Source organism: Cervus elaphus, chromosome 20 (genome assembly GCF_910594005.1).
Source record: "Cervus elaphus chromosome 20, mCerEla1.1, whole genome shotgun sequence".
In the NCBI taxonomy this organism is placed as follows: domain Eukaryota; kingdom Metazoa; phylum Chordata; class Mammalia; order Artiodactyla; family Cervidae; genus Cervus; species Cervus elaphus.
This window is the reverse complement of record NC_057834.1, coordinates 1,348,694-1,413,808: the sequence shown is the minus strand read 5'-3', so window position 1 is coordinate 1,413,808 and position 65,115 is coordinate 1,348,694. Positions and strand designations below refer to the sequence as shown.

At 51.8% G+C, this 65,115-nt stretch overlaps 2 protein-coding genes across 2 annotated transcripts; both read left to right on the top strand.

Moving 5' to 3' along the window:
* The first annotated feature begins 14,045 nt into the window (after positions 1–14,045).
* LOC122678308 (putative protein TPRXL) lies at positions 14,046–25,968 on the top strand. The gene is made up of 4 exons (XM_043878949.1): positions 14,046–14,228; positions 21,205–21,468; positions 23,273–23,560; positions 25,924–25,968. Exons 1-4 carry the CDS (start codon positions 14,124–14,126, stop codon positions 25,966–25,968), a joined length of 702 nt encoding a protein of 233 aa, XP_043734884.1. The 5' UTR covers positions 14,046–14,123.
* Positions 25,959–48,393, top strand: LOC122678179 (proto-oncogene tyrosine-protein kinase receptor Ret-like). The gene is given in 17 exon segments (XM_043878745.1): positions 25,959–26,165; positions 27,455–27,650; positions 28,930–29,129; positions 31,256–31,514; positions 32,229–32,354; positions 33,874–33,984; positions 34,800–34,922; positions 35,865–36,130; positions 38,611–38,758; positions 40,179–40,286; positions 41,480–41,694; positions 41,777–41,899; positions 44,019–44,089; positions 45,360–45,497; positions 46,545–46,626; positions 46,628–46,648; positions 48,122–48,393. Coding segments are annotated over 17 exon segments (2,496 nt in total). The 5' UTR covers positions 25,959–26,036; the 3' UTR covers positions 48,302–48,393.
* Positions 48,394–65,115: the final 16,722 nt, after the last annotated feature.

Sequence of the window (65,115 nt, the reverse complement as noted above, 5' to 3'; positions counted from 1 at the left end):
GAGGCTGCCCTCGAGGGCCCGCTCAGGCTGGCCCAGCGCCACCGGCCCTGGCTCCAGTCCCACCCACTTCTTTAGAGTCCCCTGTTGCTGCCCCACAGGGGTACCTGAAGGTGCAGCCTTTGGCACCGTTTGACGGTTCGGGGCCAACATGCACCAAGCGCTTTTACCATCCTGGAGTGGAGTAGGGCTGTGTGTTGTCAGCATCAGTGCTGGGAGGATTCGAAGTGGCTTTGCAGAGGCTGGTCACTGCCCCCACCTCCAAAACTCTCAACAGATGAATGAACCCCAAGGCTGTGGAATCTGCTTCTTACCCCCTGCCCCCCGTGGCCACGAATTTTAGTTTCTCTCAAATTGTCCCTGATTTCTTTTTCTTAAATACTTATGTGTATGTACTAAATTTCCCTCTGAGAGTAGCCCCCACCACCCTTCCCCACCTTTCCCTTCAGCCTTTGGGAATACAAGAGGCAGTGAGTGGTTCCCTGCTTCTGGCCCTGGGTCCTGCACAGACGGTGGGTTCACAGGCCTGCCCAAGGTTTCATTTGTATGACTGGATCCTAAACTCAAGAGTCAGATACTTACACTAGGATGGGCCCCCAGCCCATCACAGGAAAGGCAGGGGAGAAATCCTTCCCATGCCCCGGGGAAGAATGGGGGAAGCATTGGGAGTCTGGGGTCAGGGTGCTGTGAGGCGGAAACAGACAGAAGAAGGATGAAGACTCCGCAGAAGTAAACACAGACAAGGCCTTCAGAAGATCTCTTGTAACTCTGCGTTGCAACTTTGTAGTAATGGGCGGGTGATCAGGTGAGAGGCCGAAGCCAGGGTGGACTTGGTGGCCTCAGAACCTAGAAGAGGACTTCCCATGCCTCTCCTGTGCTTAGCCAAGGTGTCCAGCTGAGGCTAGGAGGACTGGACTGGGAGCGGGGCTGCTAGCATGGACCTGTGACACTTGGTAGGAATGCAAGTGGCTTTTTCACAGCCTGGACTTAAGGAGTTGGGTGGTGGGAGAAAGGCCCTCCAATCCAGGGAAAGCAGGTCTCCTGCCCCACCCACTCTTCCAACAGGATGAGTAAGAAACTGATTGACGACACTGAGAGTGGAGAGGTGGCCCCGCGGTACTCAGGAGGAGACAGCTGGGCGTTTGGAGAGGCCTGCGGGCACACTACTCAGAGTGGCAGTTCTGGAGCTCTCTCAGTGTGGCGCTCCAGACTGCCGCAAGTGAGCCAGGGCCACTGCTCCGGGACTCACCCAGGCTGGGAGTAGCCCGGCCTCAGGGCGGCCCCTTGTGGATGCAGCCCTTCAGTGGCCGTGCCTCTTACCTGGGGTATGGGCTGGGTCTCTAGGGGATGAAAGCCCTCCCTGCTGGCCTAGACCTACCTCCCCCAGACCGGAAGCTCTCTTCTGTGCTGGATGACTGATGAGAGGCAGGGTAGGGAGGCAACCAGATGGAGCGGCAGTGGCCTGGACCCCAGTGTTGGGGAAGGAAAGCACTGCCTCAGGGCTGGCAGGGATGGGCTAGAGGGCTCAGGGGTGCTCAGACCAAGGTCATAGGACATCACCAGACCCCTAGTGTGTGCCCCTCTCCATGTGTACACACTCTCATTGTGTAAGAATTCACACGCCTTCAGAAAAAGGCGCCATCCCAGACACAGACTCCCAGAGTAGGGCAGTACTCCTCACCCACACTCTGGTATCTGTGTGAGGGCACACATGGGCACACACACACACTCTTGAATCCATGCTCACACACTCTCATGCTCACTCTTGGTGATCACCGAGACATCACTGCCCTTTCTCAAGGATATGTGATCATGAGGCCTGTGGACACACTCACACCCATGCTCGGCCCCTCACACTACACCCTTATCTGGGAAACCCAGCCCCCCTCCCTGCTACTCCCACACATTGCGACCCCTGCGTGTATACACAGGGACACCTGCTCCTCCCTATTCACACTCAGGGGACACAGCCTGTCCACCTGGGGCATCCTGGACCCATCTAGAAGTTGTTCTCAGAAGAGTGTGTGGCGTTTTACTGCTCCAGTGCAGGTACAGATGTCCCCGTGGCATGGATGAAGAGACTGATTCCCAGCTTCCAGGGCTCTCCCTGAATGTCTCAGGCTGACTGCTCACCCAGCACCTTCTCCCTGCTCTTCCTCATGAGGCCTCGCACCTCCCATCTTCCTGGCCTGGCTTCTGGGTTCCTGTTTTGCTCAGTACCTCTGCCCACAAGGAGAGACCTGCCCCCTGTGCCTGCACGCCCCTGGGGCCTCTCACTCCCAGTACTGGCCATGACTTCCAGCCTGCTCTCCAGGCTGTGGGCCCTGCCCCTCTGCAGTTGGACCTGGGTGTGCCACTTTTGCTGGGACCAGCAGGTGCCAGCGCAGCCCCTCAGCCAGGAAGACTGCTCTGCCGACCTCTTTGTTTCTCTTTCTGCCCCTTCCCTCTCTGGCCAGGGACGAGTGGTGGTGTGCTTCATCAGGCTCACCTGGGTCCCCCTAAGCCCTTCTGGCCTCTGAGAGCTGCCTGCGCTCCACACTGACTGTCCTGGGCCCTAGCAGAGTCCAGCCTTCTGAGGGAGCAAGGGGCTGGGTCAGCTGGTAGGCTCCTAAGAGTAGGGTCTGCAAGCAGAGAGCAAATGGGGAAGTTTATTGAGACCATTGCAAAATTGCCTTTATTCTGCAGAATTGCATTAAGGATGGCTAAGTAAATCACTGTTTCCTTGGTGGTGTGAAGAAAATGGGATTCTTTTACCTAATGGGGTGCTAATGGCCTTTTAGCCAGGGGAGGAGAAAACAAATGAAAAATTATGGGATCTGTTAACCTGAAGTATGGGGTGCCAAGCGGAAGTGGGGGGGGGCAGGAAACTGCTGCCTTGCCTGAGGGCTTCTCCCCCTGTGACCCAAAAGAGGTGCCCTCTGCCTATTGGTCTTAACTGGATAAGGTGATGCCAGCAACAGCCACCCCAGGGGGCCCACAGCATGCTGATCCTGTGCTCAGCACCGCCTGTCTGCTACTCACTGTATCCTCCTGAAACCCTGAGGGATGTGGCCTTGTATTCCCATTTCATAGGTAAGAAAACTGAGGCTCCCACAGCCCGTGTACCTGAGCCCGTGAAGAGGACTTCATGACTCTGTGGCCCTGGTCCTCTGGTTTTCAGCAAGCCCCTCCTCTGGGCCAGCGGTGGTGGGGACCTGCAACAGGGCTCAGGAGGAGTCCGGGGATGGGTGTGGGGAAGGTGGCCCTGAGTCTGCTCACCCACTGGTCACCCTCTGGTGGGGTGCTCCAGGGGCCCGAGGGACAGCCTGGCCTGGGTCTGGGACGGAAGTGTGCTGCCATGCTCCCCAACACCTGAGTCAGGAGCCCGCAGGACTCTGGCTGATTCTCAGATGGGACTGCTACTGTAGCTGATGTCTGGGAGTCCTACAGGTCCAGGAACTGCCTCCAGGTGGGATCCTGTCATAACTGGCCCCAGGGGAGGGAGCGTGCTAGTGGTGTAGGCTGAGAGTGTGACCGTTGTACCCGCCTCTGCCTGGGGACCTAGAACCTGACAGAAGCCACTGTGCTGAGGAGTGGGGGAGGGCAGGGGCTGGGCTTCAGGGCACATGGGTATGACTGTGTCTCCTTACCTGGACTCCAGGACATTCTGGGAGAAGAAAGTGCCCACTGGGCTCCCCAGGAAAGAGGCAGAGCTGGAGAAGTGCCCCCCAACAGCGGTATTGCTTCCTTCTATCCTGAAGAAGTGGCTAGTCTCCACTCTGGAGACCCACCCCCTTCCTGTGGATGTGGGGGAGGACACTTCCTCCTGTGGGGGTTGTGTTCAGGCTCCAGTCCCTCATCTTCTCCTCTTCATTTCTTTCTCTTCTTCCTCCTGGTTTCTGCAATTGTTTTTCTGAGAGAGTGACTTAATAGTAACAATAACAGTACTGGTGAGCAGCCCACATACACGCTCCGAGGGACCACCTGCCACCCAGGCAGCTTCTCCAGGACTAGGGGTGCACCCGGGGAGAATGCAGAAGGTGACTTTGACCTCAGAGCTATCTCCATGTAGGAGAAATGGGCAGTAAAGGAAGCGCCAAGCTGTCATTTATCTCAAATGTGTGTGTGTGATATCAAATGGAAGTGCATGGCAGAAGGCAGGCTGTGGGGCCGGGTGGAAGCAGGGATGGTGGGCTGCCAGGCAGGAAAGGGGCCCTTCTGGGCTTGGGCCACAGGGTGTGAAGGCGGTGGAGGACATCCCCCTCCCTCCCTCCCTCCTGCCTTCTCACTTGCTTCCCCTGGGTCTTCAAGGGCAGAGTGCTATGCTTTATGGGTGGGCATGCTTCAGCTCCTGGAAGACTGGGGGGTTGGTGTGACTCAGAGAGATCACCCAGGGCCATGACCTGGGTAGTCTCAGAGGGGCTTGAAGGGGTATGAAGACTCAGGCCTCCAGAGCCCACATGGCTTTCCCTCCCTACCCCAGAGCAGCGGACTGGCAGCGCAGGTCCCCCTCCCTGACCCCCGTGTTCCCATGCTCAAGGGAGGCTGTGGCTCCCAAGACAGAGCTCCGCCATACCTGAGAGGACCTGAGGGTATTGTCCTCTTTGGGCTGAAGCCCTGGGAGCCCCTGTGGACGGGGCCCACTTCCTGCCTGGCTTCACCTCCCAATCCTCCCACCATCCGCCTTCCCAAGCTCTGGACCAGACGAGACCTGGGCTTCCATCAAGCTCTGGCCTCACAGCTGGGTAATTGTGGGAGCCCCTGGCACCTGTCCCTGAGGCTGGAGCCTGAAAGCCAGTGGCCCTATCAGCTGTCCACTGCAAGACCCTGGGCAAGGTAGGGTGGGGCGAGAGAGAGCAGGGAGGTAGAACTGATACCCCCTAGAAAGCGTGGTTGTGGGTGTGATGACGCCAGCAGGAGCTTGGGGAAGGCAGATCAGGCACCACCTGGGCCCTCAAGGAGAGCAGGTGGCCAGCCCTGAGCAAACACCTCTGTTTGCTTTTGCCTGGTGAGTGGCTCCACAGAGTATAGCAGCCAAGGCACCACTGTAGAAAGGTCACCTGTGCACCTGGACAGGTGTGTGCCCACCTGTTGGTCCGGCCGATGCAGGCTCTCCATGACATCAAGGATACCTAGTGGGACTGGGGGCCTCTGTGGCAGGCAGGGATCAGTTCTGGGACCCACTCAGGGAAGACACCCCTGCCCCTGCAGACCCACGTCCTGGGGGCCCCAGCCCACTGCCCCCAGATTCAGGTACTGGGACTTTACTTTATCCCCATCTTAAGCCTTCACTCTTCTGACCTGGGAGCTACTGTCTGGGTTCCACAGGGCCCTGGGCTCCAGAGAAGTATCTAAGGGGCAGGGTGGCCGGGAGAGGGAGGCAGAGCTCCAAGCTGTGCCCTGATTACCAGCTCTGACTGCCCTGTGATTGAAGAAACAATTTGGCTTCTGAAACAGTCAGAACCTCTCTGGTGAGATAATGGACATCAGAACTGGTTCTAGTCCCCCATTCCTGCCTATGGGATTGCCAGAAAACTCCAGTGGTTCTTAGTCTTAGCAAAAGGGGGAAAGAAACCATGTAAGTTCCTAAGCTTTAATTAACAAAAAAAAAAAAAAAAAAAAAGGAAAAGAAAAACTATAAGTTCCTAAGCTTTAACTAACAGCCTGGAAAATGCTTGGGAAGATATATGTTCTGTGTGCCAGAACCTGAGAGTGAGACAGGTGTGGGGGTGGGGGGCGATCTGGGGTGCACAGCGTGGTGGTGGGAGTCCGAGTGGAGGGAAAGAGTTTATGGAGTTTCTTTCTCAAGTTTTTCTACCCCTGAAACAGTCAAAGACACAGATACGGTGAAACAGGGAAAGACCCAGAAGCTGGGGGGCTGGTTCAGAGTGTGCTTTCTCCTTCCCTCCTCCCCTATCCTGCCTTTCCAGCATTGCCCATGGTGCATCTGATGCTCTTTTTTTTTCTTTCTGGGAAGGAGAAAGGATGGAATCAGCACTCCATTCCGCCACCTCTTGGCCATGACATGGGTGCAAGGTGACCGTGTACTCTGTGCTGTGAGCACATGCTTTGCCACTGGGTTGAGCCTCCTCATCAGATTGGCACCTGCAGGGGATCTTTACAGGAGATCACACATGTGACTCCACAGAGCCTTGAGAAGTTTCCGCTGGGACCCTCTTGAATCTTCTTCTGCAGCCACCTATCCCCTGTACCTATGTGAGCAGGAAAGACTATGAACTTGGGGGTGACAGAAACCCCCAGTCTCAACGTCTCAACACTGTTCATTTGTCTCCTGCTCCCCGCCCCCTGCCCTTGGCAGCCACTCCACACCTGACTGTGTGCACAAGAGGGGCCCAGAGCTCTGAGGAGTCGGGTTTCTAGGGCCCTGGGCTCTTTGCCCATTTCCACAGGCTGGAATCCCATCACAGGGTCCTTTTCTCTGCAAGAGAAGCCAGTGTGCAGAGGAGAGCATGGTGGTTTGGTGGGATGCACACTGGGGCACCTGTGCAGGCTCCTGGGGTCCGCTCTGGACTTGTGCCCCTGCCTCTTCCAGGGTGGTCTCTCCTGCGGAGATGGGGGGAAGAACAGGGTGGTAAACAATTAAAATTCACTTCTTTTGAGGTATGAAATTCACATAACAAAATTAGAGTGAACAGTTGAGTGGGATTTAGTACATTCACAGCATTGCATATTCATCACCCCTGTGTAGTTCCAGAACATTATTGTTAACCCCCCAAAGAAAACCCCATACCCATTAGGCAGTGCGCCTAGTCCCCCCACACTAGCCCCTGGTAACTGCCACTCTGCACCTGTCTCTATGGGCTTGTCTATTTTGGATATTTAAAATAAATTGACCTTTCATTTGTATCAGGCTCCTTTTACTTGGTTGGAGGTATATCCGTGTTGTAGCATGTATTGGTATTTCATTCCTTTTTAAGGGTGAGTAATATTACATTGCATGTATTGGGTTGGCCAGGAAGTTTGTTTGGGTTTATGAACTTTAGGGCCAATGCAACATGTATCACATTTATTTATTCATTCATCTCTTGGTGGACATTTGGGTTGTTTACATCTTTTGACTTTTGTGAATAATGCTGCTGTGGATATTTTTGTGTGAGTATCTGTTTGAATCCCTGTTTTCAGTTCTCTTAGGTGTTTATTTTGGAGTAGAATTGCTGGGTCATGTGATAATTTCAACTTTTCTGAGGAACTGCCAAGCTCTTTTCTGAGGAACTGCCAAGCTATTTTCTGATAACAACTGAAACATTTTACAATTTTACCAGCTGTGTGTGAGAGTTCTAGTTTTACCACATCCTCACCAACACATGTTAGTTTCTGTTTATATTTTTAAATTGTATCAATTTTCTTGGATACAAGCAGTGTCCTCACCTATGGTTTTGATTTGCTTTTTCTTAATTATCAGTGATGCTGAGAGTCTTTTTACTTCCTTCTCGGCCATTTGTATCTTTTTTGGGGAAGCAACTATTTTGCCCCTGTTTCAATTGGGTGGACCTTCTTTTGTTGTTGAGTTTACTTTGCTTTATCAAATTTCCACCAGGTGTTCCCACCTGCTCAGGGTGGGAAGATCTTGACTAGGGGGTTATCAGGAAGCCTTTGTGGGCCCAAGGAGGTCTCATTCAGGAGTCAGGGAGGAGGCGGCTCCTTGCCAGGCTGTCCTGTGGATGCTTCTGGGACTTTGTATGCTTCCCTTTTTCTTCCTCTTCCCACACAGTATCTGGAAGATTTTTGCTCTTTATTCGGACTCCTGGTTATTTATTGCGGGTTGGCAAGTGCTTGGTTTGGAAATGAAGGGTAAGGCTGGAAAGGAGGAAGCAGGTTGGAGACATGGTCTTCCTGACCTTCCAGAGTCAGTCAGCATCCTCTCTCCCTGCCTTCTGGGACCTTCTTGGTTTTCCAGAAGGTCCTGGCTGGGGGAGCTCTGAGCTCTGTGGTAGAACTGAGTGTAAGGGAGAACTAGTGTGTAAAGACACCACACCAGTATGAGGCAGAAACACACATCCTCCCAGCAGCCTGGGTCACCCTTGTACCAGAACTCGTCTGCTGGTGGTCAGCCCCTGCGTGATCCCTTCACAGCCCGAGGCTGGGGCCGCAGCCTGTGACCCAGCAGACACTGACCAGGACCCCAGTGCATTCCCTCTCGCCTGTCCCTCTGCCCTCCTCTTTCCTGGGACCATCCTGCATCACTGCATCTGATTTGCCTCAGTGGCAGACCTGGGTCCAGTGTCCTCTCCTTGACTTTGTGATGAAGGTCAAAAGAGCACAGGGACCATACCCAGGTTAGACTGAACTCCTCCAAAGGGAAGAATTACCCTTGGCAATTTCCACGCCCCCACCCCCCGGCAAGACTCTCAAGGGAGGTGCCAAGAGACCCCGAGACTCCAAGGCTTCCTCCTTGGGAAGCTGCCCCTAGGACTCTGGACACTGGGCTGAATGAATTCAGTTAGTCTCACTCTAAGGGTCAGAATGTTAGTCTGCTTTTATTTTTTCATTTGTTTTGTTCGTTGAATAAATGCTGCTGACGACAAGTTGTCTTTAATAAACCACAAGTTCTTTGCAAAAAAAAAAAAAAAGAGAGAGGGAGAAAAGAGGAGAAGTGGCTCTGGCTCCCACCAGTAGGTGCTTGGTCCCAGCAGCCCTTCCAGGGAGGGTCCCTGTCCCTGTTCACAGCTGGGAACAGACGCAGAGAGGCTGAGCACTGAGTGGGCCATGCAGGAAGACAGAGAAGGAGCGTGGCCTGGGCCTGGCTCTGCACTTGTCTCTCTGCTTTCACGAGTCACACTGAAATCTCTCCTTTGTATCTAGACTCACTTCTGAAGGTGAAATGTGTGTGTGTACGTGCATGCATGTGCACGTGTGCACGCACACATGCTCAGTTGTATCCTACTCTTTGCAACCACATGGACTCTAGCCCTCCAGGCTCCTCTGTCCATGGGATTCTCCAGGCAAGAATACTGGCGTGGGTTGCCATTTCCTCCTCCAGGGGATCTTCCCAACCCAGGTATCGAATAGTAGGATCTAACAGCAGCAAAGAAAAGGACCCCTCAAGGCTCAGTCCTGTGTCCAGGGGGCATGGGCACATCAGGCCCCCAGCATCCCCAGGTACCTGCACACTCAGCAGCCTTGACCATGTCTGTCCCTGTTGGACAGCGCTGGCCGAGCAAACTCCCCCCTGTTCATGCCTTCCTGGGCCTTTGCTCTGTTTCACTGAGATATGAAAGAGCAAATTTCCACGAGGAGACTTTTAAGGGCACCTGCATTTTTGAGGAGACTGAAGAAGACTATGGAGGATTATTTAGGTTGCATTTTCCACCTGGTCAGCAAGCAGGTGGATGGGTGGCCTGGAGTCCCAGGTCATGGTGCCCTGGCTTTTCCACATGTGTGTGCACAGCCGTCACCGAGCAGAGGAGCCTGGTGGCCATGTATACCTAAGAGTAGAACCCTTAAGTCCTGGCTCACTCACTCTGTACAGCCTTGGGCAAGGTAGCCTCTCTCTGCCTTGGTTTCCTTGCTCTAAGACAGGAACCAGAAGTTGTCCTTACCTCTGGCAGTTGTCGTGTCCATTAGTAGGGTGATGCACGTGAAGCATTTGGAATAGAGCCTCTCGGGAAGAATGCATTGGCTTGCCAAAAAGTTCGTTTGGGTTTTTCTGTAATATCATGCATTAAAAACTCAAACGACCTTTTTGGCCAACCCAATAAAGAAGTCTCACTCTTGCTGAGTTAAATCCAACTCTTTGCAACGCCATAGACTGTAGCCCATCAGACTCCTCTGTCCATGGGATTCTCCAGGCAAGAATACTGGAGTAGGTTGCCATTTCCTCCTCCAGGGGATCTTCCCGAGCCAAGGATCGAACCTGTGTCTCCTGCATCGCAGGCAGATTCTTTACCTGATGAACCTTCGGGGAAGCCCTTGCTGGTTAATGGTAAACCTGGGCTGGGCGAGACCGGTGCTGGGGGGAGGGGCAGAAAGGGGCAGGACCATGGCTGTTCAAGGAGGTCCAATGAGGTGACACATTTGTTGAGATCTGAGTCATAGTGCCCTGCTGGGTGAGAGGGGGACAGTTGCTGGGCAGCAGCAGCAGAGTCAAAGCCTGGGATGTCCTGGCCAGTCGCCAGGGCTGACCTGACCAGGCCGGGGCTGATACACCTGCCGTTGGCTGGGGTTACAAAGCACAGGAACCCCAGAGCCAAGGGAGCCTGGTGACCTGCAGAACAGTCATCATCAGGCCACTTGGGTGGCCAGTCTTTTTCCAGTCAGGCTTTGCCCTGGGTAAAGAAATTAATTGTAACCTAATTCGCAGTTTCCTTTGCATAGAAGCTGGAAGGAACTGCTAGTGAGGCTGGTGAGTAACTCAGTGGCAGCTGGGAAATCACATTTGGGCATGAGTGTCCATCATCTGAGCGAAGCTGTTGCAGCTGGTCCGGGTGGTTGGGGATGTGGGTGGTGGCCACGGGTGCCTGCTAGGTGCAGCCTGGCCCTCAGGCCTCTGGGAACAGAAGGTTGGGGCCTGGGCACAAGGGAGGAATTTGGGCTGCTGGCTCCATGCAGCTGGGCTGCAGATCTCGTCTGCACACCTCACTACCCCAAACTTCAGCCACACCCTGACCCCTTCCTGCCCATCAGCAGAGGACTACGTAGATGGCATGGCAGAGGAGGGGGTTGTCAGGAGACATAGGCCTGGTTGCAGTTCCATTCTGAGAGCAAGAAGTGAATTCTCTTCCTCAGAATTGGGAAACAGACGGGGAGACTGAGGTCTACAGTAAGAGCTCGGGTAAGGTGGGCAAGTCAGAGCTTTTCACGTGTGGAGGAATGTACCTGTACGTACAGGTCTGTGGTGCCTCTGAGGCAAGGCCTGGTCCTCGGGTTTCTCCTCCTCTCTCCAGGCCACCAGCCACCCTGTCCAGGCAGGGCCCACGCAGACAGGTGTGTGGGGAGACACAGTACCCCTGCATGTGATCGCCTGCCCTGCCCACCGTGGACCACACGATGAGGCTCAGTCTGAAGGGATGATGGAGGGAAAGCCTGCAGAGCTGGGCTATGTGTGAAGTCCCTGACCAGACAGGCAGGCAGGTGCCTGGGCTCTGCACTAGACAGAATCCTCAGGAGCGTGGAGAGCCCCAGGCATCCAGGGTGTGCCAGGGTGGCTGCTCACTCCTCCTTGTGTGCCAGGCCTTTGTGCCAGCTGGCCTTTGTTGTGTGCCCAGTCCGGGCCAGGAAGGCCACTCAGCCTTGTGGCCACAGTGGCACACAGGCTGTCCACTGAGGGCTGCTGGCAGCATTTGGGAAGAGGGAATTTAAGACTGGAATTGAGGCTGCTCTCATGGTGATTAGTGTCCTCACTGGGCACCAAGTAAAGTAGCTAGCCCTGGCTTGTATTCACCACCCATGTATGCACTTAGCTGTTCAGCTTTGGGTACACCTGCACAGGCCAGAGTTTTCTTGATGATTTTGTAGAGAGGCTTCAGTTCCCAGCATGAGGACTGGGGCAAGCTGTCATATTCCCTGCAAGGAGGCACTGGCTTGTGACATCTAAGCTGAGCCCAGGACCCGTGAACAGAGGTGGCTGGCTCTCAAAGGGCCACCCAGGCCTTCCCTTCTCGCCTGCTCTGTGCCAGGCATCAGGCAAGGTTCTGGGAATGCAGCAGTGAACAGGACAGGCCCGGGCTGGCTTTGTGGGTCTTTCCAGTCCAGCTTTCTTCCCACATCTTATGTGGGTCAAACCTGGCAAAGCTGCTTCATTTGGAAGCCTCTGGATGCCTAGCAGAGTGATGATGGTGGCGATGGTTGGAGGGTGGAGTGATGGTGGGTGGTGATGGTGTAGGCATGGTCAGCAGTAGTGGTGAAGCTGGTGGGTGAAGGTGTGAGGTGATGGTTGTGGGGAGGGTGGTGATGGTGTCAGTAGTGGTTAGGGTGTGGGGATGATAATATAGTGGGGGGCTGGAGTTCAGGTGAAGTTAGTGATGGTGGTGGTGATGCTGTGTAGGTGAGGGGGGTGAAGGTGATGGTGCTTGTGGGGAGAGTGGTGATCATGGTAGTGGTAATGGTGTAGCTGGGGGTGGTGATTGTGGTTGGGTAATGGTGGTGATGGTGGTGATGGTTTTATGGCCACACACAGGAGGTACTGAGCATACCATCAGCCCCATTTATGGCCAAAGTGGGGCTGGCCTGCAGGGCCCTCTCTGCGCTCATAGGCACTGGTTCTCCTGACCTGTGCTTTTTTCCTAAAAAGCCAAAATTACATTACAATCCCTTGCAAAACCAGCCTCCATCTGGGACAAAAAATGGAGATCGTGGGGTGTGTGGAGCATCCTACAGGGTGACCCTGCCTGAGAGTGCACATGTGTGTGTGTGCATGTGTATGTCATTCTGCCTAATGTCTCCCAGTTGGCAGTGTTCCTCAGTTACCAGGCCATCATTTCCTGAGCCGTGGTCAGTGATTTTGTTCTTAGGTGTCCTCAGGGTTTCTTTGCTCAATGCCAACTCTGGCCTCACCCAGGCAGGTCGTGCACTAGAGAGTGCTGTGTGCCCCACGTGAGCCTCATGGGGTGGGGAGGGGCATCCGTGAGGCTCCATTGCACTCATCCTGCCACTGGCCACCCACCTGTGGCTCCCTGTGCCTGTCAGACCAAGCCAGGGGGTCTTGACCAAGGTGATATCACCCATCTCTCTGATACCCTGCCCCCTCTCCTATCCCAAAGTCTCACTGTTTTCCAAATGTGCCCAGCTGTTAACCTCCCGCCCACCTTCCCCCCGCCACTCTGTGCTTAAAACCATTTATGTATTAGTTTGTTCCTTCCTGGATTCCTTTGTTGTTTCACTCACTAGTTTGTTGTTTCAGACAGATTGTGACATGATCTGACTGACCCTGGCTGCTCTGGGGCAAGTGGCCTATGGGGTCAAGAGTGGTCTCAAGGAGGGACTTCCCTGGTGGTCCAGTGACTAAGACTCTGTGCTCCCAAAGCAGGGGGCCTGGCTTCAGTCCTGGTCCAGGAACTTAAATCTTGCATGCCACAACTAAGATCCAGTACAGCCAAAAAAAAAAAAAAGAGTGGGCTCAGGGAGGCTAGGTGGTCCTCTAAGCTGAACTGAGATGAGGGAGAGGATGGAGCGAGTTGGTACGGATGTCTCTGGTACTTGGGTGGAGGTCAGGGCTGGTGAACGTGGCATTCCTTGGCCCAGAGGCAGCCATTCGAGCTGTGGGACTGGCTGCCATTTGCTTAAGGACGCTCTGGAGAGAACACCTAGAAGATAAGCTGAGACGGAGGAAACCCACATGGGGGTGAGCAGGCTGGCTCATCAGAATGAAATAGGAAAGCACCAAACACAGGAGGTCCTGAAGCAACCAGAGAGAAGAGAGAACCAAGAAGGGAATCATCAGAATTGAGTACAGACCTTCAGAAGCAGGACAGCAGAATCACGCTTTTGAAGGACAGAATAACTGTCCTGTAGAAGTCTCAGGGCTTCCCAAGTGGGCTTCCCAGTTGGCACAGTTGATAAAGGGTCTGCTTGCCAATGCAGGAGATGCAGATTCAATCCCTGGGTCGGGAAAATCCCCTGGAGGAGAAAATGGCAACTCCCTCCAGATATTCTTGCCTGGAAAATTCCATGGACAGAGGAGCCTGGCAGGCTACAGTCCATGGGGTCACAAAAGAGTTGGACATGACTGAACACTCACACACACAGAATTCTCTGCCCAGCAGAAGTGCCTTTCAAGAATAAGGTAAAAGTGTTTTAAAAAGAGGGGCAAGGGAAACAAAGACCCAGATTCATGTTTCTGTGAGTGTATGAGGTGGAAGGGGCGTGTGGGAGGGGCAGCACTGTTGCTAAACGTCCAGTTAAGTTGGCCACAGGTTCATGAGTGTTTGTTGCAGAACACTATTTTGACATAAATGTTCTGCAAAATATACTGCTTGTACATGTCAAATATTCAACTAGAATAAAGAGAAAATGTGAACAGGATATGAGAGGAGGGGCATGGGGTGGACGAGGAGAGGATAATGGTGCCAAAAGTTGCTGTCTGGGCGGTGGGGCTAGGGGGACCCTCCACAGGGACAGCTGGCCCTCAGGGAGAGGGGCAGTCCCTGGGGAGGAGTCCATGAGGTCTGCTTCCTGTTCCTGCAGAAGTGATGGCATTAGGAAACCACCGTCTGTTAAGGAGATTGTGCTGGGCCATAATAAAGCTGTCATCTGCAGGATCTGGTGCTCGTCACAGGCAGGAGCAGGGCTGCCCGGTGAGTGGATTCTGCGGGAAGGTACTGCCTTGCACACACATGTGGGCACTATTGTCACCCCACTCAGTTCTTAGATCAGACCATCTTGCCATGTGTTTTTTTCTTGAGAGCCCCAAATTCTGGCTTTTACATTGCAGTCCTAGGACATTGGTTGTCTGGGGCCTTGTGTGGGATGACCACGGTGACTGCCACTCACTCTAGTCAAGGGTGCCCAGTTAGGAAGCACCTGCCTGGATCTGGGTTGGTATGGTCAGACTGGCAGCACATCCTCAGTCGAGGGTAGCAAGGAGGTCAAAGGAACCTCAGGGGAGTTGTGCATGGCCTCTCATGGCCAGGGCTGACCAGGGGGCACTGGTGAGGTGAGCCTGCAGTTAGGACTGGGTAGGCTCGGTATGTCTCACTAAATGAGCAAGAAGATGGGGGAGGTGGGGGTGGGTCTGCAACAGTGTGAGAGAATGTGCATGTGACATGCTAAGTGTAAGAGAGATGTGTGTATCAGTCTGGGTCCAATCCAGAGACACCCACACAGCGACTGGACCAGAGGAGGTTAACATAAGAGTTGATCGGCAGTGATGAGTGTAAGAGAGCTGTGGGCCACCCTGAGGCAGAGGGCAGGAGCTTGGGGAAGGGGCTCCCTCCCCAGAGTGGGGTCACAGCTCACTGCATATTGAGAAGTTGGCTGGGTTGCAGGGGCCAGGACTGGTCTGCAGCCTCGGGGGCCAGCGGGAGGTGACCCTCCAGTACACGGGGGAGCTGAGGCTGGTGCACAAAGGCTGGTGATGGGTGCATCTGGGGGCTATGGGAGGTGATCGCGGGGCAAGGGCGTGGGCTACATTGGCGCCAAGGGGCTGCGTGCATTTGGCATGGACTGAGGCAGAGCATGCAGGATGTCCCCACAATGTGCTGCAGAAGTGAGGGATGACAACCAGAAACCCTCGTCCACCTGTGTGGTTCTCCACCGCACAGGAGGGCACTCACAGCTTCTGTGTGGGTCTGAGAATGTGTACGAGTATGACCAGTGTTCATGTGTGAGTGTTCACACAGGGCTGAGCTTGTGGACAGTTGAATGAGTGAAAGTGAAGTAGAGACTTGGGCCTGCTTCTCTCTGCATACAAATGTGAGTAAATGACACATCCAGCCAGGTGTGGAGCATTGAAGACTGCCTTTCCAGGATACAAAAAGGCTGGTGACTGCGTGTGCCGAATGAGACCATCCATGCCTGGTGGCTCTGCTTGTAAAGATGCTGGAGGAGGCCCTCCTTGGAACAGGACAGCCCGCTGTCCCCACTGAGTGTTAGTTGCACATCTTCTCCTGCAGGGGTGGGGCAGGGTGGGAGCATATGGGGCCTTGGGCCCACATGCCTGTCTCTGTTTCCATCTGCTGCATACCTGTGCATACACATTCATGCATATACACACACATGCCATGAAGGGGGCCTGGGGTCTCTGCAAATGCGAGCAGCAGCCAGGACCTTTGGCAGGTATGTCATGAGCAGTGTGGGACCCATCCCCACTCCTGTGAGAGCAAAGCCCAGCTCCTCACCCTCTGGTGTGATGCCAGGGCAACTTGAGGGGCCAGAACCCCACGTGGTGCTGGCAATATCTGTCGAGGCAGAAACGTGGGACTAGGTGTTGGGGGAGGACCCTGTCACCCAGCAGCATTCGGGGTGGAAGGTGTGGGTGGGGCAGGTTTTACAAGTCCTGCTGTGTCGACCTGCCCCAAGTTCCAGGGGAGACTCTCATCAGAGGTTGGTCAAAAAGCCCTTCCTGGCAAAACGGTGCCAGCAGGGAGGGGTGGTCAGCTGGCAAGGCCTGGGGCTTCCTGGTGGGGCCAGCATCTGCCTTGCTCCTGAGTCCCATCGCCGCTTTGTTAGTCATCGTCCAAACCCCAAGATGCCCACCCTCCAGCTGTTTGACCATGGGAAGTCTTCTCACCTCCCAGCCTCCGTGTTCTTACCTATTTAATGGGGCAGTGAAGAGGTTTGCCCAGTGATTATAAATCGGAAGTGTGAACTTCATACCGCGTGTACCTGTGCAAAGGTGAGGCCTATACCAGCTCCTCCTCTCCCCAGCCTGCCCTACTCTTGTTCACAGTCAGAGAAAGTGAGGCCCAGAGGAGGCTAGAACTTTACAGAGGCTGCACAGCCCCAGGAAACTGGACACCTCTGATGGCCCTTTCCGGGCTCTTCTCCTTCACCCTCTGGGGTTGGCCCCATCATCTGTAGGGCCCACCATAGAATGCAGATTGTTCTAGAATTATGAATTATTTTAGGACAATGACAGGAGAGCATTAAACCAAGTATGGGGAACTGTGGTCTCCCCAGGCTACACCCCCCTGAGGCCAGCCCTGCACCCACACCCTCGTTCCCTACCTTGGACCATGTGTTTTTCCATCTAAACGTGTCTGTGACAAGGAGGAGCATTAAGGCGGCCATGCCCTGAGTAGGGACCACCTGGGAAGCATTTTAAGTGCATTTAAGACTGTTTCTGCTCACAATCATCGCCCAACCCACAAATCACTTTTGGCAGCAACAGACCAGGCCCCACATGGATCCTGTAGGACCTGGCTCGGAGATGAGAGCAGGCAGTGCTCTCATCCTGCACGTGAAGTCTGTGTGGTGGTGACTGGACCAGCTCGGAGGTGGGGGCTCCCTGGAGCTCAAGGCACCTCCCAGCCCCTGGACCATTGAATGTACATGTGCTCAAGGGGGCCCCAGGGGAGGAGCCCTATTCTGGATCTGCTCCTCACTACCTGGTAGGTGGAGTGAGCATCTCGCCCCCGCTTAGAAGACCGATCTGCAAGCCCTACCCCCCATGGGTGGCTCCCAGGGCTGCCAGTTCTTGCACAGCTGACCGAGGCCACAGGGATTATATCCTGAGAGAATAAGAAGGCAAAAGTCGCGATATTCTGCTGATGTGGGTGCAGGCGTCCCACACCATCCTTGACAGTACTCCGGAGACCAGAATGCAGACCTCACTTCTCCACGGAGAGCTCTGGCACACCAAGGAGAGCTGGTGGCCAGGCAGGCTGGCAGACACAGGCTGCCCTTGGCTGTGTGCCATCTGGGGGACCCACCCACACCCACCCTGGGCTTTCCCCCTCCCCACCAACTGAGTCTCCTGCAGCTCTGGGGTTGGGGCCCTGAAGGCAGCATCTCAGATCGCTAGTGGTTGGCGCTCACCTTTCTGCCAGGATGAGAAGGAGGCTGGCAGCACAGAGCCCCCTTCCCATCCAGCATGGTGTCACAAGCCTGGACTGCCACCAGGTCACCACCCTGTCAAGCCACTGGGAAATCTCTCATTCTCTTTGTGGCCAGAAAGTCAACCTTCCCGAAAGATGGTGCACCCTCCGGGGCTGCTTTCTACTGCAGGCCAGTGTCCCTGACTTGCGGTCACTGCCCAGGACTTGGGGTGGGGGTGGAGGGTGGGCACAGTAACCGTGGGTTCTGGACCATGTGACATGGGGTTGAGCAGGCCGGTGAGGGCTATGCTGCTGGAAAGACAGCCCTCCAAATCCCAATCCCCTGGCTGGCTGCACATGTGCCCTCGAGCATACAAACAACTTTCTTTCTGTCCTGCCCAGGTGTCTGTTTGCAAAGCAGTGATCCCATCAGCAGCTCCATCTGGGGCTGCGAAGAAAATGCAGGGTCACCATGTGCCACGGGGCCTGGCCTCGTGCTGTGTGAGTCCACCTGGCCGTGCTCACCCCACTCTGCACCTTTGAGAGGCGGGGTGGGTGAATGCGGTGGGCCAGGTCCTCTGGAGAAGGTGGCAGTGGAGGGAAAAGCAAGCCACTCCTCTTGCTGTCCGCAGGGCTGTGAGCATCAGCTTCTGCGCTCCTTCCCCAGCCCCCCACAGCCCACCCCAGAGCTCCCCCTAGACTCTTTGACTTGCAACCTTCATGGAGTGTTGGAGGGAAAGGAAGCTGGGCTGCTGCTTATGAATCAGGCACTTGTTTTGGGGCAGCAGGGCTGTGTCTGGTGTTGACCCCCACTTTGAATCTGCCTTCCCAGACCCGGCCTTACTGGGGCAGGACAGGGGGCCACCGTGGGCTCGGAGCCCTTCTGATTTCTGTGAGGAGTGCAGACCCAGGTTTATTACTCTGCCAGGCAGTGCAGTGGGGCTTCAGTGCACTACAGGTGGGGAGCAGCTGCCCCTTCCCTCTCGTTGGCTGAGGAAACACCACAGGAACCCTCCTGCCTTTGTCACAAGAGCAGTATGAGCAGTGCTGTAGGGTCCTCTTTGGGACCCCGAACTGTGTACTTCTCAGGAAGCGTGAGCCAGTGGAGTGCATCCTAGCTGTGCAGGAGGATCTGTCAGCTGTGGCCTGTCACTCTGCCCAGCTTGTAAAAGGCCTGCTCCGAGCTAGTGCCATTGGCTGCCTTTTCACAGAAGCATCAAGGCCAGTCTTGAGGCCATTTGGGGCTGACACAGTTCTCTGAGCTGCCACCCATCCCTGCTAGGGTTGGCTACTAAATCCCGAAGAAATGAACACTCTGAGTGTATCTGAGAGGCAGTCCATGTCCTCGTGGCCAGTTGGGAGGCTGTGGGACAGGAGGGTGGCATCCAGCCATGTGTGGGTGGCTCCTGTCGTGGTCTCTACCAGTGAGACCCCCGGCAAGGGAAGTCAGGTCTCAGTGCTCCCTCCCCAGAGTTCCCCAGAGTGACTTCTTCCTAGGGCTCCTGGAGCTGCCACCCCCTTGGATGGCAGGCAGCATGATGCTCTGGGTGGATCCCTTCCCCCAAGAGGTGGCAGGGCAGGAAGGCCACACGCAGAGCCTGACTTGGGCACAGGGCCAGCTCCTTGGAGTTCAGCTGCCCTTCCCAGTACCTCACCTGCAGAGACCCAGTGATTCTGGGTCCCACTCCAGGGACAGCACTCCTAGGGAGCAGTTTTCCGAAGGTCTAATAAGTCAGCTCCGTACCTGCAGCCCCCTCCTTCCATCTCTGTCTTTAGTGCCGGGTGTGCAGTAGCCTTTGACTACTGGCCAGAGCATCTCTCCCCTCCATCCTCTCTGCCTTACTTACCTTTGTCCTTAGCCCCATTTGTCTTTTCCCTCCTTCCCTCTCTCTCCCTCTGTTTCTCTTCCTGTTCCCTCCCTCTCCTGCTGGCTCCGTGGTCCAGCCTGTTTGGCAGGGCAGCACCCACACTGGGTGGGTGGGACCCAATCAATGCACACTTCAAGTTGGCATTCCCAGCCGGGTTGCCTTTGAAGTCATCCTTGGGAAGCCTGGCACAGTGCTGGCAACCTTCCAGTTTTCTTCTGTTTCACCACTTTGGGATCCAAAAGGTCTTCACCAGTTCTCCTCACCTGACTCTAGTTGGCTCTTGATTGTTTCCCACACACAAGTGTGTCTTCAAGGACCCAGGCAGCCCCAGGGTATCTTCCACTGGTGTGGAGTGGACCAACCACTCATCTTGGTGGCTGCAAGAGAAGCAGAATGTAGGTGGAAACAAATTGATTGAAAAGAGAAATCGCTCACACACAAGTACAATGTTTCTCATGTTTGCTTTGTGTGTTAGTATTTTTTATGCTTTGTAGAGAATATTGGCAGGTTTTCAGTTTTTTTTTAAAGCATCACCTGCCCATTTATCCATCTTTTTAAAATTTCTTACTATTTAAAAATAACTGTTTATGATGCAAAATGTTGAACATACACCAAGTCAAGAGAGTAGTAGGATGAGTGCCCCATTGGTTCACCCAGCGTGGCCATGGTCAGCATCCCTCTTCCTCATGGCATTTACAGCTCTACCCACAGCCTCTCAGTGATAAATTTAGGCCACAATTACATACGTTGAAATGCACAAATCTTGGCTGTATGTTGTTGACAAATGGATGTCCCTGTGTGACCCACACCCCATCAAGATATGAAACATGTATGTTTCCCAGAATATGCCCCCTGCTTTTCCAGTCTATTACCTCCCCTACCCCCAGCTGGTACCCAGTTTGATTTCTGTCACCTAAAATCAGTCTGGAATGGTGCCATGTGATTCTTTTGTGCTGCTTCTTCCACTTAGCAGGATGTCTATGAGATGTGTCCAGGCTGTCGTGTGTATCAATAGTTTGTGCCCCATCCTAACTGCATAGGGTTCCATGGTGTGATGGACTGAGGTTTGTTATCTGATAACCTGCTGGAACACATCTGGGTTCTTCCCAGTTCTTGGCTCTGTGAATAACCCCAGCATTTGTGAACAAGTCACTAGACGGACATATGTTTTCATTTTTCTCAGATAAATGGAGTGGAATTTTTCGGTACTATGGTAGGAGCATGTTTGACTTTAGATGAAGATTTTGTTACTTACAGGGGCTTCCCAGGTGGAACTAGTGGTAAAGAACCCACCTGCCAATGCAGGAGGTGTAAGTGATGCAGGTTCAATCCTTGAGTCGGTAAGATCTCTTAGAGGAGGGCATGGCAACCCACTCCAGTATTCTTGTCTGGAGGATTCCAAGGACAGAGGAGACTGGAGGGCTATAGTGCATAGGGTTACAAAGAGTTGGACACGACTGAAGTGACTTAGCATGCACGAATGTTGTTACTTATAAAGTGCTCTAGTTCATCTTTGGGGACCCCTGCCTGCTCTGCTTGTCTGGCAGCGTCTTGTACACTTCAAAACTCTGGCTCCAGGTGATTTGCTCAGAAGCTTGGGTGAAAGCCGAGTGGTTTACGTGCTTATCTATCTCAGGTAATCGAGGATGATATTGCAACTGTTTATGCTTCCTCACTTCCTCCTTTTTCTGTTTTAAAGCAGTGTATTTGCAGCTAGTGTTTAGCTATACAGATAACTGTGTGTTGATGTTCTTAGGAATACAGATGAGAAAGACCTAAGTTTTCTTTTTTGGCCCACAAGGAAGCTATTACTAAAATGTGAAGTTAGGCCGCTGGGAAAGGTGATCTGCCTGGGAGGGCTGCTGGGCTCTGCACCGTGGTCGTCCCTCAGTCCCTCCTTCCCTCACGTGTTTCCCTGCCTCCCACAGCCCCGCTGGGACTCTACTTCTCCAGGGACGCTTACTGGGAGAAGCTATACGTGGACCAGCCGGCCGGCACGCCCCTGCTCTATGTCCATGCCCTGCAGGACGTGCCAGAGGAGATGCCCAGCTTCCGCCTGGGCTAGCACCTCTACAGCGCCTACCACACGCGGCTGCACGAGAATGACTGGGTCCGCATCCAGGAGGACACGGGGCTTCTCTACCTTAACCAGAGCCTGGACCACAGCTCCTGGGAGAAGCTCAACATCCGCAGTAAGGGGGCGGCCCTGACCCCACCCCCACATGCCTCATTACCCACCCCGCCCTGCCCTCACCTGGTCCTTCCTTAGAGCCCATCACACAGCTCCTACGACTCCTGCTGTGTAAGAGTGGAGCAAGTGAGATGGGGCTGGCCTGTCCTCTTTGTCCAGCCCGTGAGGGAGCCAGGATGAGCTTGAGGACCACTGATGACCCTCAGGCCTCCTGAGGCTGTTGGGATTTTGGAGAACTTATGTGGAGGACTTGAGGGGCTCTCTCCATGCTGGCTCCAAATGTCTTCCAGTTGGATTAACAGAGATGTGGGGTTGTGAGAGAAGAGTTAAGAAAGGCTAGAGACATCCCAAGATCTTGATTTAGTGGATGATCTGGAACTTGGTGGAGAAGCAGCTGTTTGCACAGAAAGCCCACCTTACCATCAGCAGCAGGCTGCTCTTGGCACCTGGTGAGGACTGGGGCCTGGTGCCGGGGAGGAAAGTGGAGCAGGAGGAAGGCCTGGACGGCTTCTCAGAGCAGGGGTCCAAGCTGGAGTGAAGGCCATGTGTGACCCTGGTACTGGGAGGAGGTTGTTTGTGGAGCAGAGTTCTGCCTTGTGGCACCAAATGGTGATCACAACCCCACCTCTTGCTCTATAGACATGGCCTCCCTGGGCCCTCACGCCAGCTCTGAGCTCCTGTGAGTGCTGAGAGGCAGACACTCTGCTGTGAACAGTACTGCCAGAGTGAAATTTGCCAAGGGTCTGAGTTTCATAGGAGGCCTGTTCTGTTCGTGATTGGAGAGCAGCCTCATGCACCTGCCAGCTCTAGTCAGGAGAGAAATCACAGTAATTAGAACAGAGAAAGTTTATACGGAGAATTATTAACCACAGCAGGGGACTGGAGCAACAGAGGACAGGCTAGTAAGAAGCAGAGAACTGATGAATATGGGAGGAGTAGATGTAGCAGGGGGACACTTACCTAGAGCTAAGATAGAAGGCCCAGGAAGAGCCCCCGCCCCAGCTGAGATCCAGATGGGTTGGACGGGGGTTGCTATGGTGCCTCCATGATGGAATTTGCCAGAAATCCCCTCTCTAGGTGCTGGGGAAGTCTGTGTCTCTGCAGGGGTGGCATGGAATTCCCTGGGGGTCCCGTGGTTAGGACTCTGAGCTTTCATTGTTGAGGTCTTGGGTTCAGTCCCTGGTCAGGGAACTAAGATCCCACAAGCAGCAACACTGGCAAAAATAGAATAGAATAAGTGTTTTATTTATTTTTAATTGAGGGATAATTACAGTATTGTGTTGGCTTCTGCCATACATCACAATGAATCAGCCATAGGTATACATATGTCCCCTCCCTCTTGAACCTCTCTCCCCCCTCCCACCCAATTCCACCCCTGTAGTGTTTTTAAAAGTGAGAAAAGAAAGAAAGTGGTTGGGGTAGTGGGTGAGGGAGGGAAGGGAGGTCACCTGAGGTGCCAAGAGCCTGCCTTGGGGAAGCACTCCATCTTAGACCCAGGGTTCAGCGCACCTCTCTGAGGAAGGGTATTTGAACTGAGATTTGGAATAATCAGAGAGATGGACCTGTGAGGCACCCCCCAGGATGAGGGAGCAGAGCCATAGGGCCCTGAGGCTGCCAGATCCCAAGTCCAGGGCCGTAGGGGGCAAGCAGGAGGTAGGGGGCAGGGCGGGGTTCCCAGCAGAGCCCTGCTAGCCTTGGTGAGGACTAGGCTTTGCACCAGCCCGGAGCTCCTGCCCTCTCCCCATTCAGATCCCAGCTGGGCAGGTGTGGCTGACACCCTGGCGGGGCCTGACTTGTCTCTGCAGAGGGCGGCTTCCCGCTGCTTACCATCTACCTGCGGGTCTTCCTGTCACCCACATCCCTACGTGAGGGCGAGTGCCAGTGGCCAGGCTGTGCCCGAGTGTACTTCTCCATCATCAATGCCTCCTTCCCAGCTTGCGGCGCCCTCAAGCCCCGGGAGCTCTGCTTCCCTGAGTCAGGCCTGTCCTTCCGCATCCGGGAGAACAGGCCCCCTGGCACCTTCCACCAGTTCTGCCTGCTGCCCGTGCAGTTCCTCTGCCCCAACGTCAGTGTGGCCTACAGGCTCCTGGGAGGTGAGTGCCAGCCGCATGGAGCCTTCCTCGATGCCTGCCGAGTGCCAGGCATGGCCCTGCAGTTCCTCTACATGAGCCGTCCAAGTTGACTACACCACCCCATCATCCATTCATTCAGAGGTCCACGTGTATCTCATGTATGCTGGCCACAGGCCAGGCATGGTTCTAGGGACCAGGGATGAAACAGTGAACAAGTTCAGGCCCAAATCCTGCCTGTCTGGACCTTCAATGCCTGGGGCAGGTGGAGACCACACAGGCGCTAAGGACGTTGGGTGGCCTCTGAAGGGACCAGGTGGGAGGTAATGCTGAGAAGGCACGGACTGGTGGAGACCACTGTCCTAAATCAGGTGGCTGGAGCAAGGTAAAGGAGGGTGCCCAGCAAGCAGGGCGAGCTCATTCAAAAGTGCGGAGGGGGAGGTGCGGCTGGAGGGGAGGGCAGAGGCTGCTGAGGGCAGAAAAATGCAAGGGAGGGGGCAGGACTTCCTGATGAGGGGACTAGGGAGCCATAGAAGGTGTTTTCAGGAGTGGGGGGAGGGTGTCATTGACAGGATATAACTTACTTTAAAAGGTTAGTCGGGCTGATGTGTTCGAAATGATTTGGGGCGAGTGGTTTGGAGGAAGCAGGAAAACTATGAAGAGGCAGGAGACATCCTTGAGTGAGAGGATGAGGACTGGGGTTGAGGGTGAAAGCCTTTAGGCCACAAGAAGCAGGCAGATTCTGGGCATGTTTTTGCAGGAAGATCCAGCAAGATTTTCTGGGGAGTTGAATGTGGGGTGTTGAGAGATTCACAAGGGGACCGAGCATGGTTCCAGGATTCCGCCTGAGCCACTGTAAGGACAGTGGACCTTGTCACAAGATAGTCCTACCACACGATGGCCCTGGGGAAGCCACATGGATATGGGGTAGGGGAAGGGCACTGGATCCGAGTGGAGATGAGAGAAGGCAACTGAGCCGCTGTGTGTGAGGTGCCATTGGACAGTTTAAAGGGGACTTAAAGGGGACACTTTTATGCTGGATGGCTGGTAAGTGAAGCCTGGATTCCCCCCAGGTTGATGGCACCCACACATGGTCATAACGTTAAAGGAGCACTCAGTAGTGTAAGGAAAGTAGTCACTCACACTTCCACATCCCTTCATTTATCCTGCCACAGGGATGGATGTCTTTGTACAAAATTGTCCCCAAAGCATATGGTTTAGTGTGCTGCCTTTTTCGCTTAAAAAGAAAAGCCATTTTTGTAACCATAAGCAATACAGGGAAATGTGTAGTTCACATGTAATATGTGGCTCTGATGTGATTTTCCACCAAGTGGAGTTGACAGCCCTCCTGAGGTTGGCTATGGGGTGGTCACTGTTGACCTTCAAGCGTTCAGCTTTTCCCCCTTTCTGGGTCCTTTCTGGAGGATGAATTCGAGGACAGGCTTGGGTTGAAGAGTATATTGTTATTACTGGTCCTCCCCTCACCAGGTTGCAGTTAGTCATTGAACTTACAGCAGTGTCTGGCGATGAACACACACAGCATCTCATCTTCTGGGGCTTCCCTGGTGGCTCAGCTGATAGAAAATCTACCTGCAGTGTGGGAGACCTGGGTTCAATCCCTGGGTTGGGAAGACCCCCTTGGAAAAGGGAACGGCTACCCACTCCAATATTCTGGCCTACAGAATTCCATGAACTGTATAGTCCATGGGGTCGCAGAGTCAGACATGACTGAGCAACTCTCACTTCACTTCATCTTCTGGCGAGGAAGCTGAAGAACAGAGACAGAACCATCAGCCTCAGGCCACGCAGCCTGCAGGTGTATAGGGCAGGGATCCAAACCAGGCAGTCAGAAATATTTGTGTGTTAACATGAAATTACACCAGATGTCCCCAATGTTGGTTTTCAAGTGGTGGAATTGTGGCTTTTTTCTCACATTCTCTAAAATGAGCATGTCTTGCTTCCACAGTTAAGAAAATTCCTGACAGTTTTTCAGATACCAGCAAACGCTAGGAGCTGGATCTCTGGGCCTGCAGCGTGACTGGTGCCAGCCCTCGCCACAGAGGAGGCAGGCAGGGTGTGTGAAGGGGTGTGCCCTCCTAGGTGATTGGGTTGAGGACCTGAGGCAGACCTCCTGGTCCCTGCTCTTCCCTATCAGCACCAGTGCAGGCTGCAGGCACAGTGATGCTCAGAGCATAATCTCCACTGCAAACTGTGCTTGGAGGCTGTGCTCCACTGTGGAAGCTGAAGAGGGGCCATGGCCCAGGCCCAGCATGCACCCCAGCTCTGTCTCCTCTTGCACACTGCTCCCTGTGGGGCCCTGAGGAAGGCAGCTCACCCTCCCCTCAGCTCAGGGTCATCCTGGGGTTGCTGGTCTGTTTGGTGCTCAGGTGAGAGTCTGCCTTTCCGCTGCGATCTGGACAGCCTGGAGGTGAGCACGCGCTGGACCCTGGACCGTGAGCAGCGGGAGAAGTATGAGCTGGTGGCCGCGTGCACGGTTCGCATGGGCATGCGCGAGGAGGAGGTGATGGTGCCCTTCCCTGTGACCGTGTACGACGAGGACGACTCTGCGCCCACCTTCTTCGGGGGCGTCGACAGTGCCAGCGCGGTGGTGGAGTTCAAGCGGAAGGAGGTGCCTATGCGTTTGTCTGGTGCTTCTCTAGTGTCTGTCATCTCTTTGTTGTGCATCTGGGTCTCTCCATTCGTCATTTGTTCCTCGGTCTATTCAGCTGTCCATCTAGCCATCCAGACATGTGGCTGACCATCACTGTGGTTATTCGTCTTTCATTTGTCCATCAGTCTGTCTGTTGGGGTTTTGTTGGTTTCCAGGACAGCTGAGGAGGAGAGAGGACCAGCCCCGCTGGCCCCGAGCTGACCTCTGCCCTGGGAAGCGGGTGAGGGGAGGGGTTGGGGTGCCGGTGGGGTTGAGGGTAAGGGTGCCCAGCCTCTGACTCAACCATCAGGGCTCGCATCAGAGGGGCACAACTGTGGTACTGCAGAGGCGGGGCACACTGCCCCAAGGAGACGGAGAGGACATCTGCCAGGAGGGTGTTCCCTTCTTCGGGCTGTCAGCCCCTCAAGGGAGGGCCAGTGAGTTCAGGGAGGGTACCCCGGAGTGGAGGAAGACAGGCCAGTGGATCCGGCAGGGGTGTCCCTGCGCCGCCCCTCCCATCGGGGCCCCGCCTTCCTCTTGCCTGTGCAGGCGGAGCGTGACTGCCACCTGCTGGGCCCTGGGCTGTCCTGCAGCCGGCAGGCTGGCGGGAGCAAGGGGAGGGTCGGGGTCGGATATGCTGTGGTTGCCTGCTTCTCTGGACACCCAGGGAGCAGGTTTGGTGGATGGATGGGCAAGAGGAAAGCACATGGAGTAGGGAAGTGTCCCATGAGCCTGGCGGGGCAGCTCCATGGTAACACTGTGGAGCTTGGCCAGGAGTGAGAGCAGAGATGACATGTGGCTTTACTCAGAACCCCCCTCATGACCCCATCTAGCCTGGGGTACAGAAGAAGCTGTAGGAGAGCATTCTGGTGGACACTGTGCTTAGGTCCCAGCTCTGTCATCTGTCACTGCATGACATTGAGCTAACTTCTCCACTGTGCGGGGCCCAGCTTCCTGGAAGGAGAGTGGGGGTGCCCACTCTGCACTGTGGGGACCTGAATGAGGTCTTCCACAGAGCACCAGGGCATCTGTTCTAACCCATAATCATGGGAAGTCTGGAGATGCCATTGCACCTGTTGCAGAGGTGAGGTGCAGTGGCCCAGGAAGGGTGACAAGCAGGCTGGCTGGGGGCCCCTTGCAGCTTGAACCCTGGTCAGGCTGTCCCTGGAGCCAGCTCTGACCGCACACACCTGATCCACCTGCAGGGCACATGCCCTCCTATGGGCTCTGGCTTTCGGGGCCCTGACTGGCCCCCATATTCTTTGCAGGGCACAGTGGTAGCCACGTTACGTGTCTTCGATGCAGACGTGGTGCCAGCCTCTGGGGAGCTCCTGAGACGGTACACGAACACGCTGCTCTCTGGGGATGCCAAGGCCCTCCGGACCTTCCGAGTGGAGCACATGCCCAATGAGACCTTGGCCCAGGCCAACGGCAGCTTTGTGCGGGCAACCGTGCATGACTACAGTAAGAGGGGACCAGTGTGGCCTGACAGGGCCCCCTGGGGAACTGGCGACCTGCTTTCCTTGGGCAGGGCAGCACCCTGCACAAGTAGACACCTGTCCTGGCCCTCTCAGCCCCAGGTGGCCACCCCTTCCAACCCTCTTCCCAGCCTTTGTCTCTGCTGGGCTCACCTTGGCCACCTTGGTGGGTGTTTACAGGCTGTCCTTTCTCGCTGAACTGCCCCAAGGCCAAGGCTGACCCTGGCAGGACCCCCACCACACTACCCTGTGCTGACCACGCCAGGGCTCACCGCAACCTCCTAGGTGCCCAAGTGCCCAGGGATCCTTAACCACCCCCCCCCAGCAACTCTCCACTAACAGGAGTTGATGTCCAGTAGCAGCTCTGTGCCCTCAAATTGGAGGGTTCTGGGATGACTGTCCTGTCTGACTTCTGAAATGTGCCCACCCTCAGGGCTAAGCACCACGTGCCCCCAGGGCTCACCTGCAGGATTGGGTGTCCTCATCAGTTGCCAAACCTCCCCACCTCCCTTGCCTGCTCTCCTGCCTATGTTTTGTAGGATCACCTTTCAAATATGCCACTTGTGCTTGGATCCTTGTTTGGAGGCCTGCTTCTGGGGAACCCAGGATCACTGGTGCCTTTACCCCTTTCTGCCTGACCTAATCCTATTTCCTGTCTTCTTCCTCACCAAGCTCTGATGACCTCTATTCTGTGCAAGGGAAAATGTCATCCTTGCCCCTGCACACTCACTCTGTATGCCATGTGCACCCAGAGATCCTCGCCTCCTTTGTACTCCACTAAATGGGGATCTTAGCCTTGGCACACGGTGACTGCTCAGGAGTGTGGAAGCTCCTGGGTGCTTGAGGCCTGTGGAATCTGAGGGTCCATAGGAGGCTGGTACTGTTGCGAGAAGTTCTCAGGGGCCAGGACGGTCTTTCTGGGACCTTGCTGGTGGTGGTGGTGGGTCTTTACCTGTGTGTCCTTGCCCTGACATGCATCTTTCTTATACACATGCACACACACACACACCTCACTGAGGTTACCTCCCAGCTGAGGAGGGTCTTCTGGGCTCAGCTCAGCACAGTGACTCACATTTAAAATATTTCAACCTTAGTGCCTACAGCCAGGTCTGTTGTCTGTGTACCGTGTGGGTAGAAGTACCTGTTGTCACACGTATGCCCATGTGTCCAGGGAATGCTTTGCAGGGGAGATGTGCAGCATCGTGGGGCAGTGGTCTCCACCCTGGGCAGGGCCCCTACCTATCATCACATGCCTCCACCTGCAGGGCTGGTTCTCAACCAGAGCCTCCCCATCTCGGAGAGCTGGGCTGTGCAGCTGGCCGTGCTGGTCAACGACTCAGACTTCCAGGGCCTGGGGGAGGGTGTCGTCCTCCTCCACTTCAATGTGTCCGTGCTGCCCATCAGCCTGAGCCTGCCCAGTGCCTACTCCTTCTCCGTGAGCCGGCGGGCCCACCGCTTTGCCCAGGTGAGCTCCTGGCCTCTTGCCAGCCTGGGGAGGGGAATGGAGGAGCAGGGACTCCCAGGATGGGGTCACATGGGGGACACCACCTCCCTGAGCACACAGAGTGGCCCTGGGGAGCAACAGGCACAAAGCCAAGGAGGCTAAGGCCGTGGGAGAAAGGAGTGGGGCTGGTGGGCTTTGTGGGCCCCTCTTTGCCCTCTCCCTTCTCAGCATGTTTACATTTTTTACTAATGAAAGAGCAGTGCCAGTTAAATCTATGCTGACTTGGAAAGACATTCCTGGTGAATGAAGTGGGAAAAGTAGTTTGCAGAAGTATTGGTCTTAGGTGGCTCCATATGTTCAAAACCAAGTCTTCATTGCCAGAAATTTCCAAGTGTGCAAACATAGGCATTAGTGGAGACCTCTGCAAGGAAAGACAGGAAGTGCTTCTATTTCCTACTTTCCTGCAAGTCTGTTTGCTAGAGCTTATTTTGCATTTGTCATCAGAAAATAGTGATTAGAAGTAGAAAAAAAGGGAAGTGGTAAGAATTCATCAAAAGGATATAAGGGATAGATAAGAGTGATCTCTTTTCCTCATATCAGCCAGTGTTTAACGTTTTGGTGCAATTCTTTCTAGAATGTTTCTCTGAAGCACTTTTTAAAGTTTACTTGCAGTTATGGCAGGCATGACTTAACATACTGCATTCTCCTAATGGCATAGCTGTGGCCATGTGCCCTTTAGAATATCCCATTTAGGGTCATCTCCTAATTAGGACAGTGGCTTTGCCAGTTTCTGTGGTTGGTTCCCATGCCACCTCCGCTCCTGGCAGCCACTTAGGACCCAGCACAAGAAGAGCCACATCCTTGGACGTGGCCAGGCCACCCCACTTGCCACCCCCGCCAGGCCTTTCCTGGAAGCAGAGGGCAAGGCTGGTGAGAGGTGACGAAGCAGGGGGCCCTGAGGGGTGTCCAGGGGGGCTGAGGCAGGCATAGGCATTGCCAGGGGTGTGTCAGCAGAGCCAGGCAGTGGGGAGGGTGATGAGGGCTGAGTGGGAGTGGGGTCTGAGAGGGCGGGCCCTGCCAGCCTCTGCAACACCGCCCACCCCTGACGACTAAGTCTTTCCCTGTGCCTGGACTCACGAGGGTGCAGAGACCCGAGTCTTGGCCCAGCCTTACACACACTGCTGTCTCTCACCAGCCCCCCCTTAGTATTCATGATTATAAATTGAAGGTGGTGATCTCAGGCAATTTTGAGGATCACAGGAGAAAGTGGAAGTGAACCTGCTCTGTACAAGGAAGTGCTCGGAGCCTAGGAGGTGGTTTTGTTGTGGTATGAGGAGTGGGCTTGGTGGAGCCTGGCTCTGCCCTGGGCCTGAGCAAGGCTGAGCAAGGGCCTGGCCTGTGGCTGCAAGCAGGGGGCCCTGTGCCATCACTGCCGCCAGGCCCGCAGCCCTCGACCTTGACTGGTCAGAGCTTCTGATCTCAAGCCCCAGCAGCCCTAACTCCACCTTGGGTGGTGAGGGAGGGAAAAGGAGAGTTCAGGCCCCAGTGACCACTGTGGCCATGAGGCATCCCTGGAGAAGTATCCCTTCTCTCCCAGGGGTTCCGGCCCAAGTCTCGGAGGAGGCTCCAGGACCTGGGTGGGACAGCAACCCTGCTGTGTGAATTATGGCCCGGGTGCTGTGCTCTGGCTGACCAGGCAGGTGACCCAGGCAGGACACTGAGGATGGACCCTAGTGGTGCCCAGAGCACGACGGCCCCTGCCCAGAGGGGAGGGAGGTGTGTGGGAGGCATCCAGGCTGCCTCTGTGCCCAAATGAGGGAGCAAGTGAGGGGTGAGCCGGGCAAGCCAGCAAGCGCCTCCCTGGAGGGCCAGTCCCTAAACCAAAGCCCGGCACCCTGTGTTCTTTTCACCTCCGGCTCCCAGGAGCAGGGATGAAGGGTGGTGTCACGGTCTGCGCAGGGCCAGGCCAGGCCAGGCAGGCAGATGGGTCTGCAGATTCCAGGGGCATGGAGGATGGGGAGATTGGGGGCCACCATCTCTGGGCTGAGTGGGAAACTGTCCTGGGACTCAGCTGGCATGGAGCCCCTCCAGCCACTGTCCCAGGTGGTCTACTCACCTGGCTAAGGGTTCCGTGATCCCATGCCTAGATTGGGAAAGTCTGCGTGGAAAACTGCCAGGAGTTCAGCGGCATCCAAGTGCAGTACAGGCTGCAGCCCTCCAGCGCCAACTGCAGCGCCCTGGGGATGGTCACCTCAGCTGAGGACACCTCGGGGACCCTGTTCGTGAATGACACGGAGGCCTTGCAGCGGCCCGAGTGTTCCCAGCTCCAGTACACAGTGGTGGCCACCGAGAAACCAACCCACCAGCAAGCCCAGGCCCTGCTGCTCGTTACCGTGGAAGGGATGTGTGAGTGCCCGGCTGCGGGAAGGGTCAGGGTGGATGGGGCGTGGCAGAGCCTCGGGCTGTTCCTGCAGAAGGGTGCCGTCCTATACCCCGTCACTGACCAGTGGGCTTTCTTGAGCCTCCTTCTCTGTAAGATGAGAAAACAGCGCACAGCTGCACTGGAAGGATGATGGGGGAGGTATGACACAGTTTAGTCCAGTGTGACAGCATTGTGGGTGGCCGCTGCTGCCCATCGCCTCTGTCAGCAGGACCTACCTGTGCACTTGTTTTAGGGCTGCCAGGTACAATATAGGACCCAGGTTGAGTGTGAATTTCAGGTAAACAACAAGCAATTATTGTGGTGTAAGTACATCTCGTGCAGCCTTTGCAGTGAATTAGAAGACAAACTCCCCTATGTCCCTGTGATATTAGGGCCATATTTACACAAAGCAGGTATTCACTGTTCTCTGAAGTTCAAGTTTAATTGGGTGTCCTGCGTGTCCCTGGATGAGTCTGGCCACCTCCCATCCCCACTCCATACTCAGCCCCTTAGCTGCCCCTGCTGTGTGACTATGATGCCACCCCTCCCCCAGCAGCCCCCTCACTACCCTGCGCCCCCAGAGTTTAGTGACTGCCTCCTCTCTGGGCTCAACTCGGGACAGCTCCAGCCAGTGCTGCCTGCACCCATGGGTGCCCATGGCAGGCTGGCCCCCCATGACTGCTTTCTGCCACCCCTAGACATGCCTGAAGAGCCTGGCTGCCCCCTGTCCTGCGTGGTCAGCAAGAGGCAGCCCGAATGTGAGGAATGCGGTGGCCTGGGCTCTCTGACAGGCAGGTGCGAGTGGAGACAGGGAGATGGCAAAGGTAGGCCCTGGGCAGAGCCAGGCGGTGGGGAGTGTGATGGGGGCTGAGGGGGAGTAGGGTCTGTGCATGCAGGCCCTGCCAGCCTCTGTGACACCCCCCACCCCTGCCCATCTAGTCCTCCCCTGCGCTTGGTCCCTGCCGTGGCTCCTGATGCCAGGAGAGGGTGGTCACGAGCGCAGGGAACAGAGAACCTTCCAACTGTTTATCACCGATGGGATCACAGGTGCCTGAGACTGAGCTCGCTCTGGACTTGAGAAGGTCGGGGCCAAAGTTGAGATGTGTGTGTTTTCTTTTTACTTTATTCTAAAATTCTGAATTTCTGTATTGGTGCCTAAACCAGATGGTAATTAACATGTATATATCCATTTCTCTACCCATATACACATAAATACATGTGCAGTTGTGAATGTGAAATTGAAAGTGTTAGTCGCTCACTCGTGTCTGACTCTTTGGGACTCTGTGGACTGTAGCCCACCAGGCTCCTCTGTCCATGGAATTCTCTGACAAGAATACTGGAGTGGTAGCCATTTCCTTCTCCAGGGACTGTCCCAAGCCAGAGATCAAACTCAGGTCTCCAGCATTACAGGCAGACGCTTTACTATCTGAGCCACTATATTCACCCAATGCCTTCTCTTTTTTTTTAACTTTTTATGTTATATTGGAGCATAGTTGATGAACAATGTTGTGTCAGTTTCCAGTGTACAGCATAGTGATTCAGGTATACATATACGTGTATATATTCTTTTTCGAATCCTTTTTCCGTTGAGGTTTTTATAGCATATTGAGCAGAGTTCCATGTGCTATACAGTAGGTTCTGGTTGGTTATTTTAAATATAGTGTGTATACATGTGTATCCCAAACTCCCTGACTATCCCTTCTCCCCACTCTTCCCCCATTCACCCAATGCTTTTAAACACATAGTTCACAGACACTTTTCGAAGATCTCTTGGTAATATTACTGTGCATCCAAGAAGTGGAGGAATTAAGGTAGACTACACTGTTGACATGTCATTTATGGTTGGCTTTACTTCATGAAAACACAAACCTTAAAATAATTCAAAATATCCAAAGTGGTCTTCAGAGAGGCTCTACCCAGGAGTTCCCAGCCCAGGGGACATGGACCCAAATAGGAGGGACCTGAGCAGCCTTGGGTGTGGACAGTAACTGGCTGCCAGCTGGGCCCACCAATCTGAGGGTCCCACCCACAGTGCAGCCTAGAGAGGGTCCCAGCCTCATCTGGTCTCTTCTGGCCTCTCTGATGTGAGCCTGGCACAGCTCTGGGACTGCCTGGCTCCTCTGGCCCCCACCATCCTGGCTGCCCTGTACCTCAGGGATGCCCTGCTGGTAGGGCTCTGTGTGTGATTCTTCTCTGCTCAGATCTCAGTTTGCTCTTCCTTGCAGGGGATGGGGTGGGGTACAGGGTTGACCTGGAAGGCCCTGGGGTATGACCCTCCTGGCTCTGCAGTCTGAACAGGGCAGCTGCTCCCTTGTGGTCATAACTGCCCACTCTGTGTTGTAGGGATAACCAGGAACTTCTCCACCTGCTCCCCCAGCATCAGGACCTGCCCCGATGGACACTGTGATGCCGTGGAGAGCAGAGACCCCAACATCTGCCCCAAGGACTGCCTCCGTAAGCAGCCCGATGAGCCTGCACCGTGACTCTGAGCGAGCAGGAGCCTGATTGGGTGGGGGGAGTAACAAGCTAAAGGGGCTTGGACTCTCACCTGCATTTCAGCCAGACCAGCCAAGCTTCTGGGTTTTGCGTGCTGAGCCCTTTCCTAACATTTTTTTTTAATAAAGGCGCTCCTCCCCCCAAATTAGAGCTTGCTGGCTTGACCCACACCCTTCCAGTGTTGCTCTAGCCAACTCATGGGGCACGACTCCCTGTCCCCCGTTTTGCTGACTGCCAGCTGCCCCCTCTGCCCCTTTTCTGCTTCTGAAAAGTAACCAAGTGTGGACCTTGACCTGGGCCCAGGGCAGCCTGTGGGTTCCTCCTCTCACCTGCTGCAGCCAGGGAGCTGGTTTGGGGGCTCATCATGCTGCAACTGGGGCTTCCCAGATGGCGCTAGTGGTAAAGAAACCCACCTGCCAATGTAGGAGATGCGCAGGTTTGATCTCTGGATTGGGAAGATCCCCTGAAGAAGGGCCTGGTGACCCACTCCAGTATTTTTGCCTGGAGAATCTCATGGACAGAGGAGCTTGGTGGGCTACAGTCCACAGTGTTGCAAAGAGTCGACCTGACTGAAGCGACTTAGCACACATGCATGCATGCTGAGGCTCTTGCCTGGGGTGACCTAGACTTCTGATCTCACTGTGCTCCCTGGGCGTGAGAGTGCTGACATCAGGTGGGGAGGGGCCTCTCATGATCCTGTCTGGTGGTCCTGGCTGGCCAGGTCCCCCTGGAGGCTGAGAGTGGGCTGCTGAGTGGGTGGTGTCTGTCCTCAGGGGGCGGCAGCATCATTGGTGGGCACGAACCTGGGGAGCGCCGGGGGATTAAAGCTGGCTTCGGTATCTGCAACTGCTTCCCTGAGAAGAAGAAGTGCTTCTGCGAGCCGGAGGATAGCCAAGGTGCATTGGGGGTGGGGGGGTGGGGGGCACAGCTGGCCGGGATCCCCACACCTCCCTGAGCCTCCAGGGAGCAAGGGAGAAGATTGCAGGAAGGAAGAGAAACCTAGGAGATCTTCCTCCTTCCCTGGGGTCTTGGTTCCCCCATGTGTGCAGACAAGGAGCTGGCTCAAGGCTACTAAGACTGCCTTGTGGCCCGAAGTTCCTTTTTTTTTTTTTGGCAAGGCTTATGGGATCTTAGGTGCCCAACCAGGGATTGAATCTTGGCCACAGCCGTGAAAGCTCCTTGTCCTAACTGCTGGACCACCAAAGAATTCCCTGGCCTCAAGTTCTATAATAAAGATTGGGCTGGAAAACTAGTTATTCCACCAAATAGCTCAGCATCTCCTCAGACTGTGCCTGTGTAGAGCCTTTCCTGGGCCTGTGGCATTGGCCAGCTGGGTCCCCCCTCCCAGCACCCTCCAGGTGCTTCTTCTAGAACAGGGGGGCCCCACTGAACACATGGGGAGCTTTTCTGGCATTTGGGTGGTCATTGCATGGCCCAGATCCTGGGCCACTTGTCTTTCCTCTCCACTATATATTGAACATGAAGAAAATACAGAAGATATTAGGAATGCAGGAGAAGAACTTCTCCCACCCCCCGGGCCCCTGGGCCTCTGGCTTCAGTGCAACGTTCCAGGGTGGGGGAGGTGCAGGGGTGCACAACCTCTGGTGTGTGACCTCAGGCAGGATGTTTATAAATGCTCATTCCTTCCAGAAAAGGGCAATAATAGTCTCTTGTAGCAAAAACATACAGAACAGTACCTGCCATGGGTCAGGAGTGTTGGCAGGCAGCTCACAGTCGGTCACAGCAGCCACTTCCTGGCTGTCACAGGTGTGGCTCTGTTGGGTATTGGGGGTCCCCCTTGTGGGGTGTCTACTCTCACAGCCCCTACTCGCCCGCAGACACCCTGCGTGATGACCTCTGCTGCACAGTGATCACGGCAGCTGTGGTCTTCTCCATCGTATCTGTGCTGCTGTCTGTGCTGCTGTCCACCTTCTGCATCCACCGCTACCGCAAGAATGCCCACAAGCCGCCCATTGCCTCGGCTGAGATGACCTTCTGTCGACCCGCCCAAGCTTTTCCGGTCAGCTACTCCTCATCTGGTGCCTGCCGGCCCTCTCTGGACTCCATGGAGAACCAGGTCTCAGTGGACACCTTCAAGTTCCCGGTGAGGTTCTCCATGTGGCAGCAGGGCCAGGGAGGCAGCCCTTCCAGGTAGCCATGTGGGTAGCCTCTGGTCTAGGGCAGCTGGGGAAGGAGGGGGGGACAGAAGGGGCAGGGCCCTTGGGGTTGTTGCATCCTTGCCTGCCAGGAGGACCTCGTGAGCTTCCAGCTGTCTTCTAACCTCCACCGAGATGTCTTTCAGGGAGGGCAGAAGGCAGGGGTGGGGCAGAGAGCGTGAATCAGTGTGGAAAAGGATGGGTGTGGATTTAAATGACTGAGATCTGGGCCATTAGGCTCCAAGGAGAGGGCAGGCCATGCTGTACCCACCTAAGATATCTCCTACGGAGGCCCCAAGTGCTGGAGGATGCAGCCTTGGGGGAGGCCCTGAGGAGGAGTGTGTGGGTTTTATTCTCAGAAGGTAGGACCACCCTAGGGCTGGAGGCTGATGTTCTGCCTTCATTTCCACGGGTCGCTCTGCTGGGGAGTCTGTTGGGTAGGAGCCCCATGATGAAACACTGTCCCCATCCAGGCGAGAGAGACTGGCAGGTGGGGGGCCTGGCCGCAGCCAGGAGGGGATTCTGTCTGTGGCTTGGAGAGTGGGGTTGCTGAGAGGCCTCTCAGGCACCATCAGGGGAGCCTGGCCCCAGGACTCTGTGACTGGCCTGCCAAGAGGGGAGAATCAGCCCAAGCCTCCTCCTCCATGACATGGTCTGGGCCTGCAGTTAGTGTGGGAGGCTCAGACACCACCTCCTGCCCGGCCAGGCTGCTCCTCCGCCTGTCTGCCCTCCAGTGTTTTTGCTGAGGAGACTGAAATACTATGGGGACTGGGGGCTGGAGACCTCCCACCTGCTGAGTGTTTGGAACCAGCAAAGTCAGGAAGGAGGCCTCTGTGGCCACCACATCTGGGAATGGCCCTCGTGGCCCAGGGACGAGCCATTTGAGTCCCTTATATGCCCTGACGGTTTGTGCTGAGACACACAATGAGAGAGGTTCTTCTGTGGGGGGGGGGGGGGCCACGGACCACTTTCAGCCTCTAGCCCAGAGTGCAGAGAAGCCAGAGCTGGGCCGGAGGCCCAGGACCACACTGACCAGCTCTGAGGTCTTAGACACATTATTCGACCCTTTGGCCTTAGTTCTGTCTTACATAAAGTGGGGAGGACACTTTGGGGTTTTAGCACTTTTAAAGAGAAACAAATGAGAGATATCCCCTCTTAGCCCAGTCTTTATGTGCAGTCAGCTGTTATCCAGTGCAGTGTGGACACCAGGGTGGTGGTGACTCTGTTGTCACCTTTGAGCCTGACTATGGATTCTTGGTAGAGGAGGAAATGGCAACCCACTCCAGTATTCTTGACTGGAGAATCTCATGGACAGAGGAGCCTGGCTACAGTCCATGGGAGTCAGACACGACTGCCTCTTTTGCAACTTAAAGAACAAACAACATGGGTTATTGGGGAAGCTGAGACACCAGGACACCTGGGGAGCTGGCTGGAAGGCGCCCCTGGCCGTGGTGCTTAGAGGAGCCTGCCTCTGCTCCCAGACGTAAGAACACAGGGTTCTGGTCCCTGGGGGGGGGCAGTGGGTCACCAGTGTGTGTCTGTGGGTTAGGCGAGCCTGCCAGGCACATCATAAGCAGCCCCTGGAGCCATGCCCACACCCAGCCACAGCAAGACTTGGGGACCTGGGCATCCAGTGCTGACGGGAAGGCAGGTTCCAGACAGGCTTCAGCATCCCCAGAGTTCAGGTCTTCGAGCCAGTCTTGGGGTCTGGGAAGACCCCACCCCAGAGGGGTCTTCAGTGGGCATGGTGTGTTGGGAAGGCCGGTGTGTGCAAGTTCTGGCCAGTGGCTGGGCTGTGGGAGGAGCAGACTCTTCCACACATTGTCAGGGAGGGATGGGGGGGTACCTGAGGGGCACAGTGGTAACTTTCTAGAGGCTGCCACACCAGGAAGGTGTTCTTGACACCCCATCCTGTAGCTGGGAGTGCAGGGCTGGTAGGCAACTGGGGCCACAGCTGCCACTTGAGTTCTCTTGGAAGTCCTGGAGCCTGGGCCACTGTCAGTGCCTGGTGTCCAAAACAGAGGTGGTGCCATGAGGCTTGGGCCTGAGTCCCAGGGAAGAGGCTGTGGTCCCCCTGTGAGCACCTGTGGGTGCTGAGTAAACCCTGACTCTCTCACTGGAGATACCAGGCCCTGGGCCTGAGGTGGCCCAGGGCATCTATAGTAGATGGAGGCCAGTGAGGGTATGAGCATACGGAGTCCAGCCAGTCTGTGGCAACACCTGCCTTCCTGTGGGGGGACGCATCTTGTCATGGCACCTCAGGGCCTGACTGTGGGGTCTTGCCCTTGGACATGGTGACTGTCACCTGTCACTTCAGGTGACAGTCGGCCGTCTGCACATGGAGCTTGTCCGCCGGCTCTTGCCTTCTTCCTTTCTTCTTACCTTCGCCATCTCTCTTCCCTCTCTTTTTCCTTCAAACCCAATGTAGGAGGATCCCAAGTGGGAATTCCCACGGAAGAACTTGGTGCTTGGAAAAACTCTGGGAGAAGGTGAATTTGGAAAAGTGGTCAAGGCCACAGCCTTTCGGCTGAAAGGCAAAGCAGGGTACACGACTGTGGCTGTGAAGATGCTGAAAGGTACGTGCCCAGGCAGTACACAGGGGGCTCTGCCACTCACACCTGCGGGGGCCCCAGTGGGTGGATGAAGCCCTTATGACAGCCAGGACTCTGGCAATCAGCCTGCTGCCTCCTGAAGAACCAATACGCCTCCCCTGCTCTTCTTGAGTGGCTGCAGTCTAGGGACCTCCACCATGGATGATGTGGGCTGGTGTGGTCCCTGGAGAAGCAGGGTAAGACATTCCTCCCTTGAAAGCTTTCAGAGCCATGTTGCTTGTGTATCAATGTTGGGTAAAGATCCGAGTTTAAATTAAAAGCCCTTAAGTTCAAAACCGACAGCTCTCCCCACCTCAGTCTGCCCCATTAATTTCTTTCGCCAAGCGTCCACTGAGGTCCTGGTGAAGAGACCACCTGTAAGGACTGGCCCCTGTCCCCCAGGTCCCTGCCTTTCCCAGTCCCCATCCCCCCCAGCCCTTAGTGGGCCAGCACTGCCCCAGTCTTAGCACATGCTGGGTATCCTCACTGCTGCTTCTCAGCAGGGACTGGGTAGACAGTCCTCTGCCATGGCTGAGTTCTGCCTCAGCTTGACCAACTGAGGGCCCAGTGGCCATGTGATGGGCACATTTTAGGCTGATGCACTCTGATGTTCAGCAGTCGGGGAGCCATGCAGTGCCGGGTACTTTTGTGTACTTACCCAGGCCCTCAGACTGGGGTTGCCCCTTGTCTATGAGACCCCAGGCCCTAAGAGGGCACAGTGAGACTGGCCCTGGGTCACTCATGTGTGGTCCAAAGGGTTCCAATGCCCCATCTTGCAGCTGTCTTCTCATTTCCAGACAAGTCTACAGCCAGAGGCAGTGGCACAACTGGGCAGTGGGATGTGGGGCCATGACCCAGGAGGACAGTTGGCCAGGAGACCTCCACACCCAAGCTCCTGAGCACAACTATCTCTGCCCTTGGAAAACACACACTCAGCATGGCAAGACGACTTCTGTGAAGTCTCATGGCCTTCACCTTTCTCCAGGGCCTCACCCCCCTTTGCCAAGTGCTTGGTTGGCAGGTGTTTGGGGACACCAGGGAGTCCCTTTACCTCCCCAGAAGGGTTAATGAAGGGTTAACGCCACTGTCTTTGAGAGATGGTGATTGCAGGGAAATAATGCCATTTGCATGCATAGCCCAGCCCAGAAGGCTTTCCATGGAAAGACTCTGCTCACATGGAAGTGCGCTCCTCTGGTTCTTACTCCCTGTAGGCAATTGAGGCCGCTGTTGACCCTCCCATGGGCTGAGAGTAGCTCCAAGCAGTGAGGTCCTGGCAGGCCTCAGTCTGAACCTGAGTAGGATGTCTGGGAAGGAGACAAGTCTGTGTAGACCCCTCGTTTGCGCCTGTGACCCAGCATGGTGGTAGCAGGGACTTTGTGACCTGCTTTGTTTCTGTGCATTTCAGAGAATGCCTCCCCAAGCGAGCTGTGGGACCTGCTATCAGAGTTCAACCTCCTGAAGCAGGTCAACCACCCGCAAGTCATCAAGCTGTACGGGGCCTGCAGCCAGGATGGTAAGACCAGCCGGGGACTAGCAGCTGCTGGGCACAAGCCAGGGGCTCTGGGCTGCTCCATTCTGCATTCTCCCTCATCCCCATCCTTTTCTTCTCTGGCACCTGTCCTCTCTCTTCCTGGAAGCATGGTTTCTCTGGCTCTTGCCTGAAACTTGTGTGTCAGTGGACCATGAGGGCTGCCACAGGAGTGTTCCCTGGGGTCTCTGGCGACATCCTGGTTGTCAGCACCCTGCCCCAGGCTGAGCCCTTAAGACAGGGAAGTCCAGAGATGAGCAGTGTCTCCTGGGCACCTACTAGATATGCCATAACCTCCAGGTGATCTCAACCCCACCCCAGCCTGGGGTGGCAAAGGCAATGGCAGATCATTTTTCACATAAGAGCATTTTGCTCTATTAGTCTTCCAAAACTGCTTTGCCACCCTGGGGGCCTCCCACTTTGTGTGTGTGTGTGTGTGTGTGTGTGTGTGTGCATGTGCGCGTGGGTGCATGTGTATTTCGGGTGTGAGGGAGATGGGAGGCCGACAGGGAGAGAGCAGCAGGGGCACCAGTAGCACTCAGGGCCGGGCCTCGGGGAGGACTGTGGCCTGAGAGCAGGCAGGGCAGGGAGAGGGTGGCCAGGGGCAGTCCAGAACCTCTGCCTCCATCAGCTGTCCCCAGGCCATACTGTGGCAAGACCAGGGGTACAGAAAGTTCCTGACATCCGAGCAGCAGTGGTTATCTCCCAGGGCAGCTTCAAATGCAGTGACTGCTTGCCCTGGACACCCAGGAAAGAGGTTGTGGTCAACTGTCCAGGCAGCTGGCTTTGGAATCCAAAGCCCCTGCAAGATGGAGGAGCTTCCCAAGTGGCACTAGTGATAAAGAACCTGCCTGCCAATGCAGGAGATGTAAAAGACTTGGGTTCAATCCCTGAGTCAGGAAGATCCCTTGGAGGGGGACATGACAACCTACTCCACTCTTCTTGCCTGGAAAATCCCATGGACAGAGGAGCTTGGCAGGCTACAGTCTATAGGGTCACAAAGAGTCAGACATGACTGAAGTAACATAGTGCTGCAAGGTGGAGAGCAGAGTGATGGGAGAGTGAGCTGAGGCTTGAGTCCTCAGGCTGCTGGAAGCGATTGCCCCGTGCTGGCCCAACTTCTGCCTGCCCAGGGTCACCTAAGCAGCCAGCCCACGTACCTACTGCTCTGCCCCTAGGGCCACTGCTCCTCATCGTGGAGTATGCCAAGTACGGCTCCCTGCGGGGCTTCCTCCGAGAGAGCCGCAAGGCGGGACCTGGCTACGTGGGCAGCGGGGGCAGCCGCAACTCCAGTTACCTGGACAACCTGGAGGAGCAGGCCCTGACCATGGGCGACCTTGTCTCCTTTGCCTGGCAGATCTCACAAGGGATCCAGTACCTGGCTGAGATGAAGGTGCGTGCCGCCCCAGCCCCGCGCCCCCTCCGCCAGCGATTGGCCCGGGGTTCAGGGGTCCCTGCTGTTGTCTTTTCCACAGCTTGTCCATCGGGACTTGGCAGCCAGAAACATCCTGGTAGCCGAGGGCCACAGGATGAAAATCTCAGATTTTGGTCTGTCCCGAGATGTTTATGAAGAGGATTCCTACGTGAAGAGGAGCAAGGTACCAGGCTCTGGGGTGTGATGGCCTGAGGGCAGAGGGCATGGTCAGGGAGCCCACAGGGTGGGGACAGATTTTGATCTGAGGAAGATAAAGCGGGTTTTTAGAGTGCAAACTTCCAGTCCTCATCCCCGAACTCTTTCCTAGTCCTGGGTCCCCAGAGACCCAGAGCAGGACTCAGTCTTGAGCCTGTTCCTTCTCTTCCTCACAGCCACACATGCTGTTTTGGAGCTCCCTGCTGGGAGTGGGGTTCCTGCAGCTTCTCTCACTTTTCATCACTATCACTTCTAAAGGTCACCCACCACTGCAGAAATAACAATCTTCTTGTCTGCAGTTGCTCCTCTCACTGCTGCAGAGTGAAGGTCACTGTTTTACTTTCTGTGTAACTTTAGTCCTTTGCTTGGGGAAAAGAAATGAATTAAACCCAAGCTTGCTAGTCATTCTTTACAGAAAGGATTGAACCACTTTACAGCAGGGTATGCTCCTGGTCCAAGGGCCTAGGAACGGCTGACTAAGTGAGTTTGGAAGGCAATCAGGAGGATCCTGGAGACAAAGTCCAGAGTTACAGTGTAGAGATTTGGGAAGCTTTTTCCAAGTCACTAAAACAGGTGGTTCGGGGACCTTCTTGGGAAACCTGGTTCCCTGGTATGGTCCCCTTCCCTGTGACATTGGTCTTGACTTTCTTGGTGCTGCTATCCTCCCAACCCCTTTCTAGTAGCCTCCCTGTGACAGACTAGACAGGGAAGATCACAGGCCCCCTCAAGACACACAGCTAAGCTGGCATTCAGAACAGATGCTGCTCAAAAAGAAAAACACAGAAAGCCACGACATACACTTCAGCTTTGCTCTGAGGGGCGAGTGAAGCCCAGGTGCTCCTGGGGCTGTGAGGATGACATTTGATTTCTTGTGGGGTTTCTGTTGTGACAGCACATCTTAGAAGTGCTGAAGGGGAAGTGGAGAGGGGTGCTCCCTACCCCGTGGAGGGGGCTGGATGGAACTTCCTGTTGATGCACTGGTCCTCGGGAAGGCCCTGTGTCACCCAGCAAGGAAGCACAAGGTGCCCAAGCTCGGCCCCTGAGAGCACAGCCTGCAGGTTGCATTGTTAGAAACACACACCCTCGAAGCAGTCACACTTCATGTAGGGTATGAATCCTAAATAGTACTTTAAAAAAAAAAAAAGAAGTACAATAAATGCATTAAAATCCAAAGCAAATGCCTTTTTTTTAATTGATTGTGCCTTGATGCTGACCTGTTTGTTGTTGTTTAATCGATCAGTCGTGTCTGACTCTTTGCGACCCATGGACTGTAGCCCAGCAGGATCCTCTGTCTATGGAATTCCCCAGGCAAGAATACTGGAGTGGGTTGCCATTTCCTCCTCCAGGGTATCTTCCTGACCCATGGATCAAACCCGCATCTCCTGCACTGCAGGTGGATTCTTTACCACTGAGCCACCAGGAAAGCCCGCTGATCTATTTGTACCAAAAAGCTATTTCTTAAGTTGCATTAGAAAGGATTTGTTAGGTTGAACTCCAGCCTCTCCATGGTGGAGGACAGTCTTTTAGAGGATGCTAAAAGGGCCCTGGGATAAAATAAGGGAAAAATCAGACTCAAGACACTCACATTGATTTCTTCGCTCAGAGCTTCTTAGAAAGGCCTTTAGTGTGTTCATTTGTGTCAGAAATTCCCAAGATGGAAACACTGGATGTTGGCTTCCCAGACCCCTTCACCCTCAGAAATCAGGGGAGATCTTGATGGAAGTGCTTCCAGCCTACCCACTGGGCAGCACCCAGGGTGCAGTGCCCCTGATCTCCCGAGAAGTGACCACAGTGGGGCCTGGCTTGCACTTAGCATCAATTCCTTGGGATGTGGTGCATGACCAGCACACCTTGTATAGCTGTGGGCAGGCCGACTGACTCCCTCGGGGGTCTCAGCCAAGCCTAGGAAGGCGGGGCTAGGACTCCAGCCCCTGTGAGGCTGGGCTGCTGGCCTCTACCCAGGAACACACTGGAGTCATTACTCAGTGTTCCCTAAGAGCTGAAAGAGCCTGAGATGTGTCCCCCACACACACCAGTTCCTAGGATCTCAGAGCAACGTTAATGCCTTTCTTTCACTCCTTCCTTAGGGTCGGATCCCAGTCAAGTGGATGGCCATTGAGTCCCTCTTTGATCATATCTACACCACCCAGAGTGATGTGTGAGTCTGGGTGTTGCCTTCCTGGGGTGGAGGTTACATGTATGCACCTGTCTGGGCAGCTCTGCTGGGGAACAGAGTTGCCCTGAGTCCCTGTCAGCTCATTCCAGCCGTCCAGAGTGACCTCCCCAAACTGGGGGGCTGTGGATGGGGAAGCTTTGTGTACTCACACAGCAAATGGCAAAGGCCCAGGCAGTAGTTCTGAGTGCCACGGTGGAATGCATGAGGATGTGAGCCATAGCTGCAGCCCCCTTGCCTCCCCCACCTCCCCTGCCCTCTCTTTGGACATCTCAGTGACACACAGTCCCAGCTGAACAGTTCCCTCTCTGTGAGCCTGAGTGTGAGCGGGCTTCAAGCAGGTCCCTGGAGACTGGTCCCCACCCAGAGACAGGTTTAGGGTGGAGTGACCTTGAATGGGTTTCCGGTACCCAAACTGCTCCAAGACCAAAACTCAAGTCTTCCAAGTCCAACTGCATTCTCAATTGTTTTGAAAACCACAACAGACTTGTTTCCAAATGTTCTGCTGTAAACAGCCTTGCATGTTTTAAATAAAGTAGGCTGTGAAAAGGCAATTCTTAAACAGTTTTAACAGCTGTGTTCTGATTACCAAGTGGACTGTAAAACAACTGGAAATGCAGGGGAAAGCATAATGAGACTAAAAGTCAATGGGGCCCCACCATCCCAAAATAACTACGGCCAGCACTCACAGGCCTTGCCTAGAGTTGTCCGTGGCATGCAGGCATTCTTTATTACTGTAAACGGGCTTGTGTGATAATGCTGTTTTGTGATGATTTTGTCCCCACTTGACAGTAAATTTTCCCTCACAGTTGATATTTTCCCATTGCAGTGTTTTTTCCTTTTAACATCTTATGAAAATTTCCAGGCACACAGAAAAGGTGAAGGGGTTTTGCAGAGTGCCCTGGTGCCCTGTGGCCTCAGTTTGACCTGCTTTTCACTGTGCTCATTTGCATTCCCTGTGCCGTCTCTGATGCTACAGAGCTTCACCTCAGGGGTCAGCCACCTGCCCTTTTTGGATATGGGGGCTGAGCTTGGGCAGCAGCTTGCCAGGGGGTTGGGGCAGGGCAGGCAGACACCTGGTCCCGCCTCCATTCCACTTCCATCTGTCTGGTCAGCCTAGGCTGAAACTGTGGGCACTTGGACCACTCTCTGTACAGGGAACTCGGGTCCTGTTGCTGCCCAGGGGGAGGATATCTGGGGCGCTGAGGATGCCACAGACTCAGTGCAGTCGCTCATTGGCCCTCTGGTTCTGCAGGTGGTCCTTTGGTGTCCTGCTGTGGGAGATTGTGACCCTGGGCGGCAACCCCTACCCTGGGATTCCTCCAGAGCGGCTCTTCAACCTTCTGAAGACAGACTATCGGATGGAGAGGCCAGACAACTGCAGCGAGGAGATGTGAGCATGCTTTCTCTGGTCCAGCCTCCCCAGCCACTGACACTCCAGGTTTTGGAGGGGTGGGGTCATGCACACTCATCCTTTCCCACTGCTGGGCAGCCCTGGGTGCCAGCCCTAGGCGAGCTGGGCAGCTGGAAGCAACGGGCTAAGACAAAGGCACAGATGACAGAGAACCACCCTTGGGCATGATGGCAGATGCTGGGGACCCAGATTCCACTGGGGGCTGGGTGGGCCTCCTGGGGGGACTTACAAGCTGAGGGGGAGCAGGACCCCAGGAGAGGTGGTGGAAGGATGAGGGAGCAGCTTCAGTCTAAGGCTAGAGACCTGTCCCAGGATGCTTGGGGAGGGGCAGGTAATTCAGAATGGCCCCAGGGGTACATACAGGGGAGCGCCCAAGTGGAGACACCAAGGCAGACAAAGAGCAGGCAGATGGCACCTGGACTTCAGCTTGAGGGCACCAGAATCTTCTCATCAAATGGTGGTTCCATCAGATGATCCTTGGAGAACAGGTTGAGAACACATGAGAAGGGGGTCATCCATAGTTAGACACACACTGGTCCATTCATTCTACAAAGTCTGTCATGCACCTGCCATGTGCCTGGCTCAGGGCTGTGGGAGTGCAAGGGTGAGTAGGTGCTGCCTCCCTGGGCACCCTAGACTGGCAGGCACAGGCCCAGCACTCACCCACAAGGTGGCCCCTGCAGCCCTGCCAGAGCCCCAGGGGAGGGAGGGAGGGAGGTGCAAGACAGAGTGTGCTTGGCAGGTTTTTGTGTTCATACACAGTTCATCCTTCATAAGAGTTTTAAGGACTGGCATTTCTGCGTTAGCTGCCATAACAAGCATGGCTGGACCACAGCGCCAGACACTGTGAGCCCCTGCTGACCCATCATACCCTGGCCCAACTCAGAGAAGGATGTCAGTGACACAGGAACAGCTTTGGGATTTTGGACCAGAGCCTCTGGGGCCCAGGTGCACTGTACTGGGTGTGGTGGTTGTGACTGGGCAATCCTTGCTGGATTGTCACCACCCACCTGTTTGTCTCACCAGGTACAGTCTAATGCTGCAGTGCTGGAAGCGGGAACCAGACAAGAGGCCAGTGTTTGCCGACATCAGCAAAGACCTAGATATCTAAGATGATGGTTAAGAGCAGAGTGAGTACCCGGAGCCAATCCCTGGTGCCACTTCCCTCACCCCAGTTCATGGAATTCCCAATACAAAGGCAGAGTGCGGCTGTGCAGAGTGAGATGGTCATGTCGTCTCCTGGTAGGGGGCAGGGCAGACTGGGGGCAGGGGGCGGGGCGGGCACGAACCTTTATCCTTAATCCAGGCCTCTTGGACTTCTTGAAATTAGGGAGAAACCAGGATTTTTACCTTGACACTTAGGAAGAGCCCTCCACAGACAGGGGTGGGAAGAAGATATGCCAAAGCCAAACAAAATTATTTTCAATAATGGAACTTGAGGAAGTAAAGTTGGAATGAATGTGTCCTAAATTCAGATTCTATGAAGGGTCTGGCTAGGGGTGGGAAGTGAAGGGAGCAGTGGAAACTGTGACAAATAGTAACCTACCAGCTGGCTCTGAAGGACCTGTTACCATAGACAATGTAACCTGTAGGAATAAGAGTGCCAGCATGCCAGGGCTTTTTAAGGGATGTTTATGTTTCCCAGTTTTTATAGCAATTTCCAAAAGCTCAGTGTGGGCCAAACAACATATCTGTGTGCCTCCAGTTTACAACTCTAGGTGATAGAGGAAATCAACACAGTTTTCACTAATATTGATTGGGCAATGGGCTGCCTCCTGTATTCTGCCTTAGATGCTGGGGATGCAAGTAAAGAAAATAGACACAGACCTTGCTTGCCCTCTGGTGGTTTCATCCTTAAATTGACACAGTTACTGAAAGTTGTCATTTCTCCAAACATGGAAGGCAAGATGCATGGACTGGGCCCCTTGGAATAAAACCCAACCTTGGTGTATCGTTTGGGCACATCCTATGATTTGCCCTAAACAGAGGTAATAGCTGATGCCTACAAACAGCTTTCCTAGAACAGTGCTGAGAACCAGCCAGAAACACACTGGAAGCATTCTTGACACCTTTAACCAGGGCAGTGGAAGTAGCCGGTCCTCACAAATCATCCTGCTTGGGAGCTGAAGCCTCTAGCAGCATCTTATGCAAAACCCACACCGATGACTCAGATTTCTTGGTCCTGACTTGATATTGGAGATGGCAGGAGTGCCTGGAGGGAAGCCAGAAAGTGTGGAGCAGATGGGGAATGTGTCTTGGCCTTCCCACATGAGTCACGGGACTGCAATCCCAGAGCCTCAGGTTTTATAAACAGGCCTGTTCTCCAGTGCTGGGCCTGGTGCCCCTAGCGCTGCAGAGAGAGGACCAGAACAATGAGGGAACACATTTCTGCCTCCAAGAGGTGATTTTCTGTGATGAGGACCAGAGGCTGGGGGAACTCATGCTGACAGACCTGGCCAGGGGCTCAGATCTGGCGAGAGGTTGATAGGTGCGGGGTGGGACTCGGCTGGGGCTTCTGCTATCAGGCAGGGCGGGGGTGGGGAGGGGTGGGCATGTCCAGCAATGACCTGCTCCAGGAGTGACCAGGTCTCTCTCCCTTCCAGGACTACTTGGACCTGGCCGTGTCCACCCCATCCGACTCACTGTTGTATGATGATGGCCTGTCAGAGGAGGAGACACCCCTGGGGGACTGTAATAATGTTCCCCTCCCTCGCACCCTCCCCTCCACATGGATTGAAAACAAACTCTATGGTAGAATTTCACATGCATTTACTAGATTCTAGCCACGTTGTTCCTGCTCTCTGCACTGTCCTTACTCTCTGTAATGCTTTTTAAGAGTGTTTCTGGTTTGAATGAAACCAAAGTCTGCTCTGAACCTTTTTGTTTGTAAATGTCTGACTTTGCATCCATTTACATTTAGGCATTTTTTTTAAAACTATGTTTTTTTTAAAGGATGTGAAAATATGTGTGATGATCACATTGCCCAGCAGCTTAAGATGATAGAGGAGAGGGCGGGGCAGAACTCTCAGGGGATTTTTTTTTTTTTGGCTCCTCGCATTTTTCACACCTTTTCATGCTCCTCGCATTTTTCACACCTTTTCATGCTCCTCGTCTTTTTTTTTTTTTTTTGCTCCTCGTATTTTTCTCCCCTTTTCCTGCTCCTGGGATTTTTCACACTTTTCTTGCTCCTCGTATTTTCACACTTTTGATGCTCCTGTTATTTTTCACACTTTTCTGCTCCTCGTATTTTTCTGTTTTTTTTTTTTTTTTTTTTGCTCTTCGTATTTTTCTCCCCTTTTCCTGCTCCTGGGATTTTTCACACTTTTCTTGCTCCTCGTATTTCCACACTTTTGATCCTCCTCTTATTTTCCCCCCTTGTCTGCTCCTCGTATTTTTCTTTTTTTTTGCTCCTCGTATTCTTCTCCCCTTTTTCTTCTCCTCGTGTTTTTCCCGCTTTTCTTGCTCCTCGTATTTCCACACTTTTGATCCTCCTCTTATTTTCCCCCCTTGTCTGCTCCTCGTATTTTTCTTTTTCTTTTTTTTTTTTTTGCTCCTCGTATTCTTCTCCCTTTTTTCTTCGCCTCGGGTTTTTCAAACCTTTCTTGTTCCTCGTATTTCCACACTTTTGATCCTCCTCTTATTTTTCCCCCTTTTCTGCTCCTCGTATTTTTCTTTTTTTTTTTTTTTCGCTCCTCGTATTGTTCTCCCCTTTTTCTTCTCCTCGTGTTTTTCCCACTTTTCCTGCTCCTCGTATTTCCACACTTTTGATCCACCTCTTATTTTCCCCCCTTTTCTGCTCCTCGTATTTTTCTTTTTTTTTTTGCTCCTCGTATTGTTCTCCCCTTTTTCTTCTCCTCGTGTTTTTCCCACTTTTCTTGCTCCTCGTATTTCCACACTTTTGATCCTCCTCTTATTTTCCCCCCTTGTCTGCTCCTCGTATTTTTCTTTTTCTTTTTGCTCCTCGTATTGTTCTCCCCTTTTTCTTCTCCTCGTGTTTTTCCCACTTTTCGTGCTCCTCGTATTTCCACACTTTTGATCCTCCTCTTATTTTTCCCCCTTGTCTGCTCCTCGAATTTTTCTTTTCTTTTTTTTTTTGCTCCTCGTATTGTTCTCCCCTTTTTCTTCTCCTCGTGTTTTTCCCACTTTTCTTGCTCCTCGTATCTCCACACTTTTGATCCTCCTCTTATTTTCCCCCATTGTCTGCTCCTCGTATTTTTCTTTTTTTTTTTTGCTCCTCGTATTGTTCTCCCCTTTTTCTTCTCCTCGTGTTTTTCCCACTTTTCTTGCTCCTCGTATTTCCACACTTTTGATCCTCCTCTTATTTTCCCCCCTTGTCTGCTCCTCGTATTTGTCTTTTATTTTTATTTTTTTGCTCCTCGTATTGTTCTCCACTTTTTCTTCTCCTCGTGTTTTTCACACTTTTCTTGCTCCTCGTATCTCCACACTTTTGATCCTCCTCTTACTTTCCCCCCTTGTCTGCTCCTCAAATTTTTCTTTTCTTTTTTTTTTTGCTCCTCGTATTGTTCTCCACTTTTTCTTCTCCTCGTGTTTTTCCCACTTTTCTTGCTCCTCGTATTTCCACACTTTTGATCCTCCTCTTATTTTTCCCCCTTGTCTGCTCCACGTATTTTTCTTTTTCTTTTTTTTTTTTGCTCCTCGTATTGTTCTCCCCTTTTTCTTCGCCTCGGGTTTTTCACACCTTTCTTGTTCCTCGTATTTCCACACTTTTGATCCTCCTCTGATTTTCCCCCGTTGTCTGCTCCTCGTTTTTGTCTTTTGCTTTTTTTTTCTTGCTCCTCTTATTCTTCTCCCCTGTTTCATTGCCTCGGGTTTTTCACACTGCTCTTGCTCCTCGTAGTGCCACACTTTTGATCATCCTCTGATTTTCCCCCCTTGTCTGCTCCTCGTTTTTGTATTTTGCTTTTTTTTTCTTGCTCCTCCTATTCTTCTCCCCTGTTTCTTCACCTCGGGTTTTTCACACTGCTCTTGCTCCTCGTAGTGGCATACTGTTGATCCTCCTCTGATTTTCCCCCCTTGTCTGCTCCTCGTTTTTGTCTTTTGCTTTTTTTTTCTTGCTCCGCGTATTCTTCTCCCCTGTTTCTTCGCCTCGGGTGTTTCACACTGCTATTGCTCCTCGTAGTGGCGTACTGTTGATCCTCCTCTGATTTTCGCCCCTTGTGTTCTCCTCGTTTTTGTATTTTGCTTTTTTTTTCTTGCTCCCCGTATTCTTCTCCCCTGTTTCTTCGCGTCGGGTTTTTCACACTGCTCTTGCTCCTTGTAGTGCCACACTTTTGATCCTCCTCTGATTTTCGCCCCTTGTGTTCTCCTCGTTTTTGTATTTTGCTTTTTTTTTCTTGCTCCTCGTATTCTTCTCCCCTGTTTCTTCGCATCAGGTTTTTCACACTTCTCTTGCTCCTCGTAGTGACATACTGTTGATCCTCCTCTGATTTTCGCCCCTTGTGTTCTCCTCGTTTTTGTATTTTGCTTTTTTTTTCTTGCTCCTCGTATTCTTCTCCCCTGTTTGTTCGCCTCGAGTTTTTCACACTTCTCTTACTCCACGTAGTGGCATACTGTTGATCCTCCTCTGATTTTCGCCCCTTGTGTTCTCCTCGTTTTTGTATTTTGCTTTTTTTTTCTTGCTCCTCGTATTCTTCTCCCCTGTTTCTTCGCATCAGCATTTTCACACTTCTCTTACTCCACGTAGTGGCATACTGTTGATCCTCCTCTGATTTTCGCCCCTTGTGTTCTCCTCGTTTTTGTATTTTGCTTTTTTTTTCTTGCTCCTCGTATTCTTCTCCCCTGTTTCTTCGCCTCGGGTTTTTCACACTTCTCTTGCTCCTCGTAGTGGCATACTGTTGATCCTCCTCTGATTTTCGCCCCTTGTGTTCTCCTCGTTTTTGTATTTTGCTTTTTTTTTCTTGCTCCTCGTATTCTTCTCCCCTGTTTCTTCGCCTCGGGTTTTTCACACTTCTCTTACTCCACGTAGTGGCATACTGTTGATCCTCCTCTGATTTTCGCCCCTTGTGTTCTCCTCGTTTTTGTATTTTGCTTTTTTTTTCTTGCTCCTCGTATTCTTCTCCCCTGTTTCTTCGCCTCGGGTTTTTCACACTTCTCTTACTCCACGTAGTGGCATACTGTTGATCCTCCTCTGATTTTCGCCCCTTGTGTTCTCCTCGTTTTTGTATTTTGCTTTTTTTTTCTTGCTCCTCGTATTCTTCTCCCCTGTTTCTTCGCCTCGGGTTTTTCACACTTCTCTTACTCCACGTAGTGGCATACTGTTGATCCTCCTCTGATTTTCGCCCCTTGTGTTCTCCTCGTTTTTGTATTTTGCTTTTTTTTTCTTGCTGCTCGTATTCTTCTCCCCTGTTTCTTCGCCTCGGCTTTTTCACACTTCTCTTACTCCACGTAGTGCCACGCTTTTGATCCTCCTCTGATTTTCGCCCCTTGTGTTCTCCTCATTTTTGTATTTTGCTTTTTTTTTCTTGCTCCTCGTATTCTTCTCCCCTGTTTCTTCGCCTCGGGTTTTTCACACTTCTCTTACTCCACGTAGTGGCATACTGTTGATCCTCCTCTGATTTTCGCCCCTTGTGTTCTCCTCGTTTTTGTATTTTGCTTTTTTTTTCTTGCTCCTCGTATTCTACTCCCCTGTTTCTTCGCCTCGGGTTTTTCACACTTCTCTTACTCCACGTAGTGGCATACTGTTGATCCTCCTCTGATTTTCGCCCCTTGTGTTCTCCTCGTTTTTGTATTTTGCTTTTTTTTTCTTGCTCCTCGTATTCTTCTCCCCTGTTTCTTCGCCTCGGGTTTTTCACACTTCTCTTACTCCACGTATTGCCACACTTTTGATCTTCCTCTGATTTTCGCCCCTTGTGTGCTCCTCGTTTTTGTATTTTGCTTTTTTTTTCTTGCTCCTCGTATTCTTCTCCCCTGTTTCTTCGCCTCGGGTTTTTCACACTTCTCTTACTCCACGTAGTGCCACACTGTTGATCCTCCTCTGATTTTCGCCCCTTGTGTTCTCCTCGTTTTTGTATTTTGCTTTTTTTTTCTTGCTCCTCGTATTCTTCTCCCCTGTTTCTTCGCCTCGGGTTTTTCACACTTCTCTTACTCCACGTAGTGCCACGCTTTTGATCCTCCTCTGATTTTCGCCCCTTGTGTTCTCCTCGTTTTTGTATTTTGCTTTTTTTTTCTTGCTCCTCGTATTCTTCTCCCCTGTTTCTTCGCCTCGGGTTTTTCACACTTCTCTTACTCCACGTAGTGGCATACTGTTGATCCTCCTCTGATTTTCGCCCCTTGTGTTCTCCTCGTTTTTGTATTTTGCTTTTTTTTTCTTGCTCCTCGTATTCTTCTCCCCTGTTTCTTCGCCTCGGGTTTTTCACACTTCTCTTACTCCACGTAGTGGCATACTGTTGATCCTCCTCTGATTTTCGCCCCTTGTGTTCTCCTCGTTTTTGTATTTTGCTTTTTTTTTCTTGCTCCTCGTATTCTTCTCCCCTGTTTCTTCGCCTCGGGTTTTTCACACTTCTCTTACTCCACGTAGTGGCATACTGTTGATCCTCCTCTGATTTTCGCCCCTTGTGTTCTCCTCGTTTTTGTATTTTGCTTTTTTTTTCTTGCTCCTCGTATTCTTCTCCCCTGTTTCTTCGCCTCGGGTTTTTCACACTTCTCTTACTCCACGTAGTGGCATACTGTTGATCCTCCTCTGATTTTCGCCCCTTGTGTTCTCCTCGTTTTTGTATTTTGCTTTTTTTTTCTTGCTCCTCCTATTCTTCTCCCCTGTTTCTTCGCCTCGGGTTTTTCACACTTCTCTTACTCCACCTAGTGCCACACTTTTGATCCTCCTCTGATTTTCGCCCCTTGTGTTCTCCTCGTTTTTGTATTTTGCTTTTTTTTTCTTGCTCCTCGTATTCTTCTCCCCTGTTTCTTCGCCTCGGGTTTTTCACACTTCTCTTACTCCACGTAGTGGCATACTGTTGATCCTCCTCTGATTTTCGCCCCTTGTGTTTTCCTCGTTTTTGTATTTTGCTTTTTTTTTCTTGCTCCTCGTATTCTTCTCCCCTGTTTCTTCGCCTCGGGTTTTTCACACTTCTCTTACTCCACGTAGTGGCATACTGTTGATCCTCCTCTGATTTTCGCCCCTTGTGTTCTCCTCGTTTTTGTATTTTGCTTTTTTTTTCTTGCTCCTCGTATTCTTCTCCCCTGTTTCTTCGCCTCGGGTTTTTCACACTTCTCTTACTCCACGTAGTGGCATACGGTTGATCCTCCTCTGATTTTCGCCCCTTGTGTTCTCCTCGTTTTTGTATTTTGCTTTTTTTTTCTTGCTCCTCGTATTCTTCTCCCCTGTTTCTTCGCCTCGGGTTTTTCACACTTCTCTTACTCCACGTAGTGGCATACTGTTGATCCTCCTCTGATTTTCGCCCCTTGTGTTCTCCTCGTTTTTGTATTTTGCTTTTTTTTTCTTGCTCCTCGTATTCTTCTCACCTGTTTCTTCTCATCAGCATTTTCACACTTCTCTTACTCCACGTAGTGGCATACTGTTGATCCTCCTCTGATTTTCGCCCCTTGTGTTCTCCTCGTTTTTGTATTTTGCTTTTTTTTTCTTGCTCCTCGTATTCTTCTCCCCTGTTTCTTCGCATCAGCATTTTCACACTTCTCTTACTCCACGTAGTGGCATACTGTTGATCCTCCTCTGATTTTCGCCCCTTGTGTTCTCCTCGTTTTTGTATTTTGCTTTTTTTTTCTTGCTCCTCGTATTCTTCTCCCCTGTTTCTTCGCCTCGGGTTTTTCACACTTCTCTTACTCCACGTAGTGGCATACTGTTGATCCTCCTCTGATTTTCGCCCCTTGTGTTCTCCTCGTTTTTGTATTTTGCTTTTTTTTTCTTGCTCCTCGTATTCTTCTCCCCTGTTTCTTCGCCTCGGGTTTTTCACACTTCTCTTACTCCACGTAGTGGCATACTGTTGATCCTCCTCTGATTTTCGCCCCTTGTGTTCTCCTCGTTTTTGTATTTTGCTTTTTTTTTCTTGCTCCTCGTATTCTTCTCCCCTGTTTCTTCGCCTCGGGTTTTTCACACTTCTCTTACTCCACGTAGTGGCATACTGTTGATCCTCCTCTGATTGTCGCCCCTTGTGTTCTCCTCGTTTTTGTATTTTGCTTTTTTTTTCTTGCTCCTCGTATTCTTCTCCCCTGTTTCTTCGCCTCGGGTTTTTCACACTTCTCTTACTCCACGTAGTGGCATACTGTTGATCCTCCTCTGATTTTCGCCCCTTGTGTTCTCCTCGTTTTTGTATTTTGCTTTTTTTTTCTTGCTCCTCGTATTCTTCTCCCCTGTTTCTTCGCCTCGGGTTTTTCCCACTTCTCTTACTCCACGTAGTGCCACACTTTTGATCCTCCTCTGATTTTCGCCCCTTGTGTTCTCCTCGTTTTTGTATTTTGCTTTTTTTTTCTTGCTCCTCGTATTCTTCTCCCCTGTTTCTTCGCCTCGGGTTTTTCACACTTCTCTTACTCCACGTAGTGGCATACTGTTGATCCTCCTCTGATTTTCGCCCCTTGTGTTCTCCTCGTTTTTGTATTTTGCTTTTTTTTTCTTGCTCCTCGTATTCTTCTCCCCTGTTTCTTCGCATCAGCATTTTCACACTTCTCTTACTCCACGTAGTGGCATACTGTTGATCCTCCTCTGATTTTCGCCCCTTGTGTTCTCCTCGTTTTTGTATTTTGCTTTTTTTTTCTTGCTCCTCGTATTCTTCTCCCCTGTTTCTTCGCATCAGCATTTTCACACTTCTCTTACTCCACGTAGTGGCATACTGTTGATCCTCCTCTGATTTTCGCCCCTTGTGTTCTCCTCGTTTTTGTATTTTGCTTTTTTTTTCTTGCTCCTCGTATTCTTCTCCCCTGTTTCTTCGCCTCGGGTTTTTCACACTTCTCTTACTCCACGTAGTGCCACGCTTTTGATCCTCCTCTGATTTTCGCCCCTTGTGTTCTCCTCGTTTTTGTATTTTGCTTTTTTTTTCTTGCTCCTCGTATTCTTCTCCCCTGTTTCTTCGCCTCGGGTTTTTCACACTTCTCTTACTCCACGTAGTGGCATACTGTTGATCCTCCTCTGATTTTCGCCCCTTGTGTTCTCCTCGTTTTTGTATTTTGCTTTTTTTTTCTTGCTCCTCGTATTCTTCTCCCCTGTTTCTTCGCCTCGGGTTTTTCACACTTCTCTTACTCCACGTAGTGGCATACTGTTGATCCTCCTCTGATTTTCGCCCCTTGTGTTCTCCTCGTTTTTGTATTTTGCTTTTTTTTTCTTGCTCCTCGTATTCTTCTCCCCTGTTTCTTCACCTCGGGTTTTTCACACTTCTCTTACTCCACGTAGTGGCATACTGTTGATCCTCCTCTGATTTTCGCCCCTTGTGTTCTCCTCGTTTTTGTATTTTGCTTTTTTTTTCTTGCTCCTCGTATTCTTCTCCCCTGTTTCTTCGCCTCAGGTTTTTCACACTTCTCTTACTCCACGTAGTGCCACACTTTTGATCCTCCTCTGATTTTCGCCCCTTGTGTTCTCCTCGTTTTTGTATTTTGCTTTTTTTTCCTTGCTCCTCGTATTCTTCTCCCCTGTTTCTTCGCCTCGGGTTTTTCACACTTCTCTTACTCCACGTAGTGGCATACTGTTGATCCTCCTCTGATTTTCGCCCCTTGTGTTCTCCTCGTTTTTGTATTTTGCTTTTTTTTTCTTGCTCCTCGTATTCTTCTCCCCTGTTTCTTCGCCTCGGGTTTTTCACACTTCTCTTACTCCACGTAGTGGCATACTGTTGATCCTCCTCTGATTTTCGCCCCTTGTGTTCTCCTCGTTTTTGTATTTTGCTTTTTTTTTCTTGCTCCTCGTATTCTTCTCCCCTGTTTCTTCGCCTCGGGTTTTTCACACTTCTCTTACTCCACGTAGTGGCATACTGTTGATCCTCCTCTGATTTTCGCCCCTTGTGTTCTCCTCGTTTTTGTATTTTGCTTTTTTTTTCTTGCTCCTCGTATTCTTCTCCCCTGGTTCTTCGCATCAGCATTTTCACACTTCTCTTACTCCACGTAGTGGCATACTGTTGATCCTCCTCTGATTTTCGCCCCTTGTGTTCTCCTCGTTTTTGTATTTTGCTTTTTTTTTCTTGCTCCTCGTATTCTTCTCCCCTGTTTCTTCGCCTCGGGTTTTTCACACTTCTCTTACTCCACGTAGTGGCATACTGTTGATCCTCCTCTGATTTTCGCCCCTTGTGTTCTCCTCGTTTTTGTATTTTGCTTTTTTTTTCTTGCTCCTCGTATTCTTCTCCCCTGTTTCTTCGCCTCGGGTTTTTCACACTTCTCTTGCTCCTCGTAGTGGCATACTGTTGATCCTCCTCTGATTTTCGCCCCTTGTGTTCTCCTCGTTTTTGTATTTTGCTTTTTTTTTCTTGCTCCTCGTATTCTTCCCCCCTGTTTCTTCGCATCAGCATTTTCACACTTCTCTTACTCCACGTAGTGGCATACTGTTGATCCTCCTCTGATTTTCGCCCCTTGTGTTCTCCTCGTTTTTGTATTTTGCTTTTTTTTTCTTGCTCCTCGTATTCTTCTCCCCTGTTTCTTCGCCTCGGGTTTTTCACACTTCTCTTACTCCACGTAGTGGCATACTGTTGATCCTCCTCTGATTTTCGCCCCTTGTGTTTTCCTCGTTTTTGTATTTTGCTTTTTTTTTTCTTGCTCCTCGTATTCTTCTCCCCTGTTTCTTCGCCTCGGGTTTTTCACACTTCTCTTACTCCACGTAGTGGCATACTGTTGATCCTCCTCTGATTTTCGCCCCTTGTGTTCTCCTCGTTTTTGTATTTTGCTTTTTTTTTCTTGCTCCTCGTATTCTTCTCCCCTGTTTCTTCGCATCAGCATTTTCACACTTCTCTTACTCCACGTAGTGGCATACTGTTGATCCTCCTCTGATTTTCGCCCCTTGTGTTCTCCTCGTTTTTGTATTTTGCTTTTTTTTTCTTGCTCCTCGTATTCTTCTCCCCTGTTTCTTCGCCTCGGGTTTTTCACACTTCTCTTACTCCACGTAGTGCCACACTTTTGATCCTCCTCTGATTTTCGCCCCTTGTGTTCTCCTCGTTTTTGTATTTTGCTTTTTTTTTCTTGCTCCTCGTATTCTTCTCCCCTGTTTCTTCGCCTCGGGTTTTTCACACTTCTCTTACTCCACGTAGTGGCATACTGTTGATCCTCCTCTGATTTTCGCCCCTTGTGTTCTCCTCGTTTTTGTATTTTGCTTTTTTTTTCTTGCTCCTCGTATTCTTCTCGCCTGTTTCTTCGCCTCGGGTTTTTCACACTTCTCTTACTCCACGTAGTGGCATACTGTTGATCCTCCTCTGATTTTCGCCCCTTGTGTTCTCCTCGTTTTTGTATTTTGCTTTTTTTTTCTTGCTCCTCCTATTCTTCTCCCCTGTTTCTTCGCCTCGGGTTTTTCACACTTCTCTTACTCCACCTAGTGCCACACTTTTGATCCTCCTCTGATTTTCGCCCCTTGTGTTCTCCTCGTTTTTGTATTTTGCTTTTTTTTTCTTGCTCCTCGTATTCTTCTCCCCTGTTTCTTCGCTTCGCGTTTTTCACACTTCTCTTACTCCACGTAGTGGCATACTGTTGATCCTCCTCTGATTTTCGCCCCTTGTGTTCTCCTCGTTTTTGTATTTTGCTTTTTTTTTCTTGCTCCTCGTATTCTTCTCCCCTGTTTCTTCACATCAGCATTTTCACACTTCTCTTACTCCACGTAGTGGCATACTGTTGATCCTCCTCTGATTTTCGCCCCTTGTGTTCTCCTCGTTTTTGTATTTTGCTTTTTTTTTCTTGCTCCTCGTATTCTTCTCCCCTGTTTCTTCGCATCAGCATTTTCACACTTCTCTTACTCCACGTAGTGGCATACTGTTGATCCTCCTCTGATTTTCGCCCCTTGTGTTCTCCTCGTTTTTGTATTTTGCTTTTTTTTTCTTGCTCCTCGTATTCTTCTCCCCTGTTTCTTCGCCTCGGGTTTTTCACACTTCTCTTACTCCACGTAGTGGCATACTGTTGATCCTCCTCTGATTTTCGCCCCTTGTGTTTTCCTCGTTTTTGTATTTTGCTTTTTTTTTCTTGCTCCTCGTATTCTTCTCCCCTGTTTCTTCGCCTCGGGTTTTTCACACTTCTCTTACTCCACGTAGTGGCATACTGTTGATCCTCCTCTGATTTTCGCCCCTTGTGTTCTCCTCGTTTTTGTATTTTGCTTTTTTTTTCTTGCTCCTCGTATTCTTCTCCCCTGTTTCTTCGCATCAGCATTTTCACACTTCTCTTACTCCACGTAGTGGCATACTGTTGATCCTCCTCTGATTTTCGCCCCTTGTGTTCTCCTCGTTTTTGTATTTTGCTTTTTTTTTCTTGCTCCTCGTATTCTTCTCCCCTGTTTCTTCGCCTCGGGTTTTTCACACTTCTCTTACTCCACGTAGTGCCAAACTTTTGATCCTCCTCTGATTTTCGCCCCTTGTGTTCTCCTCGTTTTTGTATTTTGCTTTTTTTTTCTTGCTCCTCGTATTCTTCTCCCCTGTTTCTTCGCCTCGGGTTTTTCACACTTCTCTTACTCCACGTAGTGGCATACTGTTGATCCTCCGCTGATTTTCGCCCCTTGTGTTCTCCTCGTTTTTGTATTTTGCTTTTTTTTTCTTGCTCCTCGTATTCTTCTCCCCTGTTTCTTCGCCTCGGGTTTTTCACACTTCTCTTACTCCACGTAGTGGCATACTGTTGATCCTCCTCTGATTTTCGCCCCTTGTGTTCTCCTCGTTTTTGTATTTTGCTTTTTTTTTCTTGCTCCTCGTATTCTTCTCCCCTGTTTCTTCGCCTCGGGTTTTTCACACTTCTCTTACTCCACGTAGTGGCATACTGTTGATCCTCCTCTGATTTTCGCCCCTTGTGTTCTCCTCGTTTTTGTATTTTGCTTTTTTTTTCTTGCTCCTCGTATTCTTCTCCCCTGTTTCTTCGCCTCGGGTTTTTCACACTTCTCTTACTCCACGTAGTGGCATACTGTTGATCCTCCTCTGATTTTCGCCCCTTGTGTTCTCCTCGTTTTTGTATTTTGCTTTTTTTTTCTTGCTCCTCGTATTCTTCTCCCCTGTTTCTTCGCCTCGGGTTTTTCACACTTCTCTTACTCCACGTAGTGGCATACTGTTGATCCTCCTCTGATTTTCGCCCCTTGTGTTCTCCTCGTTTTTGTATTTTGCTTTTTTTTTCTTGCTCCTCCTATTCTTCTCCCCTGTTTCTTCGCCTCGGGTTTTTCACACTTCTCTTACTCCACCTAGTGCCACACTTTTGATCCTCCTCTGATTTTCGCCCCTTGTGTTCTCCTCGTTTTTGTATTTTGCTTTTTTTTTCTTGCTCCTCGTATTCTTCTCCCCTGTTTCTTCGCTTCGGGTTTTTCACACTTCTCTTACTCCACGTAGTGGCATACTGTTGATCCTCCTCTGATTTTCGCCCCTTGTGTTCTCCTCGTTTTTGTATTTTGCTTTTTTTTTCTTGCTCCTCGTATTCTTCTCCCCTGTTTCTTCGCATCAGCATTTTCACACTTCTCTTACTCCACGTAGTGGCATACTGTTGATCCTCCTCTGATTTTCGCCCCTTGTGTTCTCCTCGTTTTTGTATTTTGCTTTTTTTTTCTTGCTCCTCGTATTCTTCTCCCCTGTTTCTTCGCATCAGCATTTTCACACTTCTCTTACTCCACGTAGTGGCATACTGTTGATCCTCCTCTGATTTTCGCCCCTTGTGTTCTCCTCGTTTTTGTATTTTGCTTTTTTTTTCTTGCTCCTCGTATTCTTCTCCCCTGTTTCTTCGCCTCGGGTTTTTCACACTTCTCTTACTCCACGTAGTGGCATACTGTTGATCCTCCTCTGATTTTCGCCCCTTGTGTTTTCCTCGTTTTTGTATTTTGCTTTTTTTTTCTTGCTCCTCGTATTCTTCTCCCCTGTTTCTTCGCCTCGGGTTTTTCACACTTCTCTTACTCCACGTAGTGGCATACTGTTGATCCTCCTCTGTTTTTCGCCCCTTGTGTTCTCCTCGTTTTTGTATTTTGCTTTTTTTTTCTTGCTCCTCGTATTCTTCTCCCCTGTTTCTTCGCATCAGCATTTTCACACTTCTCTTACTCCACGTAGTGGCATACTGTTGATCCTCCTCTGATTTTCGCCCCTTGTGTTCTCCTCGTTTTTGTATTTTGCTTTCTTTTTCTTGCTCCTCGTATTCTTCTCCCCTGTTTCTTCGCATCAGCATTTTCACACTTCTCTTACTCCACGTAGTGGCATACTGTTGATCCTCCTCTGATTTTCGCCCCTTGTGTTCTCCTCGTTTTTGTATTTTGCTTTTTTTTTCTTGCTCCTCGTATTCTTCTCCCCTGTTTCTTCGCCTCGGGTTTTTCACACTTCTCTTACTCCACGTAGTGGCATACTGTTGATCCTCCTCTGATTTTCGCCCCTTGTGTTCTCCTCGTTTTTGTATTTTGCTTTTTTTTTCTTGCTCCTCGTATTCTTCTCCCCTGTTTCTTCGCCTCGGGTTTTTCACACTTCTCTTACTCCACGTAGTGGCATACTGTTGATCCTCCTCTGATTTTCGCCCCTTGTGTTCTCCTCGTTTTTGTATTTTGCTTTTTTTTTCTTGCTCCTCGTATTCTTCTCCCCTGTTTCTTCGCCTCGGGTTTTTCACACTTCTCTTACTCCACGTAGTGGCATACTGTTGATCCTCCTCTGATTTTCGCCCCTTGTGTTCTCCTCGTTTTTGTATTTTGCTTTTTTTTTCTTGCTCCTCGTATTCTTCTCCCCTGTTTCTTCGCCTCGGGTTTTTCACACTTCTCTTACTCCACGTAGTGGCATACTGTTGATCCTCCTCTGATTTTCGCCCCTTGTGTTCTCCTCGTTTTTGTATTTTGCTTTTTTTTTCTTGCTCCTCGTATTCTTCTCCCCTGTTTCTTCGCCTCGGGTTTTTCACACTTCTCTTACTCCACGTAGTGGCATACTGTTGATCCTCCTCTGATTTTCGCCCCTTGTGTTCTCCTCGTTTTTGTATTTTGCTTTTTTTTTCTTGCTCCTCCTATTCTTCTCCCCTGTTTCTTCGCCTCGGGTTTTTCACACTTCTCTTACTCCACCTAGTGCCACACTTTTGATCCTCCTCTGATTTTCGCCCCTTGTGTTCTCCTCATTTTTGTATTTTGCTTTTTTTTTCTTGCTCCTCGTATTCTTCTCCCCTGTTTCTTCCCTTCGGGTTTTTCACACTTCTCTTACTCCACGTAGTGGCATACTGTTGATCCTCCTCTGATTTTCGCCCCTTGTGTTCTCCTCGTTTTTGTATTTTGCTTTTTTTTTCTTGCTCCTCGTATTCTTCTCCCCTGTTTCTTCGCATCAGCATTTTCACACTTCTCTTACTCCACGTAGTGGCATACTGTTGATCCTCCTCTGATTTTCGCCCCTTGTGTTCTCCTCGTTTTTGTATTTTGCTTTTTTTTTCTTGCTCCTCGTATTCTTCTCCCCTGTTTCTTCGCATCAGCATTTTCACACTTCTCTTACTCCACGTAGTGGCATACTGTTGATCCTCCTCTGATTTTCGCCCCTTGTGTTCTCCTCGTTTTTGTATTTTGCTTTTTTTTTCTTGCTCCTCGTATTCTTCTCCCCTGTTTCTTCGCCTCGGGTTTTTCACACTTCTCTTACTCCACGTAGTGGCATACTGTTGATCCTCCTCTGATTTTCGCCCCTTGTGTTTTCCTCGTTTTTGTATTTTGCTTTTTTTTTCTTGCTCCTCGTATTCTTCTCCCCTGTTTCTTCGCCTCGGGTTTTTCACACTTCTCTTACTCCACGTAGTGGCATACTGTTGATCCTCCTCTGATTTTCGCCCCTTGTGTTCTCCTCGTTTTTGTATTTTGCTTTTTTTTTCTTGCTCCTCGTATTCTTCTCCCCTGTTTCTTCGCATCAGCATTTTCACACTTCTCTTACTCCACGTAGTGGCATACTGTTGATCCTCCTCTGATTTTCGCCCCTTGTGTTCTCCTCGTTTTTGTATTTTGCTTTTTTTTTCTTGCTCCTCGTATTCTTCTCCCCTGTTTCTTCGCCTCGGGTTTTTCACACTTCTCTTACTCCACGTAGTGCCACACTTTTGATCCTCCTCTGATTTTCGCCCCTTGTGTTCTCCTCGTTTTTGTATTTTGCTTTTTTTTTCTTGCTCCTCGTATTCTTCTCCCCTGTTTCTTCGCCTCGGGTTTTTCACACTTCTCTTACTCCACGTAGTGGCATACTGTTGATCCTCCTCTGATTTTCGCCCCTTGTGTTCTCCTCGTTTTTGTATTTTGCTTTTTTTTTCTTGCTCCTCGTATTCTTCTCCCCTGTTTCTTCGCCTCGGGTTTTTCACACTTCTCTTACTCCACGTAGTGGCATACTGTTGATCCTCCTCTGATTTTCGCCCCTTGTGTTCTCCTCGTTTTTGTATTTTGCTTTTTTTTTCTTGCTCCTCGTATTCTTCTCCCCTGTTTCTTCGCCTCGGGTTTTTCACACTTCTCTTACTCCACGTAGTGGCATACTGTTGATCCTCCTCTGATTTTCGCCCCTTGTGTTCTCCTCGTTTTTGTATTTTGCTTTTTTTTTCTTGCTCCTCGTATTCTTCTCCCCTGTTTCTTCGCCTCGGGTTTTTCACACTTCTCTTACTCCACGTAGTGGCATACTGTTGATCCTCCTCTGATTTTCGCCCCTTGTGTTCTCCTCGTTTTTGTATTTTGCTTTTTTTTTCTTGCTCCTCGTATTCTTCTCCCCTGTTTCTTCGCCTCGGGTTTTTCACACTTCTCTTACTCCACGTAGTGGCATACTGTTGATCCTCCTCTGATTTTCGCCCCTTGTGTTCTCCTCGTTTTTGTATTTTGCTTTTTTTTCCTTGCTCCTCGTATTCTTCTCCCCTGTTTCTTCGCCTCGGGTTTTTCACACTTCTCTTACTCCACGTAGTGGCATACTGTTGATCCTCCTCTGATTTTCGCCCCTTGTGTTCTCCTCGTTTTTGTATTTTGCTTTTTTTTTCTTGCTCCTCGTATTCTTCTCCCCTGTTTCTTCGCATCAGCATTTTCACACTTCTCTTACTCCACGTAGTGGCATACTGTTGATCCTCCTCTGATTTTCGCCCCTTGTGTTCTCCTCGTTTTTGTATTTTGCTTTTTTTTTCTTGCTCCTCGTATTCTTCTCCCCTGTTTCTTCGCCTCGGGTTTTTCACACTTCTCTTACTCCACGTAGTGCCACACTTTTGATCCTCCTCTGATTTTCGCCCCTTGTGTTCTCCTCGTTTTTGTATTTTGCTTTTTTTTTCTTGCTCCTCGTATTCTTCTCCCCTGTTTCTTCGCCTCGGGTTTTTCACACTTCTCTTACTCCACGTAGTGGCATACTGTTGATCCTCCTCTGATTTTCGCCCCTTGTGTTCTCCTCGTTTTTGTATTTTGCTTTTTTTTTCTTGCTCCTCGTATTCTTCTCCCCTGTTTCTTCGCCTCGGGTTTTTCACACTTCTCTTACTCCACGTAGTGGCATACTGTTGATCCTCCTCTGATTTTCGCCCCTTGTGTTCTCCTCGTTTTTGTATTTTGCTTTTTTTTTCTTGCTCCTCGTATTCTTCTCCCCTGTTTCTTCGCCTCGGGTTTTTCACACTTCTCTTACTCCACGTAGTGGCATACTGTTGATCCTCCTCTGATTTTCGCCCCTTGTGTTCTCCTCGTTTTTGTATTTTGCTTTTTTTTTCTTGCTCCTCGTATTCTTCTCCCCTGTTTCTTCGCCTCGGGTTTTTCACACTTCTCTTACTCCACGTAGTGGCATACTGTTGATCCTCCTCTGATTTTCGCCCCTTGTGTTCTCCTCGTTTTTGTATTTTGCTTTTTTTTTCTTGCTCCTCCTATTCTTCTCCCCTGTTTCTTCGCCTCGGGTTTTTCACACTTCTCTTACTCCACCTAGTGCCACACTTTTGATCCTCCTCTGATTTTCGCCCCTTGTGTTCTCCTCGTTTTTGTATTTTGCTTTTTTTTTCTTGCTCCTCGTATTCTTCTCCCCTGTTTCTTCGCTTCGGGTTTTTCACACTTCTCTTACTCCACGTAGTGGCATACTGTTGATCCTCCTCTGATTTTCGCCCCTTGTGTTCTCCTCGTTTTTGTATTTTGCTTTTTTTTTCTTGCTCCTCGTATTCTTCTCCCCTGTTTCTTCGCATCAGCATTTTCACACTTCTCTTACTCCACGTAGTGGCATACTGTTGATCCTCCTCTGATTTTCGCCCCTTGTGTTCTCCTCGTTTTTGTATTTTGCTTTTTTTTTCTTGCTCCTCGTATTCTTCTCCCCTGTTTCTTCGCATCAGCATTTTCACACTTCTCTTACTCCACGTAGTGGCATACTGTTGATCCTCCTCTGATTTTCGCCCCTTGTGTTCTCCTCGTTTTTGTATTTTGCTTTTTTTTTCTTGCTCCTCGTATTCTTCTCCCCTGTTTCTTCGCCTCGGGTTTTTCACACTTCTCTTACTCCACGTAGTGGCATACTGTTGATCCTCCTCTGATTTTCGCCCCTTGTGTTTTCCTCGTTTTTGTATTTTGCTTTTTTTTTCT

Bases quoted from the DNA above. Each gene is read 5' to 3' on its own strand.
- LOC122678308 (XM_043878949.1), top strand. From the start codon at position 14,124: ATGGCATTAGGAAACCACCGTCTGTTAAGGAGATTGTGCTGGGCCATA. The intron at 21,469-23,272 runs GTAAGGGGGCGG...TTGTCTCTGCAG, and splicing joins GGAGAAGCTCAACATCCGCA to AGGGCGGCTTCCCGCTGCTT. The intron at 23,561-25,923 runs GTGAGTGCCAGC...TTTGGTGCTCAG, and splicing joins GGCCTACAGGCTCCTGGGAG to GTGAGAGTCTGCCTTTCCGC.